General features: G+C 39.0%; 1 long non-coding RNA gene and 1 other non-coding gene across 2 annotated transcripts; both read left to right on the top strand.

Annotated features, from left to right (window-relative positions):
- Positions 1–28266: 28266 nt before the first annotated feature.
- LOC110874102 lies at positions 28267–28691 on the top strand. Its single transcript, XR_002555641.2, has 2 exons — positions 28267–28380; positions 28470–28691. It is a non-coding gene; the product is annotated as an uncharacterized LOC110874102 (long non-coding RNA).
- A 13271-nt stretch (positions 28692–41962) lies between these two features.
- Positions 41963–42069, top strand: LOC118482331. Its single transcript, XR_004868374.1, has one exon. It is a non-coding gene; the product is annotated as a small nucleolar RNA R71 (small nucleolar RNA).
- The last annotated feature ends 30020 nt before the right edge of the window (positions 42070–72089 follow it).

Here is a 72089-nt window from a genome sequence, read left to right as displayed (position 1 = left end):
GATGCAGCAGAAGCTGACGTTGCCTAGCACCTCCAGGTCAGCATGTATCTGGATGCAGCAGAGGAGGTACACGACTTTTTCAGATAAGATTTCAGAATCAGACCGAAATTGTGTGTATCGGGAAAAGCATACAAGCATTCAAATAGACATGAGCTAATTCCAAGTGATTTTCTTTTCTGAGGTCATGTACTGGTTTAGTTCTGAACAGAAACAGCTATTGTTTCCAATCTTAAGGATAGAGCCTACCAACACATCATACTAGAGTCAAACAATTTCGATACTGGTCTTACATGAGTCAGCCCTTGACCATAAAGTGAAAATTCATTTCATTTCCCAGTCCAGCCATACTTCCTTTTGAAACTCTTTTTGTATTTTTCGATTTTTTCAATGTTTTTGTATTTTTCGATTTTTCTCCCCCTAAATTTGTGCATAAATAAAAACTACCTAAGAATAGAAAACTTTATGAACAAATTTACCTACGAAAAACAAAACAAAACAAAATATGCTCAATCAGTGAAACGGATCATTTTTAGAAAATCCACAAGCACTCTGAATTTCGAGCTGCTGACAGGTTTAGTGAACAAATCGGCAGCATTTGCATCTGTGTCGATTTGTTCAAGCGTAATCAGACCTCTGTCAAAGCAGTCTCGAATGAAATGAACCTTAATATCAATGTGCTTGGTTTTGGAGTGAAAAACAGGATTTCTAACAATTTGTATTGCAGCATCATTATCGCAGTAAATAGTAGTGTTAAGATATGTCAAACCATAATCCTGCAATTGATGTTGCATCCACACCACTTGAGAGCAAGAAGCAGAAGCAGCAACATACTCAGCTTCAGCTGTGGATATCGCCACCGTTTGTTGTTTCTTGCACTGCCAAGAAATGAGCCGATCACCCAAAAATTGACATCCCGCAGAAGTGGATTTCCTGTCACTGTCAGTACCTCCAAAATTGCTGTCAGAGAAAGCAAACAAGTCAAAATTGGAATCTCTCGGATACCACAGACCAAACCGAGGTCGGCCTTTTAGATACCGAAAGATCCGTTTAACAGCAATAAGATGAGAAGTTTTAGGATTAGCCTGATAGCGTGCACAGTTGCAAACAGCGAACATGATGTCCGGACGGCTAGCTGTGAGATACATCAATGACCCAATCATTGACCTATATTGACGTTGATTTACAGACTCTCCTTCTTCATCTTCAGTCAACAATGGTCTCTCAGCCATAGGTGTCTCAGCAGGCTTTGCATCCGTGAACTTGAACTTTGCCAGCACATCATCCACATACTTCCCTTGATGAATCAGAATTCCTTGCGAACTCTGCTTGACTTGAAGGCCCAAAAACAGAGTCATCTCCCCCAGAGCACTCATTTCAAACTTTTTCTTCATAACTTTCTCGAATTCCTTGCATAGATCCTCGCTTGTTGATCCGAAAATAATATCATCAACGTAGATTTGAACCAAGATTTGATCACTGCCTACCCTCTTGATGAACAGAGTCTGGTCAATAGTGCCACGTGTATATCCATGAGCCAACAGATGTTCTGTTAGGGTGGCATACCAAGCTCGAGGAGCCTGGTGTAACCCATACAGTGCCTTGTCTAACTTGTAGGCATAATCAGGATGATCTGGATGCACGAATCCTGGCGGTTGCTCGACAAAAATTTCCTCCTTCACATCTCCATAGAGAAACGCGGTCTTGACATCCATCTGATAAACAGTGAATCCCATGTATGACGCGTACGCCAAAAAGATCCGGATGGCTTCAAGTCGTGCAACCGGAGCATATACTTCATCATAATCCAGTCCTTCGATTTGCCTAAATCCTTGAACCACCAGTCTTGCTTTGTTACGAACAATGACACCTGCAGAATCCTGCTTGTTTCGAAATACCCATCTAGTTCCAAGCTTACGCTTTCCTGCTGGCAACTTGACAAGCTTCCATACTCCAAGTTTTTCAAACTGGTTCAGCTCTTCGTGCATAGCATCTACCCAGCCAGGTTCCTGCAAAGCTATATCAATGGTTTTAGGTTCGATCTGAGAAAGATAACTAGAATATAAGCAAGTGTTAATGGTTCCTGATTGACTCCTGGTCAAAATTCCTGCATTTACAGGACCAATCACATTTTCGATTGGGTGATTGCGTTGAACGCTCGTCGGTATGGCCAAATCTGGTACCGTCTCCTCTTCAGTGGTGGTGTTGCTACACTCCCCCTCATCAGGTGCACTTGTAGTGTGAATTACAGGAGAAGTGACTGTACAATCCTCAGGGATTGGATCAGGAAACATTGCAGAGTCACTGGTTGATGCACCTTCAGGGGATTGATTGACCATCGGTGTCGGTGTAGGATGTTGCGTGAACACCATTCCCGGTGGATCAACAGTATGATGCTTCACAATTTCTTCCATCTGTACTTCGTCCTCTGTATCTTCAAACGACAATGGTTGTTTTGGAACTGATTCACCTGCAACTGAAACATCACTTGACAAAATGTTAAATGATTTAAACAGAGCAGAATAATCATATAACCAATCTGGACCAACTCTAGCGTCCGTAGCATTCTCTTCAAGCCATTTGATGTTGCACGACTCAACGACTTTCCTAGTTACTTTGTTGTATACCCTATAAGCAGAGCCTTTAGCATATCCAACAAAGTAACATTCATCACCTTTGACTTCAAACTTTCCATTTGAGTCCATTAGTAATAATACACATGGACAACCAAAAATACGAAAGTGTGAAACCGAAGGTTTATGTCCTTCCAGAATCTCATAAGGGGTTTTCATGTGACGTTTATTAACTAAAGCATGATTCTGGATATAACAAGCCGTGCTAACAGCTTCGGCCCAAAAGAAGCTAGGAAGCTTTGAATCAGCCAGCATGGTACGTGCTGCCTCAATTAGAGTACGATTCCTTCTTTCAGCCACTCCATTCTGTTGTGGAGTGCGAGGCGCACTGAACTGTCGATCAATTCCCTTTTCACTGCAGAACGTATCCAAAGTAACATTCTTGAATTCTGTCCCATTGTCTGATCGAATAACCTTCACCTTAGTACTCGCTTGATTTTCAGCCAATGTAATGAACTGTTTCACCAGTGCAGCCGTTTCGTTTTTGTGACTGAGAAAATACACCCAAGTGTAGCGAGAGTAATCATCGACGATTACTAGACAGTAGGCTTTCTTCCCGATACTCAGCACATTCACTGGACCAAAAAGATCCATGTGAAGTAGTTCGAGTACAGCTTTTGTCGAGGGTACTGGTTTAGACTTGTGAGGTTTTCGATGAGCCTTCCCTTTCGCACAAGCAACACACTTCTCCACCAACATGAAATCCTTGATCGGAAGATCTTGTACCAATTGACCTTTAGCTAGACGATTCAGATTTTTCATATTCACGTGTCCGAGTCGACGGTGCCACAATAAACCATCATGCTCTGAAATCTTCGAGAATAAGCAGGTGATCTCTTCACACGGCTTCTTGTTCATATCAATGACGTAAGCGTTTCCTTTTCTTTCAGCAGTCATCAAGAACCAGTCTTCTGGAATAACGATCCCAGACTTCAGAACATGACATCCCTTCTTCGTAAAATGAACTGAATTCCCTCTATCACAAATCTGCGAAATGCTTAACAGATTGTGTTTCAGTTCTGGAACATAATTGACATTTTCAAAGCTGAGAACACCGTTTTGAACAGTTCCTTTCAAAGTGATTCTGCCAGATTCTCCTCCCGCAAATGAGACATATCCACCATTAAATTCTTTGACATTCACAAGTTGGGATAAGTCTCCTGTCATGTGCCTGGAACAGCCACTATCCATGTACCAGAGGCGCACAGTAGTCCTCCACAGCTGTTCCTGCACGAGTAGCGGGATTAGTTAGATTTAGGAACCCAGCCCATAGTGGATCTGGGTTTCCCTTGAGCATCGAAATACGTTACTCTTTGCCACACTAAATTCTCTTTGTTTAGAAATTTTGAAACATTTCTGTGTGCGGCCTTTTGATGATATGACTTCATTGGATTGGATTGCATGCCATTGACCTTAGGTTTCCAAAACTGTCTTGACCAGTTAGAATTTAAACTTTCAAAAGCGTTACCAAAATAATTTCTCTGATTACGCTGAAAATTTGTTTGTCGGTTCTGATTATGGCGTTTGGCTGCATTCCAATCCTGATCAGAAGGTCTAGTCCTATGATGATCTTTGCTCTTCATCGTCTTAGTCCGAGCAGACTTCATAGACTCCGAACATTTAGATCGATTAGACGTAACTTTCTGATTTCGCCCTGATGATTTCTTGTCTGGTGTCCTTGGGAGTTTACCACAATTTCTGGCAATGTGGCCGGCAATGCCACAGTTAAAACAAGTTTGACGCTTCACATTTTGAACATTTTTGACATTAGGTCTCTGCTTGTTCGATTTCATGTGATTCAACGTTTTAGTTTTCTGACCATGTTTGATTTGTGGTTTTTCTTTAATCAACTTTTCTGCTGATGATTTCACCCTTTTACCAACCCCCTTTTCCTTTTCACTTACTCTTGATTCCGAATTTGAACATGTATGAGCTTCATCCAAATGTGTTTTATCAACACATTTATCATCTGAAACTGATTCAGGTTCACTTTCCGAACAAGAAGAAGTTTCAACAGTATGCTCTTCCTTAATGCATTTCTCGAGTGAAACTGATTCAGGTTCAAGTTCTGATCCTGAAGAAGTTTCATCAACATGCACTTCCTTAATGCATTTCTCGAGTGAAACTGATTCAGGTTCACTTTCTGATCCTGAAGAAGTTTCATCAACATGCATTTCCTCAGAGCATTTACTTTGTGACACAGGTTCTGATTCATTTGGTAATTCGGTTTCCAATGGGGTCCCATTAGATTCAACATTAGGGACACCCACTGAGACAGGTTCAGAAGAAGAATCAGGATACACTTGATTTTCTTGAGAAATAGTTTCAGTGGTTTCACTGAATGCATCCTTGGGGACCGCACCTGTAACATTATCACAAGCTGAAACATTTGATATGTTATCATCACAAACATTAGCTGAAAAACAATCATCACCATAAACATTGTTCAAATCATCCACACAAACATTATCAGTTTTGCCCAAAACAGCAGGCTCACAAGACGAAACAAACGCAGAAAACGACGCAAACAAAGAATTAGTAAAAGCAATGTCCGACTCAGTTGGTTCAGAATAATGTTCAAAATAAGGTTCATAAACGTTTGAAACAATAACTGGTTCACTCCCATGAACATCATCACATCTTACTTCTGAGCTATCATCTGCACATGACAACGAGATGTTAGGATCAATTGTGCCTTTAGGAATAAACTTTAAAGGCGAGGACTTTTGTGGCTCAACAGGTTTGTTGTGAACAGACGATTTGCTAGATGAGCCATAAGTCATTTTGCTTTCATTCAAGATCTCCTCCTCAGACATAGGCAAATAAGTGTAATTGTTATTGTATGGAGGAGGAGTCTGATTGTAACCCAAACCCGACCCTTTCTTTTTGGAGTAAGCCAATTGTTCATCACACAGATTTTTTACTAACTTACTGGAGGAATCAAATTTCTTGATGTTTAATTGATTGATTTGATATTTGTCTCTTACATTCTCCAGTTCCTTAGTTACTTCACATAATTTTTCTTTTACTATCATGAGTTGGGCTTTAGCTACACTGACATCGTCCTTTAGTTGAACGATGTCCTTACGCTGAGCTTCGACTTTCTCTTTGAAAAGTTTTTCATTTTTCGTTAAAGTGAAATTCTTTCTTTTAATTTCATTGTAATCTTCGATAAGCTCAGCGTTGTGTATTCTATAAGCCTCAACACGTTCCCTACATTCAGGAGTGCAGAAAACTGAAATTACCTCTTCTTTGGTGAGACCTTTGACAGGTGCTGACAGGATTTGAGTCATGAAAGCGAAATCGTCAGCAGCAGTCTCTTCCTGTGGCTCAGGGTCATGCTCGTTTGAGGTCATGAAAGCAATGTTAGAAGTTGCAGCTTGATTATCTGGAGCTGATATGTTCAGACGCTCAATCTCAGAAGACCAGTCAAAGTTGACATTTGGCTGCACCACCAGCGCTTGTGCTAATCCCTGCGGCTGTGGACTTCCAGAGGCAGCTGCATCTGCTATACTTGTAGTGGACACAAGAGCCCTTTCTCGATTAGGAGTAGCTGGTTGTGCAGGAGTTGTAGGATTCTGATCTCTGTTCATGGGTGGCTTCGGGCAGTTTCTAGCATAGTGTCCTTCCTCATGACAGTTGAAACAGCGAAGATTGAAGGGCACTTTAGAAGCTCCATTCCAAGCGTTACCCCACCTGTTTTTGCCCGTTCTCTTCACAAACTTTTGAGCTCTGAATGCCGCCATTGCCATTTGCCAGGTGATATCCATTTCTTCAACATCATCTGGATGAATCTGCGACAAATCATCTTGACTCCACTTTGGTGGATCAAGCTTCCCTGCAAGAAAAGCATTCAAACAGTTGATTACAGAGGCTGCTATGTCTAGCTTTTCCTTTGACTGACTTGCGAAGAATGCTATCATCTCATTGTTCGTAGAGTGAGCAGAAGCAGAGGCAGCAGCAGATGCCTTTCCAGCACTTTGAACTGAAGCTGGAGAAGCTGGAGAGACGATTTGATTTGAGGATCCAGATTGAGAGACAGAGGAATTATTGCGAAACATCTGAAATCCTCCTTGTGATAGAAGAGCTGTGTTGCTGTCGCTAGACGTGGTTGGAGCTATTGAGAAACCGGCAGCCAGCATGCTGTTCTTGTAGTTAGTCTCTCTCTGCTTGTCATCCAATTCACAAGCTTTGATATGCGAAATCATCTCGGACAGGGTGCATCTTGCAAGATCTTTGGTCTTCTTGATCATAGCAACATGATGATCCCAACTCTTGGGCAAAGCATTGAGAAGTTGTCTGTTGGTGGAGGCGTTTGTGGTATGAATTTCTTCCATCTGCATTTGAGTCACCAGCTTGACAAACCTTTGGATCTGATTATCTACTGTTTCACCATAAATATGGTTGAAATTGTTGAAATTTTGTTGCAGCAAGTTCCTTCGACTTTCTTTCATATCTTCGTTACCTTCATACACTTCTACCAGAGAGTCCCAAAGTTCCTTGGCAGATTTGCAGGTGCGAAAGCCCATGGCAATATTAGGACCCAAACCCATAGTCAAGTAAGAGAAAGCACGATCATCTTCTTCAACAATAAGCAAATCATCTTCAGTGTATTGTTCTCGAGGCTTCTTTACTTTAACATCAGGTTCTGTAGGACTTTCCATCATAATTTCCCTAGGTCCCCTCAAGATGCTGCGCCATAGCTTGTAATCTTTAACCTTAAGATGCTGTTCAAAGCGCCACTTCCACTCGGGAAAGTCGTTGGCATCAGTTAGCCTAGGAATGCGTGATGTGGTCCCAAGCTTTGAATCAAGTTCTTGTTGCTGAGTTAGGGTAGACAATTCACTGTTGGTGGTTGACATTGTTAATTAATCAGTTAATTAATTAATTAATTTTATTTAGTCCAAAGTCAACAGTCCAAATGTCCGTCACAATGTGTCGTTGCGAGTCGAAACGGGGTTGCGAGTCAAAAACTTCTGTTGATTGCGAGTCGTAATGACGATGGTTGCGAGTCAAGTCAAACTGTGGATGCGAGTCGTAACCGAAGTGGTTGCGAGTCGTAACAAAACAGGATGAGCCGAAACCACAGTTGCGAGTGAAGGTCAAACAGCTGGTTGCGAGTCGTAACTGGGCAGGATGAACCGAAACCAGCAACTGTTGCGAGTCGTAACTGAAACGTGATGAGCCGCAACTAAGAGATTGCGAGTCGTAACCTGCAAAACAAAAGTGATAAGAACTGTTTACTCGCAATCCCGACTTTTCAGCAAATTCCAAAATTCAAAGATATTGTAATCTTTGAATCTGTTGCACCGAAATCCCGAAAAATCAGCAAACACCAATGCTGAAATCAACAGAACCAAAATCAGTGATTTTTCAATGAATTTTTAAGAACAGTCGATGAACAGATCTGCAAACACACTTCAACAAAACGGATCAGTAATATATGAAACTTCTTGAATCCGATTGATATCAAAACCGAGCCCTTGAATGGCTTCAATGGCTCTGATACCAATTGTAAAACCCGTGAGGATCACAATGATATCAATCTAACCTTGTGAGAGTGCGGAAACCAATCACAAGGCGATTCAAGAAACAATATAAAGATCAAATAACAAATAATAAAGATGAATCAAACAAACCGAAACTTGCATTCAACTTAAACGATGACTGATACAAGATCGGATGGGACCCCGGTTGCGACTGCTTATGTTGCCTGCCTGCTACACGTGAACAACAACCCTTAATCAATAGATTAAGGGTGTTTAAATACTAAACATGCAAGCCGAAACCTAGGCCCATGTCACTATCATTCTAGCCCAACCCACAAGTGTTTAACCCAAAACATAAACAAACTAATTACAAAATCAACCCCTAAGCACTGTTAACCTACATGAATAAACCTTCAGGTTCCAACAGGTTTAAAGGTCAAATATGGAAATCTGACTTCAAAACTTTTTCTTACTGCTAAAGTATAGAAATTAACTTAAAACATCAGTAGGTATCAAGTCTTATATGTCTAATATGGTTTTAATACATACTATGCGTTTAAAACACTTAAAAACGCTTAAAATGGCGATTTTGAGCTATTTCCGGGTTCTTATAGGAAAGCTGATATTTTTACTATTCCAGGAGGCTTAAAATATTCTATTCATCATATTAGATCAGTAGAAAAAGGTTTGGTTCCAAAAGGTTTGGTAAAACTCATTTTATGGCTTAAAAGGGCAAAACCGACAACTACCGAATTAAGCTTAGAACTCTAGGTTACGATCAGCCTAAAAATAAATAAAATCTCCAAAAATCCCAAAATATTATTTTACATCTGTGGGTAAAAAGTTTGGTATCAAGAATTGGGTTTAGATAGGCTAGATGCTAATTACGCCATTTAATTACTAAAAAGCTTTCTAATTACGCTATTGAGCATAACTCTTAATCTAGACCTCAAACTGATGTCAAATTCTAGGTACAAGTTTATAAATCAGTACTTAAGGTTTCTACTCTTTCACATTTTCAAAATTCATGCTTTAAGGTCATAAGGGCATAATAGTCAACATTTAGGCGATTAACGGAAACATGCATATTGTCACACCCCCAAAATCCACCCGCGGAATACCACCGCTTGGGAGCGTGACTGACCAGGATCAAGCCATCAATCATATCAAACCATAGCAATTTATAATAGAAGTAGTTAATATATGTCACCATGACATGATTGATGTTTCAAAAACCAAACACTGTTTTAAGTAGCGGAAGCATAGTAATGTATCTCAAAATAATTATAAGTTCAGATAGCATTCATGATTCGTATCCCACAACGACCTGCTCCTCCCTGTGCAAGCTCCATAATGTACCTAGGGTCCTGCAAGGCATGCAGCAAATAATCAACAAACTAGTTGAGCGAGTTCACAGAAAGTAAGTTCATAACGTAATGCATAAATATAGCTAGTGGGGGCTTCCCATACTAGTGTGTACTAAAAGGTGGGGGCTTCCCATGTTTATCTTGGCTAATGAGGGCTTCTCATTAACGGTACTTACTAGACTAACTTCCGACCATGTGTTCTTCTTTACCGAGAACAGGGAAAACGTACAGGGTCGCGTAGGCTTTACGTGACGTGCCCTTCCCCGAGGACAGTGGTACGTGTGGGGGCTACGTAGGCTTTACGCAGCGTGGCCTTCCGACCTGGAAGCCAGTAGATGGTATTGGGTTACGTAGGCTTTACGTAACGTGTCCTTCCCGACCCGGGAGACAAATGGCAAATACTGGGTTACGTAGGCTTTACGTAACGTGTCCTGACTAACCTGAGGACGATGGTCTATAGTCTGGTGTATGCGTAAGCACGAGTAATCATTCCATATCCAACATATCCAACCCAATTCCCAACCCGGGAATCCCATGCCTTGGCTGTGTGAACTCACCTTGGTTTGCTCGGCAGATACACAGAAAGTACAAATAGCAAGTAAATGATCACTCACGTCCTATCATGGTTATTATACGAGTCAGGTTCGTATATAGCACGTATATAGTAATCACGTATAGTCATGGCAAACATGTACGCACGTAAACAGATAAGACATAGCATGTGAGGATCCAATTGTTCTAAGTCCATTCATACCCGGCCCAAAGACATAAGCAGCCCAATAACAAAACAGTCCAGATTCTCATTCGGCCCAAATAGCAAACACATACAAGTCCATTAATAAACAGTTCACAACTCAAATCGTTGGGCTCAATAGATTGGGCCCATGACAGTGAAGGCCCAACAGTGTGCGTGTAAAGGGTGGTCTCGAGTCGCAACGGAGATCTCGAGTCGCAACCGGAGATTACGAGTCGCAACAACTGGTTGCGAGTCGCAATGGAGATCTCGGTTCATCATGGTCTGGTTACGAGTCGCAACGGGACTCGCAACCGTGGTTTCGGCTGGTGCTGTTTGTGGTTTCGAGTCGAGACGGGGAGGTTTCGACTCGCAATCTGAGTCGCAACCGGCTGTGTAACTGGTTTCCATAATTCTAGTCAATTAAACTCCGTGATTTCAGCAAACACTTAGGCAGTTTCGGAAATCAGATCAAACAAGGATTATACAACATTCAATCATATTCATAATGTCTTCAAACCTTCATCATTTAGCAAATTCATAACCGTATCAAATCAATAATTGAATTATCAACCAACACTAAACCGAATCCTAATCATAACACCATCCTAGCATGCACCCTAATTCGCATATACAAACAGAACCATCTCAGCCGATTACAAACATCAATTCGGACCAATTAACAAATCACTCATGCAACCTATTTCGTATGAAAACATGATCATCATTCACAGAAACCGATTAACAAGAGCACAATCAAATAACTCATACCAACCGAATACTAAATCATACAATCCGATTTATCATGGCATCACCTAAGCATAAAACACATAATCATAGATAATATACTAACCGATTACAAGTAACGAGATGTGATCCGAACAAGAGGGTGGTCGGATGGCCTTGTGCCGTCGGTTCCTCAACAAGCCGAGAGAGAGAGAGAGCAAAGCTTCTAGGGTTTGTGTGTGTTTGTGATTTGCAAAAGTGGTGAAACAAGCCCCTTGTTCCGGTTTTGTGTTGCGAGTGGGGAGTGGGCCGAGCCCACTCGGTTGTCTAATGGACCCGAGAACAAGGAGTGGCCCAAAGGGCTTGTGCGAGTGGTGTTGTGCGGTTCAAGTTGTGTAGCCTTGTGCGGTTTGGCTCGTTTACATACATACACATATTATATGCACAACACACGTAATAACAAAATCACATAATTATTCAATAAACAACGTTCTCATAACCACGTATCGTTACACAAAGTGAGTCTAAAGTTCGAGTTGTCACATTATCCCCAACTAATTGGAAATTTCGTCCCGAAATTTTGGTATGCACTCACTGAGGAAGCTAGGTGAACTGTACCGTTCACTGATTTTCCTGGGGTGTCACATCCTCCCCCCGTTGATCTGGAATTTCGTCCCGAAATTCCGAAGTCGTAGCTTCAGCCTCAGTAGTGGTTGCCTGGTTCCCGAATAACTGGGGGTACTTTTCTGTCATCCTGTCTTCGCGTTCCCAGGTGTACTCTGGGCCACGTTTGGAGTTCCAACGAACTCGGACAAGAGGGATTCTCTTGTGTTTGAGGACCTTCACATCCCGGTCCGTGATTTCAACAGGTTCCTCGACGAACTGCAACCGCTCGTCGATAGTGAGTTCCTTAAAAGGAATGATGAGATTTTCATCTGATAGGCACTTCTTTAGGTTCGATACATGAAAGACATTGTGAACTGCCCCGAGTTCAGCTGGTAGGTTCAACTTGTAGGCTACCTTGCCAATCTTTTCTATGATTTCGAATGGTCCGACGTACCGCGGATTCAGTTTACCCCGTTTGCCAAAACGAACCACACCCTTCCAGGGTGAAACTTTCAATAAAACCCGGTCCCCGACCTCAAATTCCAATGGCTTTCTACGCTTGTCCGCGTAGGCTTTCTGACGGTCGCGTGCTGCCGCCATGCGTTGTCGTATCTGTGCAATCTTTTCTGTGGCGTCCACTACAATCTCTGGACCCGTGATCTGACTATCCCCCACCTCTGCCCAACAGAGAGGTGACCGGCATTTACGCCCGTACAATGCCTCGAATGGAGCGGCTTGGATGCTGGTGTGATAACTATTATTATACGAGAACTCCACCAAAGGAAGATGCTTTTCCCAGCCGTTGCCGAAATCGATGACACATGCCCGAAGCATGTCTTCAAGCGTTTGGATCGTACGCTCAGACTGCCCATCCGTCTGAGGGTGGTATGCTGTGCTCATGTCTAGTCGTGAGCCAAAAGACTTATGCATTGTTTGCCAAAGTTCTGACGTGAATCGTGCATCGCGATCCGAAATGATAGATGTGGGCACCCCGTGCCTCGAAACAACTTCCTTAAGATAGACGTCTGCGAGAGTGGAGAACTTATCCGTTTCCTTAATCGGCAGGAAGTGTGCAGACTTGGTGAGTCGATCAACTATGACCCATATTGTATCGTTCCCACGCTGGGATCTAGGTAGGCCTGTAACGAAATCCATGGAAATTTCTTCCCATTTCCATTGAGGTATCCTAGGCTGTTGAAGTAGGCCAGCTGGTTTCTGATATTCGACCTTGACTCTCGCACAGGTCAAGCATTTTCCAACGTACGTAGCAATGTGGGCCTTCATACTAGGCCACCAATAAGTAGTGCTGATATCGTGGTACATTTTATCCGACCCTGGATGTACCGAGTAGCGAGACTTGTGAGCTTCATCCATTACAAGTTCGCGTAAACCGCCATAAAGAGGGACCCAAATACGGCCCGTTACATAGTAGGCACCGTCTGCCTTCTGTTCCATTTGCTGTCGTGAGCCGCGTAAGGCTTCAGCCTTGACGTTTTCGGGCTTCAGTGCTTCTGTCTGAGCATTTCGTATCTGTGCAGGAAGGCTAGACTGGATCGTAAGCTGTAGCGCTCGCACGCGCCGTGGCAAAGTGTCCTTTCGACTAAGGGCATCAGCCACAACATTGGCTTTGCCTGGATGATACTTAATAGCACATTCGTAGTCGTTAAGTAACTCGACCCATCGTCGTTGACGCATATTCAAATCCTTCTGCTTAAGAATATGCTCGAGACTCCTGTGATCGGTGTAAATCGTGCACCTGGTACCGTACAGGTAGTGTCGCCATATCTTAAGCGCAAAAACAACAGCTCCCAGCTCTAAATCGTGCGTCGTGTAGTTGCGTTCATGAACCTTTAGCTGACGAGAGGCGTAAGCGATAACCTTGTCGCGCTGCATTAACACACATCCCAGTCCCCGAATGGATGCATCACAATAAACCACGAAGTCGTCTGTGCCCTCTGGCAAAGAGAGGATAGGTGCGCTGCAAAGTCTATCCTTTAGGTGCTGAAAAGCAGTCTCCTGGGGCTCTCCCCAGCGATAGGTAACACCCTTCTGTGTCAGTAGCGTAAGTGGTTGCGCGATCTTTGAAAAGTCTCTAATAAACCGTCTGTAGTAACCTGCCAGACCCAAGAATTGTCGTATTTCTGTCGGCGTACGCGGTGCAGGCCAGTTCCTGATCGAATCAACCTTGGATGGATCAACATGGATCCCATCCCTGTTAACCACATGGCCTAAGAAGTGGACTTCACGAAGCCAGAAGTCGCATTTAGAAAGTTTAGCGTACAGCTGTTCCTTTCGAAGGAGTTCCAATATCAGGCGAAGATGCTGCTCGTGTTCCTCCTGACTCTTGGAGTAAATCAGGATGTCGTCGATGAATACTATGACGAACTTGTCGAGATAGGGTTTGCACACCCTGTTCATAAGATCCATAAATACAGCAGGCGCGTTCGTTAACCCGAATGGCATGACAAGAAACTCGTAGTGACCGTAACGAGTTCTGAAAGCTGTCTTGGAGACGTCCTCATCCCGGACTCTCAGCTGATGGTACCCCGACCTCAAATCTATCTTTGAATAGTAACACGACCCTTGCAACTGGTCGAATAAGTCGTCTATGCGTGGAAGAGGATAACGGTTCTTCACCGTCACCTTGTTCAGTTCCCTGTAGTCTATGCACATCCTGAACGTACCGTCTTTCTTCTTCACGAAGAGTACTGGAGCTCCCCAAGGCGAAGAGCTTGGTCGAATGAAACCCTTTTCCAAGAGTTCCTGCAGTTGCTTTGACAGTTCCTCCAATTCTGATGGAGCTAGACGGTATGGTGCGCGAGCTATGGGTGCTGCTCCTGGAGCGAGCTCGATCTGAAATTCGACCTGACGATGAGGCGGTAAGCCAGGTAAGTCTTCAGGAAACACCTGAGGGTAATCACGTACAATTGGAATATCCTCCAATTTCTTTTCCTTTGCTGATGCGTCTGTAACGAGAGCCAAAATAGCTGTGTGACCTTTACGTAAGCACTTCTGAGCCTTCAAGAAAGAGATGATGCCAACCACAGCACCACTCTTGTCGCCTTGAACTTTTAGAGGTTCCTGACCCGAACGGGGAATGCGAATAACCTTTTCGCTGCATAAGATTTCTGCCTGGTGTTGGGATAACCAATCCATCCCAATCACGACGTCGAAGCTACCCAAAACTATGGGAATGAGATCGATAGAGAAAGCTTGGCCAGCTAAGATAAGATTACAACCCTGAACTACGTGCGTGGCTTCTAGACTTTTACCGTTAGCTAACTCGACTACATGTTTGGCGGGTAAAAGTGTTGGTGCACGTTTTAGCAGTTGACACATTTTCATAGACATATAGCTTGTATCCGCACCCGAATCAAATAAAACAGTAACGTAAATATTGTCAAGGAGAAACTTACCCATGACAACGTTGGGATCGTTCACTGCGTCGCCTCGACCTAGCACAAAAGCACGACCACGAGCTTCATTGCCGTTGTTGTTGTTTCCACCGTTGTTGTTCCCGTTGCCCTGGTTATTGTTGTTGTTGCGGTTCTGGTTCAATTGGGGACAATCGCGTTTGAAGTGGCCTTCAGCCCCACACTGGAAACACCCCCGGTTTCCACGCTGTGGCTGCTGCTGCTGCTGGTTCTGTGGAGCGGGTTGTTGCTGCTGCTGATTCTGATTCGCAGGACGAGGGCTCCTACAATCTTTGGCCTCGTGACCCATCTTGAGACACCTTTGACAACGACCCTTGTTACATGGGCCGTGGTGATGCCTGTTGCAGTTGTGGCACCTGGGTTGACTACCCTGATATCTCCTCTGTCTGTGACTACCAGAGGATTGCTGACTAGGACTCTGGTAGTGTTCGATCTTCTGCTGCTGAGCTTGTGGCTGAACAGATGCTGAACCTTTACTGGAATCCCCATCCCATTTCCTTTTACTGTCACCAGATGTAGCAGGAGTAACTGAGGTGGTGACGTTAGCAGTAGCACTAACACGCTTGGGCAGTCTATTCTGATCCACTGCCTGATCAGTGATGCGATGAGCAAGGCGCTGGATTTCCTGGATGTTTTCGAGGTTAGCCGACGTCACGTGGCTCTGAATTTCTGGCGCTAATCCTTTGAGATACAACTCAATGCGCTTGTAGGGAGGGTCCACCATAGTAGGACACAGAACGGCCAGCTCATTAGACCGTTTGGTATACGCCTCGATTTCCGATCCAACCATTTTCAAGTTATACAGCTCGTCTTCTAGCTTGTGAATATCCTCACGTGTGCAATACTCACGCTTGATGAGTTCCTTGAAATCGTTCCATGGGGTGGCGTTAGCAGCTGCCAACCCTAAGATTTGGACTTGGGCGTTCCACCAAGTCAATGCTATCCCTTCCAAAGTACCAGTAGCAAACTTGACCTTGCGAGCCTCAGGGCACTCGCACATTTCGAATACTGATTCTAGCTTCTCGAACCAGTGGAGGAGTCCCACAGCCCCCTCTGTGCCGCTGAAAGAGTTTGGACGACAGTCCATAAAGTTCTTGAAAGTGCAGACTGGCTGCTGCGCGTGTTGACCTATTGTGTACGAATAGGACGAAGTTAAATACGAGAGTTAATGTAGGATCTAAAGATCCTAGTGTGTGCCTATACTGCAGGATATACTACCTGCTTGAGCTGCTGCAACTGCCGCAACAACTTGAGCTTGAACGAGAGCCTCTAGCTGGGCTTGTGTCATGTTGATTCTTCCAGACATGATCTTCATAGTAATAAGTAGCATACGTAAGAATGGTTCGCGAGTAGGGCGATGACAGAAAAGCGTAGGCATATTGGTGTTCTCATGTTGTAATATCATGTGTATCTAAACGTAATGCGAGCAAAATTCTAAGCAGTTCTAGCAAACAGGCAATAAACATAAACCTTATTACCTAGGATGTCGAGTCTTGCACGTGGAGCGAAGCGTCGTTGTGGATCATTGAGAGCACTGTACTGGTTATAGTCCGGTTTTAATAAAACGTTTTCCCATATTAAAACCAAGTTCTCTATAACCAATGGCTCTGATACCAATCTGTCACACCCCCAAAATCCACCCGCGGAATACCACCGCTTGGGAGCGTGACTGACCAGGATCAAGCCATCAATCATATCAAACCATAGCAATTTATAATAGAAGTAGTTAATATATGTCACCATGACATGATTGATGTTTCAAAAACCAAACACTGTTTTAAGTAGCGGAAGCATAGTAATGTATCTCAAAATAATTATAAGTTCAGATAGCATTCATGATTCGTATCCCACAACGACCTGCTCCTCCCTGTGCAAGCTCCATAATGTACCTAGGGTCCTGCAAGGCATGCAGCAAATAATCAACAAACTAGTTGAGCGAGTTCACAGAAAGTAAGTTCATAACGTAATGCATAAATATAGCTAGTGGGGGCTTCCCATACTAGTGTGTACTAAAAGGTGGGGGCTTCCCATGTTTATCTTGGCTAATGAGGGCTTCTCATTAACGGTACTTACTAGACTAACTTCCGACCATGTGTTCTTCTTTACCGAGAACAGGGAAAACGTACAGGGTCGCGTAGGCTTTACGTGACGTGCCCTTCCCCGAGGACAGTGGTACGTGTGGGGGCTACGTAGGCTTTACGCAGCGTGGCCTTCCGACCTGGAAGCCAGTAGATGGTATTGGGTTACGTAGGCTTTACGTAACGTGTCCTTCCCGACCCGGGAGACAAATGGCAAATACTGGGTTACGTAGGCTTTACGTAACGTGTCCTGACTAACCTGAGGACGATGGTCTATAGTCTGGTGTATGCGTAAGTACGAGTAATCATTCCATATCCAACATATCCAACCCAATTCCCAACCCGGGAATCCCATGCCTTGGCTGTGTGAACTCACCTTGGTTTGCTCGGCAGATACACAGAAAGTACAAATAGCAAGTAAATGATCACTCACGTCCTATCATGGTTATTATACGAGTCAGGTTCGTATATAGCACGTATATAGTAATCACGTATAGTCATGGCAAACATGTACGCACGTAAACAGATAAGACATAGCATGTGAGGATCCAATTGTTCTAAGTCCATTCATACCCGGCCCAAAGACATAAGCAGCCCAATAACAAAACAGTCCAGATTCTCATTCGGCCCAAATAGCAAACACATACAAGTCCATTAATAAACAGTTCACAACTCAAATCGTTGGGCTCAATAGATTGGGCCCATGACAGTGAAGGCCCAACAGTGTGCGTGTAAAGGGTGGTCTCGAGTCGCAACGGAGATCTCGAGTCGCAACCGGAGATTACGAGTCGCAACAACTGGTTGCGAGTCGCAATGGAGATCTCGGTTCATCATGGTCTGGTTACGAGTCGCAACGGGACTCGCAACCGTGGTTTCGGCTGGTGCTGTTTGTGGTTTCGAGTCGAGACGGGGAGGTTTCGACTCGCAATCTGAGTCGCAACCGGCTGTGTAACTGGTTTCCATAATTCTAGTCAATTAAACTCCGTGATTTCAGCAAACACTTAGGCAGTTTCGGAAATCAGATCAAACAAGGATTATACAACATTCAATCATATTCATAATGTCTTCAAACCTTCATCATTTAGCAAATTCATAACCGTATCAAATCAATAATTGAATTATCAACCAACACTAAACCGAATCCTAATCATAACACCATCCTAGCATGCACCCTAATTCGCATATACAAACAGAACCATCTCAGCCGATTACAAACATCAATTCGGACCAATTAACAAATCACTCATGCAACCTATTTCGTATGAAAACATGATCATCATTCACAGAAACCGATTAACAAGAGCACAATCAAATAACTCATACCAACCGAATACTAAATCATACAATCCGATTTATCATGGCATCACCTAAGCATAAAACACATAATCATAGATAATATACTAACCGATTACAAGTAACGAGATGTGATCCGAACAAGAGGGTGGTCGGATGGCCTTGTGCCGTCGGTTCCTCAACAAGCCGAGAGAGAGAGAGAGCAAAGCTTCTAGGGTTTGTGTGTGTTTGTGATTTGCAAAAGTGGTGAAACAAGCCCCTTGTTCCGGTTTTGTGTTGCGAGTGGGGAGTGGGCCGAGCCCACTCGGTTGTCTAATGGACCCGAGAACAAGGAGTGGCCCAAAGGGCTTGTGCGAGTGGTGTTGTGCGGTTCAAGTTGTGTAGCCTTGTGCGGTTTGGCTCGTTTACATACATACACATATTATATGCACAACACACGTAATAACAAAATCACATAATTATTCAATAAACAACGTTCTCATAACCACGTATCGTTACACAAAGTGAGTCTAAAGTTCGAGTTGTCACACATATAAATTGGATAACTAATGAACCAAGTTGTATAATCACAGAGGGTTATACTTATAGGTAACTTGGTCCTAATAAGGCTCTAAGGCATTCCTAAATCATGCACAAACGGGTCAGAACTGAAAGTCAAAGCATAAGTCAAACTATGCGACTTTCGGTCCCGAACCGAGCCTACACTGAAAATTGTCGAGTTGAACATGTTTAGACATGTTCTTACATTAATTACCAAGTTATATTAATGTCAAAACAGGTTGCATAGCTTCTACGTTGCTAATTATGCATTTATTTGAAAATTAGCTTTCTGTTGACTTTTTATAATCAAGTTTGACTCGACAATTGACCTAATTAGAGTGGGAATCAGAGGGTGACCTTTTAAAGGTTTAATGCCCACATAATTACCAACTCATAGGTACTTTCAAATTGAATTTTAACTGGAGCAATTAAGATTAATGACGAAGTCAAATCTTAATTACGACGGTTTGACCAAACGCTAATAAACTAAGCAAAACTGGATTAAAGGAGGATAAGCATACTTACAATAGTCCTAAGCACGACTAATGAACACTAAGGATGAGCCTTGAGCTCCAGGAACCTCCAAGCAAAGAGTTGTGAAGTTCCAAATGAATGAGCAATCAAGAACCCAACATCATGGCCCTTATATAGGCTTCTTTGATCATCAAGATCATGCCAAACAAGGTCTATGGATGTTATGGGATCATTACAAGTGTCCCTAGGCCTTAATATACCAGCAACCAAGCCCATAGAATCAAAAACAACCATTTTAAGTCGGTTACAAAGCTTTAACAGCCAGTTGTCCTGATTTTCTGCATCTGGCATGCTGAGGCGGCCCGCTTCAGGATTCATAAGGATCTTACGCAGGCCGCGTGGCCCTTCTGATCCGGTTACAAAGTTTCAATAATTGCAATTTTGGTCCCTAGTCCTTCCAAACTTGATTTTAAGGTGGTTTCTTGCACTATAAACCCCCAAACTTGACTTTTAAGGACTCCAAGTCATAAACCAACTTTTTTTAGCCCCCGGTTATTCATACGTTCACCGAAAAGTCTTAAATTTCAATATTGACGCTTTTAATCCCTCACATACGAATATTGCCATAACTTTCTCATACTTTATCGAAACCTTGTGAAATTTTTATCACTCATTCTAGTGAGTATAATTTATCATTAAAAAGCTTCGGGTCTGCTAAAAGATCACTCAGAGGTATACTTTAAACATGTTGACACATTTAGCCCCTATAGTTTGTAATTCCTCACTTTCTTTCACAATTAGCTTCGTATGATCCATGATTTATTCGTTTAAGGTTATAAACATCATATAGGGTTATTGAAAGACATATTTATCCGTTGTTGACATTTTGAACCCTTATATTCACATACTTTCCTTGTTTGTCAACTTTAGTCCTTCATACGTAATCTTTCACACGTTCAAAGCTTATGACACGTGTCAATACCTTATTGGTCATGAATTTTCGAGGTGTTACAGAAACGCTAGTGACAAACACTAAAATGGTGATTGTGGATGGGTGTAGTCGCCTAGAACGATTGTTGGCAGACACGTTTATTTCTTTTACTGATGGGTTTATCATATACTAAAGTGTAGCTGGGTTGACATATATATAGTCGTATGCTGAAAGAATGCGGCCGTTTGAAATCTGAATTTGATTCACCCACTTTTTTCTTTTGTTGATCGACTTGGTATGCTGATATGCATTCTGAGATTGTGTACATCGTGTTATGTTTTCTACTTTTAATTTGTGTCTTATGTTTTTTTTGTTAAAGTGCGTGACATGTATTAGTTGTTTGGCATTTCAAAGAATTCGATTGATCTGCTTTAAAATTGAATTTAGTTGACCATTTTTAGGTTTTGCAGATCTGCTTGGTAAATTAAATGCAGTCTATTGTAGTCTAAATAGTTTTATGTTTAGTAATTTTTCCGTTGTGGTCATTAGGATAACATCTTAAATCGGTGATAATAAATGTTGAGTTATGCATCAAATTGTTAATATTGATATGTGTTTAGGAATGTAAGAAAATTTACCATTTACGAGCTCTAGAGGAACCTACATGTGATATTAAGTGTACATTAAATGTATGGAAACATTGAAACCTTTACATACTAACTCATGGGTTGTGAAGAAAAGTAATAAGCGAAATCAAGTGGGGTTGTTGGGTTTGCGGTTAAAGAAGACCAATATGCGTTAGTATATTTAACACTGAATTCACTCACGCAACGCGAACCGCGAATATGTGTTAGTATATTTATCACCGAATTCACTCGCGCAGTTGAATTAATTTCTCTTCATAAAAGTTTCTAGCTGTGAAATTTGTGGTTAAATAAATAATTTTACGTTATGTCACGAGATAAATTTGGATTCAACCTCTTGAAATGATAATTGCATTTAACCATAAAAATGTACAACTTGTTTAAAATAAAAGTTGCATTTAACTTTTAACAATGCAACCTTTCAAAATAAGTGGTGCATTTAAATTTTCACAATTCAATCTTTCTCACAAAAGTTTCAAATTTTAATATAATTGCAACCTTTTAAGGAAAAAACTTACAATTTTAGTAAAATTCGCAACCTTTAGATAAAAAGGTGGCAAATTCAATATAATTTTGCAACTTTTTTTGTTAAAAAGTTTGCATTAGATCCTCTAATGCAACCTTTATGTTCAACGAAGTTGCATTAAGCCTATTTTCTTCTAGCGGATTAGGTTTATCTATTTATTTTCAAATTCGTGTTGTCCATAAAGTAATACCTAACTAGTAGGGTGACTGTGCATTGTTGCGAGAACACAACATTTAGAAGATGTTTTCGTACCCGGAGGAGAGATCTAACCAGACGACTCAAAGGTTCACTTAAGTTGTAGCAGTGTCATTAGACTTACACACGTCAATTAAATAATAATTTGACATAAAAAGTGTATGAAAACCATTGTTGCATCTCAATAAAATTATACCCAAATATGAAAATAAAAGGAATAAAGCATATCAGTTTAAAATAAAAAACCAGTTGCATAGCGATGTTGTAATTTAGCCCTAAGCCTTAAACACTTCAATTGCCTCACACCACCATTCCTCATTATCGAGAGTGTTATAGAGACTATTACAGAAGGTTTCTTGTTCTTCTTTCACCCCAGCTCTACTGTGGAGGAGGAGTTTCTTGTATCTTATCCTCTTTGAGTGCTACATCTATTGGAGAATGTTTGGCCAATGATAAAAGAATAATACTATCTTAATTACATGTGTTTTATCATTTTTAATATTCAATATAGATACCTGACGCATATTTATTTTTCTCATTGTTTCATCCATATATAATAGTTTCCTAATTTCTGAATAAGAGAAATATGAAAAAGTGTGTAAAAGTGACCAAAGTGTGTGAACTAATAACATAAAATGTGTTGTAAATATATACATTTATAATGTATTTGCTTAAACCATAATGTTACTGCATATTCTGTGTGTCCGCCATTGTGCGAATAGACTAGATAGAGTGTGTGTTTAATATTGTATAGATTAGAGTTAGATTCGAACACATGAGATTTGGAGCTTGGGAGTGGTTCGTACGAAGGAGACTTGTCCGCACGGATAAAGCTCATCCGCACGGACAAGATTCATCCGCACAAATGAGTCATGCCTATAAATAGGTTCATGTGGTGGAATTTGTTAAGTTTTGGGAGTTTGGCTAGAGAGATGGATTGATGCTCTCTCCAGCCTGTCAACGATGTATGCTCTATTGGTATTAATGGAAGCTTTCTACTTTTGATTATTTTTACGAGATTTCTATCGAATTAGGTCTATCTTATCCAAACTTCCGTCTAAACCCACCGGATCTGAAATTTTCACACAAAATGCTTAAAAAATTAATATGCGTCAATTCCAAAGCATTTCATCCATCATATTAAACCTCCCAATAGACAACATTCCAGGTGTATACTTCGTCCCATCTCGTCTGAAATCTTTGGTAGGGTGTACTAACACTTTTTTTTATTTTTGAGTGATATTCCTCTGGATAACACCACATAAAATTTACCATGCGAAAATACATAATCCAAAAGATAAACACCAACATGGGGAATTGTTTGACCCTGAGATTTGTTTATTGTCATGGAAAAGCTAAGAGGAATTGGAAACTGTTTTCTTTTTAGTTTAGATGGGAACGTGTCATCTTCATAAAGATATAGAGGTATTTTTGGCAATAATACTATATTTAACTATCTCTCCATCAGTAACATTGCAACATTGCGCTGAAAGCCTCTACATATCAATCTTGTGATTACATAAATCATGTGATGGATCAATATTTCTTAACAATATCATAGGGCACCCGGTTTTTAAATGAAGTTAATGAGGCGACAAACCACAAACAATTAGTGAGTTTAAGAACTCGACTAGATAAAAGTTGTGGTTGGCTACAAATATAATAATAGGTTGATGAACATTTGTGTGCTTTCTTGTAGGGAAACCATAGAAACAATCTAATCATAATGGAATAAAAGGTTTTACATATCTGTCAAGAATCGAAGACACTCGTAGAGAATTTCTAAAGCCAGGTAATCAATACAAATGAATAAGAAGTAAGATAGATATAGATTGTAAAAGCCTACTACAAAACCTTAAAAGTAGGAGGTAGTTTTTATTGGCTAATTTAAATATTTGACTAATAAATAGGAAACTTGGAGGTAATGTAGGAAGTCTGAGTAGTTAGCTAACTAAACAACTTCTTAAACTTATTTTCTTTTCCTACTAATTGGTAATGTTACATATTTAAAGATATTTTTCGTTACAAATATTTGTTTAGTCTTTTGTTTAGATAACATATGATTGTTTAATGTATTATTATAAATATCTTCTGTAAATATAAACCACAAATCCTAATTGTATTTCATGAAAAACGAGTTTTTAAGAATCGCGTTTTGTGGCGGAACGGTAAAATCAAACAAAAGTGTGGAACCATTAAATCAAATAAACTATATAAATAAAAATATTGAACTATGCACTTGCAATATGGAGTGTTAAATCTAACAAATAACTTATTCGTAGTTACAATTATAAAAGAAATTAGCACTGAAAATAATGAGACAAATAAACTGGATCTTCAATAATTATTTTTTATGACTATACTATCTTATTCTTAGCTAATTAGTTGATAGCAATGTAATCATGTACCATTAAATGATATGGTGCGAAATAAAAAGAAAGATGCCAAGTTAATCTTTGAACAAAATTTCTTATCTTAAAAATGCTTTTATATCCAGAAACAACTTTTTTAAAAAACCAGCCCACTCTAAATGTAGGGTCAAAGAAAGAGTTGGCCACTATTCTCCAAATCAAAAAAAATATAAACCAAAAAACATCATCACCATCCCCCACCATGAGATCTCCTCAAACCATCAACGCTGGCAACTACCATGGCATCTCCACCACAACCGGAGTTTCGATTGGTCTTCCTCTTTCTTCACCATCTTAGGGTATGTTTGGTATGGAGCTTGTAGAAACTTTTAGGAGCTTCTAGCTTTAAGCTTTTAAGAAAAAGCTCATACTCAATAAAAAGCCTTGTTTGGTTAAAGGAGCTTGAAACTTTTAGGTTAGGAGCTTGAAACTTTGGTTGAACCATCCTACTAGTAGCGTTTAGAAGGAGCTACAAGCTTTTAGGGAAAAAATGACTATTTTAACCTCTAAAGATAATGAACTTGTTAATGCACAAACTTTTTAAATTTTAGTTATATCCATTTTGGTCATTTTATACATTTTATTAAAAGCTCCACCTACTCTGCCAAATACCAAATATATCTAAATAGCTACCGCTTCCAGCCACCAGCAACCAACTTCTAGCCAACAGCCACCAGCTACTTTTGCCAAACATACCCTTAATCTGCATTTTCTTGTTTTTTCTTGATATTCATGATTTTATCTCAACTTCATCCAATTTCTACAACCACCTCCTTCGATCCTACACATACATAACCGGATCCATGTTCTCACCCAAAATCTTCATCTTCATATCATAATAGCCACACACCTGATCCGACATCCAATCCGACCTCTTGGGTTTCTGATGTCATTAACAAACCCCCATGTTCAAGCATCCAGGACGACGGTAAAAATTTCGGGTTGGACCAAACACACTCATTCTCTCATCTGACCCTCTTACTACCAGTCTGCGACCATCTTCTGAAAACCCCAGAACCATCACCGCCTTAATAGATTTGCAAAGAGAAAGAGGAAGAGGACGATGATACGAACCAAGTCATAATCTCAAATGATTCAAAGAAAGGCACATATAAGAACAGAGTATGGTAACCAAGAAAAATCAAAGAGGTTCTGCCCATGGTGATGGGAGGAGATAATGTAACACCCAAAAAATGCGTAATTTAATTATTTTACCTAAATGTTCTAAGTATTTAATGTCATAACCTTAGTTGTGTGTTCTGGAGTTCGACCAGAAGAAAGGAAGCTTGAAGGGCTAAAGTTGCATATTTGAATGATAAGTTTATTTATAACAAATAAAATATAAAAACACACAATGTGTGTGTTCTAGAGTTGACCAGAAGAAAGGAAGAATATTTCCAAAAACTTCATGTTTATGTTTTATCATACACACCCAAACAACCCTTGAGTAATCATCAACTATCAAGATTAGAAGGGGAATCAAAGCCAAAACATATGCATGAACCCCAATCTATAACCATCTAAGCTTGTTCTTCAAAGTGGTAAGTCAAATTTCATAAATGAATGAATTGTATGTTGGATATATGTATGTCCGACCTTAATTAAAGTCAACGTAACTAACTCGATATGATCTGAAGAGTTACACGTTGGTACACGAATCGTATAAGTTCACGAGTAGGTAGATTATTATTTATGAAATAATAATAGTTTAAACCTGAGGGACTTAATATTAATTAGATTATTATTAAGAGGATTATAATTGTATAATCTTAAAGGGACTTAATGTAAGATTGGGTTTTATAAAAGGATGTTTAAAGTGGAAACCCTAGATACACTTTTATAAAACACAAAACCCTAGCCACCCTCCTAAGCTTGGCCGCCACTCTTTTGCCGTCGACCAAGCATCGTCGCCGCCTCCTTCTTTGGCCGGTTCTACTCTCAGGTATCTTGTGCTCGGTTGTGAACTTCCTACTAGCGAGGATTCGTTGTAACCCGCGTGTTACAATTCCGTTGTAGTCGTCAAAGGTTGATTACTAAAACCCTATATGGTTGTTTATTCCGTTTATTTGTTTATACGCGTAGAACCTTGATCCTGATTGGGAATATTTATTAATCGGATTAATAAATCAAATTTATATAATCGGCTTTTGGTAAATTATATAAACCGCTTCCGCTAATATTTTGATACCATGATTCCCAACAGTGGTATCAGAGCCACGGTTACACGCGTATAGATGGTAAAGTTACAATTTTGATCTATGTTTTATTTGTCAAAAATTATTTGTTTTGACAAAAGATCAAAAGCTTTTGGTTGTCTATGGATTGTGATGTGAATCGAGCCCTAGGTTATGACCTTTGTCATGGTTGTGTTGGTTATGGTTTTGTTTTGTATTTTTTTTCGGATATTGGATCCGATGTAATAGTATTTTTGATTTGTGTTATGTTGCAGATATTGGATCCGATGTAATAGATAGGATTAGAATAGATTTGGTTTTATTGTATTTTCAAATTTATTATTGTAATCCTTCGAGTACAAGATCAAGATCAAGATAAATGGCGAACAGGTACCATGAAGATAGAGATCGCGGGTCAATTGGGAGCTTTCAAAAATTAGCTTTTGAAACCCTTTTTGACTAGTTCGTTTCGTTTCTGGCTAAAACGAAACGGCCAACCTATTAGGGGCTCGATTCGTTTTTTATTGTGTTTTGTGGTTGTGTTTTATTTATTGTAAATAATCTAGATAACCCAAAATAAATAAAATTTTCACAATCAAGCAACGGTTTTATTAAAACAAATTTTATAAAACTGAAAAGTATAATTCATAAAAGGTTTTTATTAATATTTAAAACAAGATCATTCGCGATAAAACGACCGACATTGTTTAATAGGGTATTTAAAACTATATCGTGCGAGCGTGGAAAGGAGTTTCTATTACCACGGATTATATAAAATCGGATTTTATAAATAATTGTGTAACTCGTCTCATGCTACTAGTTATTCAAAACATTTTTGTAAATATTAAAATAAATACCAAATTTTAAATTGATGTTTTATGCCACCCTTAACGAGTTAACACTTCATTCTAAATCAAACCCAAATGTTAGTGCTATACCCCGCATCTGGGCGTCCATCATGAAAGAAGGTAATCATCGCGTTTCCTGTGTAACGTAGGCCGGTGTTACAGTTAACAGTAAAGGACAAAACATCACTTGTTCATCAAGTGGGCATAGTTGGGGTTAAAAATACATCGTTTTATGCGATAACCCCAAATGGAGAGTTGTGTAGTGGACACAATTAACAATCGTTGTTTACCTACTTAATCATACCAGTGGATAGTGCTTAAGCCAATTCACTGTCATATGAAGAATCGGGATCTCATCTTAATTAAAATTTTGTTTTTGGGTCATAAAATTAAATTAAGATATTAAAGCATAAAATACTAATTAATTAATTTTGAATTTTGTAGTAGTCAACTGAAAACAATTCCTCCCAATTCTCTCTCAAGTCCATCTTAGAGAAGGACAAACTGAACCACTCCAACTTCATGGACTGGCATCGCAACTTGAAAATTGTTCTCAAGGCGGAGAACAAACTGTATGTTCTTGAAACACCAGTCCCTGATGAACCCATCAATCAGCAAACTGTTGCATATAGAAACTATGCAAAGCACTTTGATGACTCTATGAAAGTCTCATGTTTAATGTTAGCATCCATGATTCCTGAACTTCAAAGGACCATGGATCACATGATGGCATATGAGATGAATGAGCACCTGGTTGAAATGTTCCAACAGAAGGCTTGTCATGTGAGGTTTGATGTGATGAGATCACTCATAACCACTCGTATGCAAGAGGGTACATCAGTTAGCGCTCATGTGCTAAAAATGAAGGCATATGTTGAACACTTGGCTCGTCTGGAATCCCCCTTGAGTGATGAATTAGCTGGGATATCATTCTCAACTCATTACCTAAGTCATATGATCAGTTCACTATGAACTACAATATGAATTGGATGGAGAAGACACTTGCAGAACTGCATCACATGCTCAAAACTGCTGAGGTGAATATACCCAGCAAGACTGCACCAGTGTTAATGATCAAGGAGGGTCATGTTAAGAAACCTAACACCAAGAAAAAGGGCAAGCAGGGCAAAGGGAAGGGCAAAGGCAAATTAGTTGCAAGCAAGAAGCCTCAGAAGGATGCCAAGTGTTTTCATTGTAATGAAATTGGGCACTGGAAGAGGAACTGTGCTAAGTATTTAGCTGAACTGAAGCAAGCCAAGGCTTCAGGAGGAGAGTCCTCAGGTATATATGTTATTGAAATCTTTTCTTTTTCTGGCAAAACATGGGTGTTTGACACAGGATGTGGTTTTCACATTTGTAATGCTTTGCAGGGACTACGAAAGATTAAGAAGCTGAAACAAGGCGACTTGGAGGTCCATGTTGGCAATGGACAAAGAGTTGCTGTGAAGGTGATTGGAGAATATGTTCTTTTACTTCCTTCTGGTTTAGAACTTGTTTTGAACAATGTTTATTTTATTCCTAGTGTTACTAGAAATATTGTTTCGGTTTCTGCTTTGCATGGACAAGGTTTCAATTATCATTTTAATGGTGAATTTATTTCTACTTATTTTATGATGTATTTTACTTTGATGCAAAACCAAACAATGGAATCTATGAGATAGAAATCCAAAACAATAACATATTATACAACATCTCCCATAAACATCTCCCATAAACGTAATAAGTTATAGACTTGGTCACATAAGCGAGAACCGTGTTAAACAACTTAAAACCGCAGGAATCTTAGATTCTAAGGGTTCAGAAACGTTTGGTAAATGCGATCATACTTAAGTGGAAAGTTAACAAAAGCACCTTTTTCAAATGTTGGAGAAAGAGCTAATGATCTGTTGGGACTTGTACATACAGATGTATGTGGTCCATTCAAAACTAAGTCAAGACATGGAGAAAGATACTTTGTTACATTCACTGATGATTTCAGTAGATATGGTTATGTTTATCTTATGAACTATAAACATGAGACATTTGAAAAGTTCAAGGAGTACCAAAACGAAGTAGAGAATCAGCTAAATAGAACTATTAAGATGCTTCGATCAGGTCGAGGCGGTGAATATCTTAGTCAGGAGTTCATCGACCATCTAAAGGATTGTGGAATAGTTTCACAGCTCACTCCACCTGGAACGTCACAACATAATTGTGTGTCTGAACGGAGAAATCGAACTCTATTAGATATGGTTCGATCAATGATGTGTCGAGCAACCCTCCCACGCTCCTTTTGGAGTTCTGCTCTGGAAACTGCCGCAAAACTTGTGAATATAGCTCCAACGAAGAAGGTTGACAAAACGCCTTATGAGATATGGCATGGAAATAAACCAAAAGTATCTTATCTCAAGGTCTGGGGATGTAACGCTTATGTCACTCTAGAATCTTCGGATAAACTAGATCCTAGAGGCGAAAAAGTGGTTTTCGTCGGATACGCTAAAAGGATCGGTTACCTTTTCTACCACCCCATTGAAAATAAGATTTTCACAAAACGCAGAGGCACTTTCTTGGAGGAAGAGCTTCTGGCAAGAGGGGTTGGAGAAAACCATGTGGATCTTGAAGAAATTCGAGAATCACAAGTGACTGAACCAGTTGTTCAGACAGAACCAGAAGTAACTGATCCAGTTGTTGAAGTTGAGCCTCAGAGGACTCAAGAAACAACAGAAACACCAAGTGTTCGAAAAAGTATTAGGGATCGTCGTGCCCCTGAAAGGTATGACGATATCTTCATGATTGATGAAGCTGAACCTGCTACTTATAAAGATGCAATGTTGGATTCAGAATCCAAGAAATGGCAAGAAGCCATGAATGCAGAGATGCAATCCATGTATGATAACCAAGTCTGGGATTTGGTTGATCTTCCTACCGAAGGTCAGACTGTAGGAAACAAATGGATCTTCAAGAAGAAGACCGACATGGATGGAAATGTGCAAACTTACAAAGCAAGGCTTGTAGCAAAAGGGTTCACTCAGACTCAAGGAATTGATTATGAGGAAACTTTCTCGCCAGTAGCCATGCTTAAGTCTATTAGAATTCTACTTGCCATTGCTGCATATTATGACTATGAGATATGGCAAATGGATGTCAAGACTGCGTTCCTTAATGGACACTTACTTGAAGATGTCTATATGGTTCAACCTGAAGGTTTTGTCGATCCAAATAATCCTTATAAGGTGTGCAAGCTAAATAAATCCATCTATGGATGAAGCAAGCATCTCGCAGCTGGAATCTTCGTTTTGATCAGAAAATTAAAGAGTTTGGCTTCATTAAAAACGAAGATGAACCGTGTGTTTACAAGAAATCTAGTGGGAGCTATATCACTTTTCTAATTTTGTATGTAGATGGCATATTAATCATTGGAAACAATATCCCTGTGCTAAAAGAAGTTAAGGCTTGGTTAGGAAAATGTTTCGCAATGAAAGATCTTGGTGAAGCCGCTTATATTCTAGGAATAAAGATTTATAGAGATAGGTCAAAGCGGTTATTAGGTTTAAGTCAAAGTACATATATTGATAAGGTCATACGACGCTTCTCAATGCAGACTCAAAAAGGGGGCTCTTACCCATGGCACATGGAACCATTCTTAATGGTGAGCAGTGTGCTAAGGCCGACGAGGAAAAGAAGAAAATGGAAAGAGTTCCATATGCTTCTATTATCGGTTCCATCATGTACGCCATGTTATGTACTAGACCTGATGTCTCGTATGCTCTTAGCATGACGAGTAGATATCAACAGAATCCAGGAAAGAGTCACTGGGGCGCAGTGAAGAACATTCTGAAGTACTTAAGAAGGACTAAGGACATGTTCTTAATATATGGAGGACTAGATGAGGAGCTATTAGTTAAGTGTTATACTGATGCAAGTTTCAAGACTGATCATGACGATTCAAGATCACAGACGGGATATGTTTTCATTCTGAATGGTGGGGTTGTTACTTGGAAGAGCTCGAAGCAAAGTGTGGTTGCTCAATCCACCTGTGAATAAGAATACAATGCTGCATCGGATGCTGCTCAGGAGGCTGCCTGGATGAAGAAGTTCATTACTGATCTCGACGTTGTGCCTAGCATAAAGAAACCAATCGAGATGTTGTGTGACAATACTGGTGCCATTGCTCTTGCAAAGGAACCAAGGTCACATCAAACCACAAGGCATATACTAAGAAAATTCCACTATATTAGAGAGATAATAGAGCGTGGAGACATCGTAATAAGCAAAGTTCATACGGATCTAAATATGGCTGACCCCATTACTAAGCCTCTACCTCAAGCTAAACATGAGGAGCATGCTGAAAAAATAGGGGTTAGATTTGCTAGACAGTGGGCATGATCTGTAGTTAGTATTGGTGTTTTAATTTTGAACTACAACAGTTACATTAAAATAGTTATTTGATTTATTGGTTAAATGCAAGTTTAATTATTTTGTAACTGTGTTCGTTATTTGTATGTTTATATCCTTGAATAAGCGTATTCTCAAATATCCGTAGTCGATCAAATTACATGGGAATGAATTTGAATGTAAGACTATTGTGAATTGAGATGGTTGTATTCATGAGATGAATAACTCAAGAGTTTGAGAATCAAAATTCACAGATATCACTAGGGAATGATATTGGATGTGACTCGCTTCAAAACGATCTCCATGGATCTAAGTCATGAGATTTTTTTATATTGATATGTTCAATTTGTCCTTTTTCCTTAGGCACATATTAAACTACATCGATCAAGGACAATCTTTGATGTTATCTAACACTATCCTGAAACATGGGTAGTAATCCGGGTAGCGTTGGGAGGAATCCAAGGTTAAGTGGGAGTTGTATGATGCTGATAGAATTTTGTACTTATATGGAATTAGAAGTTTAGACATTCTGGCGCCCTCGTTAACTCAAAGTGGAATAAACGCATGGCCACGCTCGGACTAAAAGTAGTTTGTTAGACCACTTTGAATTAAAGACGAGAATAGAGAATGGTTGATCACTATATAAGAATGAATGATCCATGCCTTATGATCAAGGAATGTTCTATACAGAAGGGACTTATTGATAGAATTATCAGGGCTATAGTATTTGGTTAAGTAAAGTGTTACTTGAACGCAAAATAACTAGTTGACGACTGTAAAGTGTCATGCCGTGTTAAGAGCAGTGCGATGCAACTAGGCGTCCAACTCTGCACACGTTGACTCATTTAATTAAAATCGTCCAAGTGGGAGATTGTTGGATATATGTATGTCCGACCTTAATTAAAGTCAACGTAACTAACTCGGTACGATCCGAAGAGTTACACGTTGGTACACGAATCGTATATGTTCACTAGTAGGTAGATTATTATTTATGAAATAATAATAGTTTAAACCTGAGGGACTTAATATTAATTAGATTATTATTAAGAGGATTATAATTGTATAATCTTAAAGGGCCTTAATGTAAGATTGGGTTTTATAAAAGGATGTTTAAGGTGGAAACCCTAGATACACTTTTATAAAACACAAAACCCTAGCCACCCTCCTAAGCTTGGCCGCCACTCTTTTGCCGTCGACCAAGCATCGCTGCCGCCTCCTTCTTTGGCCGGTTCTACTCTTGGGTATCTTGTGCTCGGTTATGAACTTCCTACTAGCGAGGATTCGTTGTAACCCGCGTGTTACAATTCCAGTGTAGTCGTCAAAGGTTGATTACTAAAACCCTCTATGGTTGTTTATTCCGTTTAATTGTTTATACGCGTATAACCTTGATTCTGATTGGGAATATTTATTAATCGGATTAATAAATCAAATTTATATAATCGGCTTTTGGTAAATTATATAAACCGCTTCCGCTAATATTTTGATACCATGATTCCCAACATTGTAGAAAGTGGGTTTCGACCCAATCATGAATCCAAGTAGAAATTAGTGTAATTGTGAGTTAGGATTACACAATAGAATAAGAATTTTGTTTGAATTTGGTTATTTGAATGATTTGAAGCATATACCCCTTTGATGTAAAAAGTATGATGAACATGATGATCAAGTAATTGCAAATAGGTGTAATTTTGATGTATGATCTTGTATGTAATAGATAGATTTAGATAAGTTGAGGTAGGATGAAAGAAATGTATGAACATGATTGAATTTGATAACCTATGATGTCATAAGTAGAACTATGCTTTGATCACCTGTACCTTATGCTTTGTTGTTGTTATGCACACCAAGTGTTTAATGAAAGGCTTTAATTAAGAATTTAGCAATATTGGTCGTAAACCTTATGTAATGATCATGATTTAAATGTGCTTATCAAGTAGGCGTTAATTTATATGATGTCTTATCAAAGGATGTATGTAAATGAGCACAAGAAATAAATTCTAAGTACAAATGGTTATGTACAGGTGTAAAGGAAGAAAGTTCAAGTCGCGCGGAGCAACAAGGGAATCAAGAACGAGGTACGCTACTTGTACGATTATGGGTTTTATAATAGCCTCGTTTATCATTATCTATTGTGACAATTGTAATCGATAAAAGAAGGATCATGTATAAGACTCATTATGAATGGGTCGAATAAATTACAATGATATGCAAGAGAATGAATATGTATTAGACCCTCATGAACGGGTCGAACAAACTAGAATGAAAGTGTAAAGAATGATTGTATGGTGATTATACCATGAACGGATTCAAGTAAAACAATGTTGGTACTGGTTAACCAACGAACATGTAAGGTTACGCTAATGGCATATTTGTCATATTATCGTGATTTAAAATCTTATGTTATTAGGAAAGGATTAAGTTTAAATGTTATTAACTCTTGATGTTGTGATGTAGGTAAAACTCAAGTTTAGATGGTCATGCTTCGCTCGGATTGAACACACTTCAAATACCCTCCATGCGCTTCCCCAATTTTTGTAAAGATGTTAACGGGTCAAAATACTTTTGTTACAAATAGCTTATGTTTAGTTGTTAAACTATAACCCTTAAATATGCTATGTCTTTTGTAAATCCTAGTTGGTTGTAAATGTTTAGAACGGAATGGTTTTTGTATGGACAATTAAGTTTGTTCTAATGGTATGTAAAAAGTTTAAATTGGGTCGTGATTTTGTCGTTAAAGTATTGATTTTTGACCATATTTGAAATCGGGCGTTACAAGATGGTATCAGAGCCTAGGTTTGAGAGATTTATGTACCAAGTGCTTGAACTCAAACTGAAAGCTCGTATGTAGTGTGTGTTCGTTTCGAGGTGCGAAGCAAGTAAGTGCATTTAAAGTTTTAGAATTTTTTCATAACAAATGATTATGTTACGGGATAGTTATGAAATGTTACGAGATGTTACGGGATGGTTACGGGATGTTACGGGATGTTATGGGATGGTTACGGGATGTTACGGAAGGTTATGGGTGGATACAGGTCATTTCGGAATGTTTTGGGTCAGTTTGGGTTGGAACGGGGCTTGCAAACGGGTCAAACAAGCGAAAACAAGGCCAAACAGCGTCAGCAACACAGGGGAGGCGTCGCCGACGCCCCTAGGTGCGTAGCCGACGCCCTTGTTACCTCTGACGTGTAAAATGATTGTCTACGCGAAATTTACCCGATGCGCATATGTAGGAGGCATAGCCGACGCCCCCATGTGTGTTGCCGACGCCCAGAACTGTCCAAAATGTTGTTTAAGTTATTTATCCCACGATAAGTTCCGTACCTTCCGAAACTCGTCCCGTAACCCTTAAAGAGGCCCCAAAAGGTGAAAATAACCAATAGAGAGTATGTAAGTTAGTTAAACTATGAAAAAGTATGTTGGGAACATGCTGATTCTAAAAGAATGACAAGAAAGTACAAAATAATAAGTCCTTCAACTTATTGATGACACGGAATATATGTGACCGATTCGAATGAACTATAGAATGAATGTATAAGTATGAATTATGATGGCAATGGTTAAAAATAACCATGATAAAGTTAACAAATGAAATTGCTAATAAAAGAAAGGTATGACTGTGTAGATGGCGGATAATAGAGACATGAATGATGACGAAGTGACACGTCAAGAACTAGTGAAAACCATGATTTCGGAAGAAGTTGGGAAGGCAATTGAGGCAAATATCCCTCGGCTAGCCCAAGAAGTAGAGAGTCATGTGCTGGAAATGGTGGAAACGATGATGGCAAGCAAGATGGCTGAGCTAAAAGGAATGATTGGCGAGATACAAGAAAAGAAAGGAACTCGTAGATGCACGTACAAGTAATTCATGGCTTGTAATCCTTTACCCTACACGGGGGAGATTGATCCTATAGCATGTCAAAGGTGGATCGCAACTACGGAGGCGGTGTTTGTAAGAAGTCATTGTGAGAAGGAAGATCAAGTAATGTTTGCGACGGGATTATTCCAAATTCAAGCTAAAGATTGGTGGGATGTATATTGTAAAGAGATGGGGGAAGATAAAATTCAAGCCTTGACGTCGCAAGAGTTCAAGGAACCTTTCTTAAAATATCACTATCCGTAATCCACCATTGACAGAATCCAAGAAGATTTTCTACATCTTCGCCAAAAAGATGAATCAATTGATGAAATCACCAATACTTTTCTCGACAAGCTGAAATTTTGTCGAGAAATAGTGGGAACAGAAAGAATGAAGATAATTCATTATCATGACATGTTGAAGGCCGAGTATCGAGAGTTCATAACTCCCTCTAAATGTGAAACCTTGAAGGAGCTCATCAGTTGGGCCCGGGATAGGGAAATCGAACTGAAACAACAACTTGAAAGGGGTGAGAAGAGAACATCTAAGAATTTCCCCAACTCAAGCCCGTCAAAGAAGCAGAAATTTCAAGATCACGACAAGAAAGATAAAACGAAGGGTAGCATTCCCAAATGCAAGACTTGTGGGAAGTTACAGATGGGGGAGTGCCTAAAGTTAAGAAATGATGTTATAATTGTGGTCAAGAAGGACAGCACACTGTAAGTGTCCTAATCCCACTAGAACATGTTATAACTACTTTCAATCGGGTCTTGTTAAGGCCGAATGCTACAAGCTTCAACAGAAGACCGACAAGGAAGGAATAAAGGAGGAAGCCCCAAAGGCTAAGGGAAGGGTGTTTCAGATTTCAACTGAAGAAGCGAAGGACCACCCGAATGTTGTATCAGGTATATTCTTATTGAACTCGATACCTGCGTATGTATTATTTGATACATGGGCTAGTAGATCGTTTGTATCAAGTGAATTAGCATCTCACCCCTCTTTTAAAATCGAAAGGATGCTTGTACCCTTAGAAGTAGAGATAGCGGATAGTAAGAGTTATTTGTTGCATGAAGTATGTAGAAATTGCAAAATCATCATAGAAGAGGAGAGGTTTACCATTGATCTTATTCCTATGGTATTGGGAGAATTCAAGGTTGTGATTGGCATGGATTGGCTAGCCAAACATCATGCCGAAATTTGATGCGAGAGAAAGGTTATTCATGTATTAGCACCCGAGGGGAAACAAGTATGTATATAAGGTGAAAGAAATGTTGATTCGAAGCTTTGATCTATAATTCAAGCATTCAAGTATGGACAAAATAGAAGAAAGGCATTCCTATCTTACATGATAGATACCAACCAAGGCACTCCAAGGTTAGAAGATGTCGAAGTTGTGAACGATTTTCTTGATGTATTTCCGAAAGATTTACCGGGACCTCCACCGGAGCGCGAGGTAGACTTCAAGATTGAATTATACCCCGATGCCAAACTCGTAGCCAAAGCTCCTTATAGGTTAGACCCGACCGAAATGCGAGAGTTAATGGTTCAAATACAAGAATTACTCGATAAGGGTTTTATACGCCCGAGCGTATCTGATGTGCGTTAGGTGTATTATGTTTTAGGTATATATTTTAAGCCCTTTTTACACGATATTCACTAACACTAAACACACATATGGGCAAGTACACCCATCGTGGACTTAGTATAGTGTTGGTAAGATACCGAGGTCGTCCAAGGACACAAGAGCTTTTAGTACCGATTTATCCTCAACGTCTAATCAAATCAAAATGTTAGAAAAAGATTTTTAAACTAGAAAAACGAAACTAACTAAAATGTTGAAAAAGAAAATAAAAGTAAAAACAGATAGACAAGATGAATCACTTGGATCCGACTCGTGTGTAGTGTAACCTTTGATTATTTTCGCACTTTTGCACTTGTTTAAGAGATTATCTTAGTTATTGTAGTAGGCCCCTCTTTTGAAGGTGACGTTACCCTCAACCCAGTAGTTTGAGTCAGCAAGGATACAATCCTAAAGGGTCAGATTATTGAAAGATAATTAATTAAGTTATTAATGCATAATGTGGTAGGCCCCTCTTTTGAAGGCGACATTACCCTCGGCTAAGTAGTCTGAGTCAGCAGGGATACAGTCCTAAGTAGCCGGGTTAAAGTTTTAATAGTATTTTAACTTTTAAGGGGATCAAAGAGTTTGGACCCCCGCCATCCAATACCGTTGGGTATTGAAGGAGGTCCTACTAAATTTTACCCAGGTCCTTTGCAGGATCTATACACTGAACAATGGCAAGACTCTTACCAAACCGTTCCGTTAACCCCCAACCAGGTAGCCAACATAACTCCATACAGACCGTGGAGATATGAATGGTGAAAACCTTTTATTTTATATAGACAGTAAAATAATGCTAAGACACCACGGACAAACGATAAGGAAGAACCACATTCAACATAAGAAACTAGTAATTAAAGTCATTAATACAAAACCAATTAAAAAGTGCAAAAGATTAAAAATAAAAAGTATTACACTAAACACTTATCTTCACCAAGTGATGTAAGAGACTTAGGCAAACATGGCCTTTGATTGTCAAGAACTCTTACGATCAATCTTGGATCCCGAGATGACTCACACACTCTATGATGGACAATGGATGATGGTGGTGGATGATGGTGTTGTGATGGTGGTGGGTGGTGGGTGAAGTGTGAGAGAGGTGGTGTGCCAAGGGATCAGTTGCAATAGCTCCAAGCACTCCTATTTATAGGCTGAGTAGAAGCCTGGGCATGGCCCCGTGTCCATCCGAGTCTCTCTCTTCATTAATTGCAATTCGCAATTTCATTAAATGTGTCTGCAACAGTTGACCACGCCCCCGTGTCCGCTGAGCACGGCCCCGTGGTGGGCAGTAGAAGCTTCTATCACTTTGTCTTTTCTGCTGACACTTGGGCACGCCCCCGTGCTCACTGAGCACGGGGCGTGTTCAATCTTCTGTCTTCTTGTTTTGCTTTGGGAAGATGCTGTCGGAGGTCGGGCATGCCACGTTTGTTCCTTTTCTTGTATTTATGTTACATTTAGCTGTATTTTTGCTTCTTTTGTTAATTTGAGCTCGTTTAATCCTGAAAATACAAAAGGAATACAAAAGCACACTTTTTCCAACATTAGTACTAAAAAAGGGTTAGTTTTATGCCACAATTGATGTAATTTATATGTTGCATTTTGTGCACATCAAATACCCCCACACTTGAATCTTTGCTTGCCCTCAAGTAAAACTCTTTATAATGTGGCTTTTTCACTCCCAAATGGAATGGGTAGAAGAGAAGGTTTTTTGGACTTGTCATAGAGTGTCGGGATTTCCAAGATTCTTTATTTAAGTTTTATTTTTATTTATTTACAATCCTATTCGTCATGATTTATTAAAAACGTTTCATAAGATAAATTACTTATTAGGGCATAACATGCCTTTTTAAAATTCCATTTATATACAAGTTCACATAGCTCACGGAGGATCACTTAACACTCGGCCGAAGGTGTATTTTTAGTGAATCACTCAAGAGCGGCATGGAACTTACTCCTACCATAGGCTTGCCAAGCAATCAATCCTCCTCCTTTTTAACTATGTACCTTTGTAAATATCAAGAGGACCTTTTGGGTGAAGGGTTAGGCTTGGGCTAAAGGTGGGTGGTTGGGTTAGTAAAAGGGCGAAAAGCGTAAAAAGCATCGGTTTTTTTTTTCAAAACTTTTTATTTTTCAATATTTTAATAATTTTTTTTATTTAATTTTTTTTAAAAGTCATAAGAAAAACCGAGCTTTGTTACTAAAAGAAAAGGGTTAAAATAAAAAGGGTTTAGGTGGGTAAAAAGGGTGATTGTTTTGGGTTAAGAAATGAAAAGGTTTAGGCTCAAAGGGGTTAACTAGGGGGATTTTGGGTAGGTAGTAAAAAATGGTGTAGAAAGAAAAAGCTTAGTCCTAATGCCTCCATCATTTACTTACTCGGGTTTAAGTTAGTAAGGACCGGGAATGCATTGTCGTGGAAAGTTCTAGAGTCGTACGAACCAAGCGGCTATTCACACAAGAAACGAAAAATGAGCATTTAGTGTAAAGATATGTATTTGTATGCTCGATAAAGGCTCAAAACTCACTTTTGTGGGAATGAGTTTTTATGTGATCAAGTATAAATAATCAAATTTTAACTAAGCTTGTCATACCGTTTCATAATTTTCTTATGTTGGTTCTTTTTATCACGACGTTATCGGTTGTAAAGTTTTTAAAATATAACCTTGTTAGAACTTGAAATTCCCAACTTAAACTTAGACATGTAAAAAAAATGAAATTTTTTTGAAAAAATGAAAACTTTTTGAAAAAATAAAAATTTTTTGAAAAAATTTGGAGTGATTAGCGGTTCCAATAGAGTTTTGTGTAAGGCTTGTTAATTAGGACTTGCAAGATTCAAAGTTTTAGCATCCCCCCCCCCCACACTTAAATTACACATTGTCCTCAATGTGTCCCAAAAATAAGTTTTAGGTTGATTGAATGTGTAAAAGGGTGTTAAAAGCAAAATTTTATGTTACTGGCACTCTGGACACGGCCCCGTGGTGACCGGTCACTTCCCCGTGTTCAGGCGCCAGTGACAAAATTTAGTAAAGAGAAATAGAAGCCTGGACACGAGGGCGTGTTCAGTGAACACGGCCCGTGTCCAGTTACCTGAAGTGGGCGATTTTTGCAGATTGTGCAGCACGGGGCCGTGTTGGGCGGACACGACCCGTGCTGAACATGTTGTAATGAAGAAATTTTTGTCGGATGGCCCTGTTTTCGGGCATGGGGTGATGTTTCTCGTTTCCCTTGTTATTCTAGACCATCCCGAGTGTGTTTTATTCCTGCAAATTAAAACTAAACTAAAAATTAATCTAAGTTAAACTAAGGATAGTTCCGCGGAATGCCTCCGTGGTGCGCCACGTTTATAAGGGTCCTTGCTAGACCCAAGGTGAGGTCATATATTTTCTGAGCGGGATGTTTTGCATCCGATGCTGCACCGTCGGAGAGCATCATCCAAACTCGAATCAATGACCTTCTTGTAATTGACCGGATCATCGTCCTCTACTCTCTTCCCACCTCCAAACTTCACTTCCTTATCCCCAAACTTCAAAGTAAGTGTTCCGTCATTCATGTCTACCATTGCTTATGCGGTGGCTAGAAATGGCCTCCCTAGTATGCGGGGAACTTTGGTGTCCTCTTCCATATCTAGTATGACAAAGTCGGCCGGGTAGACAAAATTGTCGACTTTAACCAATAGATTTTCAGTGACACCTTGTGGGTATTTGACGGATCTGTCAGCAAGTTGTATACTCATCTTCGTAGGGCTTGTTTTTCCTAGGCCGAGTCGTTTGAACATTGATGCAGGCATGAGGTTAATGCTAGCCCCAAGGTCGGCTAGTGCATTACGAACGGGGGATTCCTCGATCGAGCCAGGAATTGTGAAGCTCCCAGGATCAATCTTTTTTTGTGGGAGTTTATTGAGTACAAGGGCGGAGCATTCTTCGCCTAAGTAAACTAATTGCAATGATTCAATTTTCCTTTTATGAGTGAGGAAATCCCTCATGAATTTTGAGTATTTAGGCATTTGAGTTAGGACTTCGATAAAAGGAATATTAACATGCAATTGTTTTAGTAGATTTTCGAATTTTGCGAATTGCACCTTGGTCTTTTGACGAATTAACCTACCGGGGTATGGAACCGGAGGAGCCTTGGTAGGCTCTTGAATTAGAGGAGAAGTCTTCTCTTGTTGGTGCGGTGTTGTGCTTCCCTCAGTTGGCAGCGGTGGAGCTTCTTCGGAACCCACGATACGGTTTCTTAACATTATGAGATGGACTTGTGCTTTTGGGTTTGTTTCGGTATTACTTGGTAATGCGTCTTGTGGTCTCTCGGAGAAATTTTGAGCTAATTGATTTATTTGTTTTTCAATGTTTTGTATATTAGCTTGTTGATTTCTAAAATTCGATTCCAATTGTTGAAATCGATCCGAGTTTTTCTTTTCAGTGTCGGAGATGAGGCGAGATACAGTATCTTCAAGCCTTTCTCGTCCACCTTGTTGTTGAGGGAAATTTTGTGACTCATTTCTTGGTTGTTGAAAGTTTGTTCGTTGGTTTAGGCTTTGTTGGTTACTACTATTGTCGGGTTCTCTCCAACCAAGGTTAGGGTGGTTACGCCGTCCTTAGTTGTAGGTACCCGTTGGAGGACCTGACGGCCTAGGTCTATTATCAACGTAGTTTACCGACTCTGGTTGATCATATGTTTCTTTCATACAACTCCAATTTTCATGTGGCCTACCACACCCTTCACAAGCCATAACCGAGACCGTTTTTGTCATTTCTAACTTTTTGATTTTTGAAGAAAGGGCCTCGATTTAGGCTTGTAAAGAAGTGCTTTCATCAACCTTATGGGCGCCCAGGGCAATAAATTCATTGCCCCGGGAAGTGGGCCACTGAAAATTGGTTTGAACAATTTCCTCAATTTGATTGTATATATCATGTGGGCAGCGATTACCTAAAAGTCCCCCGGAGCTAGAGTCAAGTGTTTGTCTTGTGTGTGGCAACAACCCATTGTAGAAAGTGGATACTTGTTGCCATACCGCAAGACCGTGATGAGGACACTTTCGCAATAGCTCCTTGAACCTTTCCCAAGTTTCATATAAGGATTCCCCATCCTCTTGTGAATATGTATTAATTTCAGTCATTAATTTAGCCATTTTAGCAGGAGGGAAATACTTATATAGAAATTTTTGGGCTAGTTCATCCCAGGTGTTTACCGAACCAACTGGGAGGGCGTTGAGCCAAGCTTTTTCTCGGTCTTTTAGCGAAAATGGAAACATTCGAAGGCGAATGGCTTCATTTGATGCTCCATTGATCCGAAAGTTATCACATATTTCTAAGAATTAGTAATATGTAGATGGGGATCCTCGTCCGCAAGCCCATGGAAGGTTGCGGAGTTTTGAAACATTTGTATCAAATGTGGCCGAAGTTCGAATTTGTTAGCTTCAACATTCGATGCATTGATAGCGGCGCCGAGATTACCCATGGTGGGTCGTAGGTAATCCATGAGGGTACGTTGGTCCGCATTTGGAAGTGGGTCCCCCGAAACCTTCTCTTGGTTTTTAGCTTTAAGTTTTTTTCTGAGAAAGCGTTCGGGTTCCAAGTGGAGCTCATACACTACGTAGAAGGTTCAGATGTGGTGTCTGGTTCCAAGTCCTGCAATAAAAACAGAAAAGAATGTTTGTCAGGAAGTTCACCACGGCCCCGTGCTCAGTGAACACGGCCCGTGGTCGGAGATACAGCGATTGTTTTCCGGATCCCTGTTATTGGAAAGTTTGACACGACCCCGTGTTGCACCGACACGGCCCCGTGCTCAGCTCTCTGTAACTTGGAAAATAAAAACTGCCAGTCAACTTTGGACCCTTTTTGGTGACATTCCAGGTCTTGGTTTAACATGGAAAACCAATGGAAACATAGCTAAGGTCAATCCAAAGAAGTAGGGAAAAGAATCGAGTGAATCGGATAAGAAATGAGTGAGTTATGCTCACTATTGTAAGAAGGTATGAATCTGCTCGAATCTTCAAATTAGCAGCCAATTATAGGGATGTTGAGAGTGTTTTGAGTGATTAGCAAAGTGTCAAATTTTTGGAGAATGATGGGTTTTTATAGGGAATGATTAGGTTAGGTTGTGCTTGAGTATTTAATGTTAAAAAAAAAAGATTTAAAACTCAAAAAAACCTAAAATTCGCGCTAAAACGCGTGCTGAAAAGGGGTCTGGTCACTGATCAGGCCATTTAACGAGTGCATCAAGCTTTTAAGTGCTGGGTTCATTTCGATGTGAAGGCATAGCTCAGTTGTTCAGCGCGTGTTTGGGGGAAGCTTTTGACCCGGGTTCGATCCCCATTGTCAGCAGTTTTTTTATTATTATCTTCTTTTCTTGTTTTTACAATTTTAAACTTTTAACAATGTTCATAATAGCCCCTTGACTTTAATTTAGTAACTTAGTTATGTTATATTAAGAGGAAACCAACTTCATAACTCAAACTAACTAGGTTAGTTTGCTAGCTTTAAAATCTAATGAGAGTAACTAGATTATTAATAAAAATAAACTTTTTAAATAGCAAAATTAATTAATTAAATTAATTAAATAAAATAGGAAAGATAAATAACCATATTTATGAACGAATTTAAATTAGAATAAAAATCTTTAAACGATTATTCATTTCACGAAGCTTCTGAATCTCATTATTTTAAGAGTTTTAATTAGCTTATGAGTATCAAGTGTCGTGTCGATAAATAAAGAATCAAGACTCCTTGAATAATATTTCGTTCAAACGAGAATTTGATTAACAGTTGCATGTAAGAGTAATATGAATACACAGAATAGCTTCGTTTTCAATATGATCAATAGTCTCGAATTACCATTGAAACGAAAGTGGATTACGAAGGGAGTACATGTGTCTAAATATGGAAAGTACATCATGACTTGCTAAATATAAGAGAGTGCGAAAATGCGGAGCGTTACACTAAGGTAACTCACCTTCGTAACTAGGCTATAAAGCAAGTCTTAGTGCAATGGCAACATCGAAAGGGATCGGATCTTATATGGGAACTAGAAGATGAAATGCGGGAGCACTACTCGGCATTATTTGGTACGTATCTAGGTTTCAAGGACGAAACCTCTTTTAAGGGGGTAGACTTGTAACACCCAAAAAATGCGTAATTTAATTAAAAAAATTACCTAAATGTTCTAAGTATGTAATGCCATGACCTTAGTTGACTAACTAAGTTAAAGAAATGTAATGCTAATATAGAAAGAATGAAAGATTTTGTGCATTAATAAATAACAACTAGAACTTAAAGGGCTAAAGTTGTATATTTGAATGTTAAGTTTATTTTATAACAAATAAAACATAAAAACACACAATGTGTGTGTTCTGGAGTTCGACCAGAAGAAAGGAAGAACAAGGAAAACCCTTGTTTTCATAAATCATCTAGATTAGAAGGAGAATCAAAGTCAAATTTCATAAAATCATGAATCCAAGTGGAAATTAGTGTAATTGTGAGATAGGATTACACAATAGAATAAGAATTTTGTTTGAATTTCGTTATTTGAATGATTTGAAGCATATACCCATTTGATGTAAAAAGTATGATGAACATGATGATCAAGTAGTTTCAACAAGTAACAATAACAAACAGCTAACAGTTTGCACATGCGCAACTGTTTTACATCAAATACATAATAAACATCGTACCGGGTAAAGATAGGAGGATATCTTGACCTCGGTCTTCACTTTGTAACGTAGTCGAACTGAAACGACTCGCGTCCACATAATATACATCAACAAACTCCCCCTTGGATGCTGCTTGTGATGGTTCGTTTTCACATTGTCGGATCTTCAGATGTTTTCACTTGTCACTGTTAGGAGGTGTATGAGCAACCTCCCCCTTGAATGTTGCTCGTGAGACGTTGATCTTCAAATCTTTAGATCCTTGTGGTGTTGATGAGTGGTCAGCTGCAACTCGATCATCTTGATGCTCTGACTGCATCCATGTCGTGTCTTCTTTTCGAAGCTTGTCATCTAACACATCTGCATACGCGACAAAGCTAAACGTGTAGTAAGAAAAACTGCTTAGAATATAGTCAATATAAACAAACGACACACATGTGACCAACTATCAATCAACTACCATCCGACAACAGTTTGAAAGTTTAAAAATTTGATCAATTTTAGATTTTAACTTTCAAAACTTGTTAACTTTGACCATTTATGAAGATGCAATTGTTTTAGGATTCGATCAGGTTTTAGGTGGAAAAGACTTGAGATCCAACATCGGGCAATCAAAATTAAATAGAAATAAAATCTTTTTGGTTTGTATAAAGTTTATATTAAAACACACCTACAATCTTTTTGGTATTTTGAATATTTCAAATGTAAAGACGGAAGGCAGTAAATAAATATTTACAGAGATTCTTTTTGTGAGTTTCGACAGTAAGAGAATCATATCAGTGTACGGTTATGCCAAAATGCTCTTGTTGTTCAATTAGTTAACATTTAGATAAGCATCCTATAACGATTATCGATATTGTTGTCCACATAAGCTCAACTTATCAGATGTACTCGCGGTTAGGGGATACGATTAAGGTATGATTTATACTTACTGACCGGTGTTCATCCACACACGAAACATTCCCGTATCAAGGTATGCACGAGAGTTCATCTTACTAGTGAGTGTACCATTTATCATCTGTTTTCAATGTATATGATGTGAGATACTCACTTATTCGAGGATGAATACAAGCCCTATGTGAGAAGATCACTTATTAATGAGGAACTCGATATTTGATGCATGCAGGGCACGAGAGAAAGTCCATGAACAGGTTAGTACCATCGTACCGACAAAAAGACGAACTTGACTCTAATGATAGATGTGATTTAGAACACTTATTCGAGGGTGAATGTGATATTTTTATCACTTATTGATGGTCGTATGCTTCATGTATTATATACATGTATGAATGATATGTACACGTATGTTTGGTATCATAGAAGTTCTAGACTTGCGTCCCTATTGTTTTCGATAAAAGAAACAACCATGATACTCAGATGATAAACAGCATAAAGACCACGCATCCCAGTACCTCGGCAAATCTATCAAACGAAATTTCGGTACCAAGACCATATGCCAATGAGCGGTTCCCACATGGTCTTCAGTTGATTAAGTTTATATCACCCTGCATACTTTAAAATGATTGTGTGCCTACCGATACATCTTATATAGAGCTACTTATCGTTTTTCATTTTTAGTTCAAAGAGGTTTCGACAGACCACTAATTTACTATCATTTTCTCTTTTTCTTGCCAGGAAACTCATTTTTGTTTTTCTACTGTTTTTGTACTTTTCTTATTTGGATTTACTCACCCTAAAATTCAAAAAGTAAATTTAAACTTTTAAAAACAACTTTTTGGATTTTCTCAAGAAAATATTCACAAAAACGATTTCCTGATGTGGATTAACTCATGTTTTACCTCAATGTCGTTCACCAAAATTAATTTTAATCAGAAATGATTTATCGAATTTTGGAAAAATGAGTTGGCATGTTGGTAATCGGTGTGGACAAAAACAACATTGACGATTTGATATTGAAACAATCACGTGTCAGGTGGTATTCGAGATCAACGTGTCTGGCCAAAGAGTTATGTATGAGATGTTAGTAATTCATAAAGCAGCTTAAATATCAACAAGAATAGGAGAGATTAGAAATTCAAAACCGTAATCCTGCAACTACTTCGTGCATTGGCAGGAATCTGAGTTCTCTCCCAAACTGGATATCCACGTGGCATGGACTTCAAAGCCGATTTTGCAGCTACTTTAATTAATCGAGAAATCTCTTTACAGCAACAAGATCAGAAACCTCCGGGTCCGGCTGGTAAAAAGCAAGTGAGCATATGGGAAAGCTTGTACACATCATCTTTGGACAATCCATACATGATGTCTTCCACATGTTCTTGCACCAGCAAAGGTCTTTATCTTTCTCCTTGAGAAGTAGTGTGCGGTTATTCAATTCATGCCAAGGTATCCGCATACCCGGTTGGTTTGTACAACAAACACATTTTCTTCAATCACACCGTGAAGAAATGCACACTACACGTTCATCTAGTAAGTCTGAAACTTCTTGTGTAAGATATAAGACATGAATCTTCGAAAAGCTTCAGACGTGCTGCAGGCGCGCACATTTCATTTGAATCTATCCTGTGGACCCGATCAAAGCCTTAAACAAACAAATTGGTATGTTTTTCATTTTGTCGAAGCTTTTCAAATTCTTTCATCATCATCCTTTCATCGGACATTTTTGTCTTCTTTTCTTCTTCTCTCTCTCCATCTAAGGCAACAATATTCTCCTAGATGTAACAATGTTTCGGAGCCTTATGTTGCCGATCTTGTGCATGGACGCTCCACTATCAACAATCTTAAGACTATCAATAGTTCCTCCTGGAACATCCTGCACACTCATTCAGAGATTAGTTGGCGAGAGGGACCCAAGCCTTCATATACTTGGGTAGTCCGTCATCATAGAGGATTGTGACTTCCATTTCCCGATGATTCGGAATTGATGTAGCTTCACCTGAAACAATTACCAGTTTTGGTTTCTAAATATGTTTCTGTTTTTCATTTTTAACATTTGATTTAACAAACTGTGTTTGGATAACCTCTGGTTTTAAAGCCTTTTCAACTTCTTTTCTTTGTTTCTTTTTCTGTTTCATTTCTCGTTGTTTAACAAGACGAGGGTCCTGTTTTGGTGAAATAGATCTTTTATGGTAATTGTTACCACGAGAGGCATCAACTTTTGCCTTTCCCTTGGTGAGATATGGACAGTTCTTGACAATGTTTCCATACACACCGTATTCAAAACATGATCTCCGCTCAACAAACCTCGGAGTATCATAATTGTAAGAGCTTGATGATGAATTTCGTGATCGTGAGGTACTTGGTCCTACATCACAACAGTTTGTGTGCTGTGTGTAGTTGTTTTGACTGTTTCTTTTCAAAAATTTCTTTTGTATAACACAATCTGTGTTGGATTTGTTTTCAAAAGATTCAATTTTATCAGTTCCTCGGGATTTCACGAAGTTCACCTTCTGAACCTTCTTGTTTTGGCTTTGTTTGCCTTTTCCCTTTCCTTGGGTAGCGTGATTTTGCTTTCGTTGATTGCTTTGTGGTTGCAATTTTTGATTCCCGTATTTCTTTTTAACTTCGGATTTTGGGATAGGAGCACACTGAGTTACTACAACACTTGGGCTCGACTTTCCCAAAATCTTACTAGTAGAATCCTCGAAAACTTTATCAATCAAGGATTGATTGACATTTTTTATTGGGAAATCTTTATCTGAATATATTTTATCAGAACCAATCAACGTGTAAAGCAGGTTCACGCTTTCACAAGTTTCAACATGAGCTTCAGCAATCTCGATAGGAGCAGTCACACACGGTTTTGTTGGAGGATCACAGAGAATGTGATTTTGGAGAGGTATGTTTGCTTCTTCTGTCACCGTGTTTGACTGCCTAGCTTCGTCCTCATTTGACTCATCATCCGAACTATCACAATCCTCAACAATGACTGGAGGATCCTGATTATGTACGGTTCTGGAGTCTTTGACATTGGCAGGTTGAATTTGATTGGAGGGTATATCTTTTTTATATCCAAGCCCAACTGCAAATTCCTCAATGTCTAATGAAACTGACGGCTCAAAGTGATGCTTATCTTCCTCATCAGGCATTGCGGTATAATTGTGTCTAATAGGTGGGGGACACTTATTATATCCAATGCACGTGAAATCTTCTTTCTTTTTATGTATGTCAATGATGTGATCCAGCACATACCTCGAGTTTGAATAACTATTTAACTTAAGCTGGATCGCCTCATTTTCACACTTAACACAGGCGAATTCTTTTTGTGTTTGTTCGAGCCTATTGATGTAATTGTTTATTGCAGTTTGTTTTCTTGAAACTGTTTTCTTTAGCTCAAAAAGATCTTCTTTCAATGTGTTAAATAATTTCTTAAAATCCTTTTCATGATTTTTATGAAACATATTGGCCTTTGTGCAATTTTGAAAGATCCACGATCAAATATTGATTGCGGAGAAAAGTCACGTCATATTTGCTCTGCAAAACGTCATATTTGCTTTCCAAATCGGACAATTTAGCACAAAATTTAAGACAACTATCACACCTATCAGCTTTTGGTTCATCGACACATACCTGACTGGATTTACCCTCAGATATTGACCCATCTGCCTTAGAATCAATGACCTCCCTTAACAGACATTTAGATTCATCCTCGCTTGAACTCACAAAATCTTCATCTGAACTACTGCCATGTCCAGAACCGTTATCATTTCTCGAGGACTCACCATCGCTGACATTCTTGACAATTTTAGCATAAAACGTCGTTCTTGTGTTGACCATTGTTCTCACACTGTACTGTCGGACCACCATCGACAGTAGATTTAGCCCAAAGCTTGATTTTTGATGGTGGGAGGGTCATTTGACGGTATAGGAGGTTGAAACCAAGATGGTACTGAACCCTTTTCCTTATAAGAATTGTCCGCATTTGAGTCTAGAATCCAACCATAAAGATTTGTTTCCATTTTCGGTTTACTTTGTGGAGGGCTCGCGTTCTTTGACCAATCCCACAAGTGTGTACTCATGGAGAACTGAAAACAAGCTGCTCAACAACTTATTGTAAACCTACTATGAACAACTGTGAAACACCAATGTCCACGAAAAATGCCTTACTGTGAAAAGATTAAGTTCACGAAATACCAACTTCCGCGAAAAATGATTTCCACTATCACACCCCGATTTCCGGTGGGCCCGGATGGGTACATACGTGACGGCTGGATAACAATTATCACAGTATAATAACATGCAGCGGAAGTATTGGTTTGAAATTATTAAAATAAAGCTTGAATGTATATAAAAGTATTACACGCGTTCGATACAAGCCCACAGGCAAAATCCAAATAAACAGAGTTTTAGACATCCATAGACCTTAAGCATAATGTAGGTCCCCTTGATGTTATGGATCGTCACAGAATTGTCTATCTAACCTAGAGTGCGGAATCCTCTAGATCAGAATTAGCAGAAAACTTGTAGGACACAGAATTCACTTTCAACCGGGTTTCTATTGATTATCAAACTTGCGTATTACAATCAACCAAACCCTAATTCGTCTAAGACTATGTCTCTCACGAAATTGCTCTCTCACAAACTCTGTTTTGGCTGATTAACCTAAACCCTAATGTCTAACCTTGTTTATATACCACAAGGTTTACAACTGGGCTAGGTCAAACACTCTTGGGCTGCGAATTGGACAGGCCCAATTCGCCCCCATCACCCAATCCTTTGGGTTTAGTTAGCCCAAACATTACAACTAACTATTACAAAGCTAAACCCGCTAACTGTTTATCGTTTAACTAATTACAAGATATCCAAAGACCAAATCTAAGCTGTTGTCACAAACATGCACCAACAAACTCCCCCTTGACAATAGCTTCATAAAAACTTTGTCTTGAGTCAAAACTTTGTCTTCGGTCTTCTTGCAATCTTCATGTAATCTTGCACAATCTTTGGTCTTTGGATAGCTTCAGCTTCAATAGCTTCTGTCAGCAACAGACTCCCCCTAAGCTGATGCATCCAATCACCAAATCTTCAACACGTTAGCGTTTGAGTAAACTCCAGTTCAGCATTTGCACAGCAATCTTCAAACTCTTCAATCTTGTCTGCAATTTAGAAAGGAGGTTCTACCATGCAGCCAATCAAACTCTCACGTCACAGCAACTTCTCAGTAACAAACTGCTTCAATCTGTATACTATAAAACAGACATCTCGAGAAACCATAAGAATTTTTCAACAAAGTTAAATAAATTATTATTTTTCAAGAGATTAGTTAAACTGTATAACAGATTAAGCTTTTTCAACTTATCACCAACACGCAAAACATTTTGTCCAACACATAAGAACAACCTGTCTGATGTAAAATTTTGAACCCACTTACTAACACCGTCTCCCCCTATCAGTAACAATTCCTCCAAGAATAACAGTTTTCCGTACGTTATGAATTTTAAACAGAAAATGACACTATTTTTGGATTTTTATATTTTTCTGAAAGCAAGTAAATACAAAAGCAATAAACACTCTATTTTTGTGAGAATCACTGGTAAGAAGATCATATCAACACAATCAAACTGTTTCACACAATTAGATAATTCTTTAGTTAATGTTCAGTGAAAAGCAGTTCAAGACGATTACCAGTATGTTTGTCCACTTAAACAAAATGCATGAACATTTCAAGTACCATTACCATATGATACGTTAAGGTAATTTTAATTACTGATATACTAGTGTGTCCCACTTCAGGATATACCCCTACGATCAAGGTATGCACAAAGATTCATCGTAGTAGGTGAGTATACTGAAGTCATACTATAAGATATTCTTACCGTGTTTGCATATAATATGTTTTATCATGTTTTGATTGCTTAACAATGAACACCCAAATAAAGAATAATCAATTCCTGGAAATATAAACAGCACACTCTATCATGCAAGTATCTTCCCTACCACATATTTCACAAGTCCAATCCTGAGTTCTGAATCTTAACTGGGAATAGGTTGAGAAGAGAAAAGAATAGATCTTTAGCAGAGATGATATAATATACAAATCAAATGAGATTTTCTCAGTTTGATATAGGTTTCTTGGGTTTCTTTTGGGCACTAGAGGGCCTCTTTCGGGTGTATTAGATCTATAGCGCGACAACGAACAGCTAGGTCAGCATGTATCTGGATGCAGCAGAAGCTGTCGTTGCCTAGCACCTCCAGGTCAGCATATATCTGGATGCAGCAGAGGAGGTACACGACTTTTTTCAGAGAAGATTTCAGAATCAGATCAAAATTGTGTGTATCGGGAAATATACAGACATTCAAATAGAAATGAGCTAATTCCAAGTGACTTTCTTTCCTGAGGTCATGTACAATTTTAATTCTAACAGACAGACAGCCAAGATATTCCTAGATGAAATAGCAGTATAAAGACCCAAAACTTCAGATTTTGGCAATCTATCAATGCAAGAATTAAGGTAATTAAACCATACACCACTGATGTGTTCCCCACTCATATTCAGTTCATTTATGTTTATATCACATTGGTAAGTTGATTATTTCATGCTTTTTGCCTACCGGTACATCATATGATGAAGCTGCTATCACACTTAAGCAATTTTGGTTCAACTTCAGTGTGACAGTCTAACTTGCTGATGTACTATCGTTTCTTCTTTTCACACAGTGATAACTCATTTTTGATTTTTCTATTTTTTTTATGTTTTTGATTTTTCAATTTTTTTTTTTTATGTTTTTGATTTTTATGAAAAGCAGTAAACTATTTACAAAAATTCTTATGAAAAACCAGTTATTCAGGATTCCTCATCCCGTTGAGTTCGACTAAATGTTCAAAGCGAGCCCTGTCAAATGCTTTAGTATAAAGATCTGCCAGGTTATCCTCTGTGTCGACTCGATGAAGTTCAATCAGTCGCTTTTCAGCACAATCCCGTATAAAATGATGACGTATGTCAATATGTTTTGTGCGACTATGGTTTACGGGATTATTAGTTATTGAAATAGTGGCATTATTGTCTATCATAATAGGAGTACGAGTGAAATCCAAACCGTAATCGCGCATCTGCTGTTGAATCCAGAGAACCTGAGAGCAGCAGCCTCCAGCAGCAATATATTCAGCTTCACACGTAGAGGTAGACACACAGGATTGCTTCTTGCATTGCCAAGACACGATCCTGCCTCCTAAGAACTGACAACCACCTGTTGTAGACTTTCTGTTCGACTTGCATCCTCCAAAGTCTGAGTCAGTGTAAGCAACAAACGTCAAATCACTATCAGTTGGATACCATAACCCAAGTTTAGGTTTCCCCTTCAAGTAACGAATAATGCGCTTCACTGCTTTCATGTGTGACTCTTTAGGATTCGCCTGATATTTGGCACACAAGCATACGGCAAACATGATGTCGGGTCTTGAAGCAGTCAGGTACATTAGAGAACCAATCATTGCCCTGTATTGAGTAGGATCAACGTCTTCAGTGCTTTCATGATCTGGGCCAAGATTGTGATTTTCGCATATGGGTGTGTTGGCAGTAGTGCATTCATTCATTTTGAACCGACTCAAAATGTCATACACATACTTTGTTTGATGAATAAACATCCCATCCGCCTTCTGTTCAACTTGTAATCCCAGAAAGTAAGACAGCTCACCCATAGCACTCATTTCGAACTTGCTCTTCATCACCCGCTCGAACTCTTTACACATGCTTTCATCTGATGACCCAAAGATGATGTCATCCACGTACACCTGTACCAGCAGAAAATCTTCCTTCTTCCTCTTGATGAACAGTGTACTGTCAATCTGACCTCTTTCAAAACCATTCTTGATCAGATGTGTAGACAGTGTCTCGTACCACGCCCTGGGAGCTTGATGTAACCCATATAAAGCCTTATCAAGTTTGTACACTCGATCTGGATAATCTGGATCAACGAACCCATCTGGTTGGGAGACATACACCACTTCTTGGACTTTCCCGTAAAGAAACGCACTCTTCACGTCTAGTTGGTAAACTTTGAAGCCCTTGAAAGAAGCAAAAGCTAGAAACAGACGAATTGCCTCCAACCTCGCCACTGGTGCAAACACCTCATTGTAATCTATTCCTTCTTGCTGATTGAACCCTTTGACCACTAATCGAGCCTTGTTTCGCGTGACTATACCTCTTTCATCCTTCTTGCACCTAAATACCCATTTGGTGCCAATCTCTCTTTCACCTTTAGGAAGATCAACCAACTCCCAAACTTTCAACTTTGCAAACTGGGCCAATTCCTCTTGCATAGCTTCAACCCATGAGAGCAGCAAGCTGAGCTTCCAATTGTTTATACTTAGCATCCTTTTCCTCAGCTTCTCTTTCATATTCAGACTTTTGTTTTGCATCTTCAGCACCTGTTGTCTGGTCAACCTTCTTTTCTTCAGCTCTATTCTCTACCTTCACCTCAGCATCCACCTTCACATCAGCATCATCTACTTTAGCTTCACCATCAACGACTGGAGTAATCTCTGCCATGAATGCTTGAGTGGCATTCCCATCACTTTCTAAGTGAATGCTCCAATCATATGAACCCTCTCTTGCAGTGGAGATCAACGCCTTTGAGCTGGAGTTGTTTGATGCATTCCTGTTGTTTGAACTCTGGCTCGAATTATCTTGCTTTTGTTTCTGACATTCCCTAGCAAAGTGCCCATAACTTTGACAATTAAAGCACCTCACTTTGGTCTTATCGAAACCAACACTCCTTCCTACAAACTTTCTTCCTGTTCTGTTCATGCATCTCTTCACTCGCCTAGAAATCATGGCCATTTGCCATTGCAAATCCATCTCTTCAAGATCATCAGGGTCAATCTGATCATAGTCTTCATCTAAAGTAGCAGGATCAGAAATCTTTCCCTGAATATAGTTTTCATAGGAAGCAACAAACGAAGCAAGTAGAGCCAGATGCTCTTCAGCAGACTTCACACTCATTGGCATTGACTTAGCAGTAGTACTCTACTTAGAGGTTGATGTATTCTTTACTCCTGATGATCCTCCTGAAGCAGCAACGAAACATACATCACCATCCTGATTCACCATGACCTGCTCATTCTCACATGATAAAAACGCAGTAGCAGAGTCGCTAGAAGCATTGTGAGATGAAGAAGATGTAAGCCCATTGTAAACAGCCGGATCTTGAACCTGATCATATCCAGTATCTTTCTTCTTCATGCTGAGCTCATAAGCTCTCAACTTTCCTACTACCTCTTCAAGATCTTTTGTTTCATAATCTGCTTCACCCTTTATCATTAAAGTGTAGATATCCCACTTAGTAGGCAAAGCATTGAGCAGCTTGTCATTCTTCTCTACGTCAGAGTAGCAATCGATCTCATAATTGTCCATTTCTGACATCAGATGGTAGTAACGAGTGATGACGTCTTCAAGTGACTCGTGCTTCATGTACTTGAAAACAGCAAACTGCTTCTTCAGTAGATCAATCTTGTTCTTCTTGACATCAGCATTTCCAGCATATCTTTTCTCCAAAGCATCCCACATATCCTTTGAGTTAGTGTACTTCTTGAAGGTATGTTTGATGCTATCAGGCAACGACATTTTGATTGCAGCCAAGGCTCTCTTTTCAGCCTCATACATCTTTTTATCATTTTCTTGCATGTTCACATATTCTGTTCGACGTGGTCTGCCCTCAAAGTCGTGTGAAGGGTTTATGTACCCATCTTCGATGCATATCCACATGCGCGTATCTTGATATTCAATGAAGGACTGAAAACGATCCTTCCATGTCAAATAGTTCTCCACCTTCATCATCTTAGGTGGTTTGTTGGTAGTACCAACCTCATGCTCCATCTTCAACAACTCGTTCAAAGTAGACATGTTCGACATTTTAACGTAACAGACTGAGAAAACCGTACGAAAGTTTCCGAAAACAGTGGTTACTAAGTTACACCGTTAGAATCGTCTCGAAAAGACGAATCCAATGATATATAATGTCAAATACCGAATTCGGGATTTAAGTTAATTTCGCTAGGTGATATATAATGTCAAATACCGAATCCAATGATATATAATCGTTTCCGAAAAATTTCCGACGCTTGCCAACTGAAATTCCACCACTTAAATTCTCTCTTAATTTCGCTGGTTTTAAGTTAATTTCGCTAGGTGATCAGTTAAATTCGCCGGTCTAATGTATGCTTAATTTCGCTGATGCAGTTCAACAGACAATTTCGCTAATAAGGTTCGCTGGTTATTTTCGCTGCTCTATTTCGCGAATACGACGAACAGTAAATTCGCCGAGAATCGTAATAACTTCGCTGTGGAAAGTTATACGATCACCAAAGTCGCCTTTGGATTTAAGTTCGCCGGTAAGTTTGCTGGGTTAAGTTCGCAGATCAGTCAAAATCGCCAGAAACAGCTAAATTCGCCCAGCAGCTATGGAAACTCAATCTGTTCGAATTTTTGATGATTTTCTGATTCTCCTAACAACTTTCTGCAAAATCAAAACAAGCAAATCAGCAAAAATTTCGAAAATTTTTTAAGAACAGATTGAATAAAACTCAAGAACACGAAGAACAGTCTTCGAATCTTCAAGTCTATCAGCCAAAAACTTCTCCAGAATCAGCCAAATCTTTCCAGAAAACCTGCAAATCAGCAAACAAACAAACCAGAATATCAAAACAGCCAACAAAATTCGAAAATCAAAATCAAACACACCAAAATTTTCGAAAATTTTAAAAACCCTAATTATCAGGTTTCAAAAATTTCAAAAATTTTACTCCCTGTTTCTGCAGCAAACAATTCTGAACCGAGCAATCAAGAGCCTAATGCTCTGATACCAATTGTAGGTCCCCTTGATGTTATGGATCGTCACAGAATTGTCTATCTAACCTAGAGTGCGGAATCCTCTAGATCAGAATTAACAGAAAACTTGTAGGACACAGAATTCACTTTCAACCGGGTTTTTATTGATTATCAAACTTGCGTATTACAATCAACCAAACCCTAATTCGTCTAAGACTATGTCTCTCACGAAATTGCTCTCTCACAAACTCTGTTTTGGCTGATTAACCTAAACCCTAATGTCTAACCTTGTTTATATACCACAAGGTTTACAACTGGGCTAGGTCAAACACTCTTGGGCTGCGAATTGGACAGGCCCAATTCGCCCCCATCACCCAATCCTTTGGGTTTAGTTAGCCCAAACATTACAACTAACTATTACAAAGCTAAACCCGCTAACTGTTTATCGTTTAACTAATTACAAGATATCCAAAGACCAAATCTAAGCTGTTGTCACAAACATGCACCAACACATAAGGAGTGCAAATTCCTTAGCCTTCATTCTAGCCAACCCGTATTCCCAGCCTATAATAAGGTTCGGTACCTGCTATTCAATCTTTTGAAAATACGTCAGCCAAAGCTGGTAAATACAATTAACTGATTCTTTGGAAAATAGGTTTTCAAAAAGAGTTTTATATATATAGATAACCCGTAGGTGATCATTTAAATATATCTTGGGATTATTCTTGTTATGAGATAATATACTTGATTAACCCATTGGGTTGTCCGGACATGGTATCAATAACCCCCAATAACAATAATTATCAAGCAACGGAATAAAACTGTATTCATACACTTTTGCGCAATCATAGGCGACTTACTTGTGTAATAACCGTCCCAAGAGGCATATTTACCATCCCAAGTTTACACTAAAATAAGTTAAGAGTATTTACCTTTTTACTAGCTTCCAATCAACAAGACTATATTTGGCAGAAGCCGCAAGTCTAAGTATTATTGACCCAAGTCCGATTATCTGGGGGGTACTATAGTCTCGAATGAACAGGTTTATTATCTGTCAGAATGTATACGGGCCAAAGGTAGTTCCTTCAGATATGACCTGATACTTAAGAATAGGTTCGCTAGATTATGCGTATACCGAATAGAATGTGGTTTTAACCCAACAAGTACTAGGACTTATGTAATATGGGTAAACATAATACATTCTAGATTTTGAGATCAAAATGATAAGGTTAAACCCCTTTTCGGTAAACATAGGTAAACTAGTTACGTAAGTCTAACCGTACGCGTATAAGCGATATTGGGTAACCGGATGAGCCATGAACAAGTTCCATACGCCAATATACTTTAAAAAAGTCATAATATCAGTTTATGACCAGTTTATAAGTACCAAAATATTCTAAACATGTTTACTTATCAGTAAATAACTCATTGCATGCTCATTTATGTCTTAAACCTTATTTTTAATCAAAAGGGCATTTTAGTCAAAGTATGGCATAATAACGGAACATGCGCATAAACTCAGATTCCTAGTCCAATCGTGTAATATAACCTTATGGGATTATAATACATTATATTACAATCATAATGGAACCTAAAATCAGTAGCATAGTAGTCTAATTCGGTTTATAACCAAAAGTCAATGTAGAAGTCAAACTACGCGACTTTCGGTTGCGAACCGACCCTAAAACGGGAATTGACGAGCCGAACATATTTACAAATGTTCTAATAATTATTACCAAGTTGTTTAAGTGATAATATCGCAATTATTTTAAAATCTGACCCGTTGACTTTCTAAATTAATATTACTTTGACTCGTCAATCGACCTAGCAAACGTGATTCATAGGAGGTGCCCTTTTGAGGGATTAACACCTACGTAATTAAGATCACGTAGCCATGTTCGTTGCGAACAATGGCTTGACCATTTAGGGTCTAGCTAAAAGTCTAAGGTGCTGTTTGTTTTTCCTGCGGGAAAAGGTCTGCAATCTACGGACCATATCTGCAGGAGAAGAGGTGGACCAAATGTCTACAGTCTACAAGAAGAAGAGGGTTTGTTTTTTTTTTTACATAAAAACCTCTTCACACCACCACAACCACAGACCTTCTCCTCTCTCTTCTCTCTCTCTCTCTCTGCCATCTACCACCACCACCACAACCATACGCCACGACCACGTCGGCCACCACCACCGCCATTACAACCCACCACCACCGCCGATCTCTCTCTCTTCTTTCCCTCTCTCCTGCCATCAAAACCCACCACCGCCATCAAAACCCACCACCACCGCCGCCCCCTCTCTCTACGATCTCTCTCTCTCTTCGTTCCACCACCGCCATCAAAACCCACCACCACCGCCGCCGCCCCCTCTCTCTCTACGATCTCTCTCTCTCTCTTTTCGTTCCACCACCGCCATCAAAACCCAGCACCACTGCCGATTTAGGGTTTCGATGTTTGCGATCGATGTTGATGATGATGAGGGTTTTCGATTTGGGGGTTTTGTTTGCGATGTTGATGATGATGAGGGTTTTGGCAGGAGCGGCGGAACAGGGCTGTTTGCGATGTTGTTTTCGATTTGGAGGTGGTGGCGGAGCAAGGGCTGGAGCGGCAGAGCAGGGCTGGAGCGGCGGAGGTGGTGGCGGAGTGGAGGTGGAGCAGATGGTGTCGGAGGTGGAGGTGGTGGCGGAGAAGGGGTGGGCGGCGGATGAATGCAGGTCTGTTTTGGCAGAGAGAAGAAGTTGGAAGAGGTTGGAAGAGGTTGGGACATGTCTGCTTGGGGAAGAGGTGGGGAAGACCTTTTTGGTGAGAAGTGCTTCTGGAAAACAAACAAGCTGCAGAAATCAAACGTCTGCGCGCGTCTGCGCGACGCAGACATAAGTGGCCAGAAGCACTTCTGGCCAAAAAAACAAACACCACCTAAGCGTTATTATGATAACGCTTGACTTTTGGCTTAAAAGCCTATAAAACATAAACTAGTGGCTAGGAACACTTACAAAGGGTCCTAGCAATCTTTAGAATAGGCTTCCTTATGATTAGGAGTCCCCATAAGAGAAGGATAGAAAGAAATGGTGCAAGTGAAAATGAAAAACTCATGGCCTATTTATACTAATTTGAGAAGAACAAGATCTTGATAAGTGTAATGTGTGTTCTCCAAGTAATTATAGCATCACAACATGTGTAAAACCATGTTTTAAAACAATTAACACCCATAGAATTGATCTTATGTGAGTATGGGTGGTATGTGTGGAGAACAAGCATAGGAAAAAAAATAAAAATACTTATACCGCAGATCAAGGCCTCGCGGCCCACGTAGAAATTTAGGATGGGAGGTCGCGGCCCGCGACACTCACCCAGATCAGCAAAACAATTTTAAATGTTGACACATTTAGCCCCTTAACCTTTTAACTTGATAGAACTTTCATATTTAGCACTTTTGGTCCTTCAAGTTAGGTTGTAGGTATTCTTGGAAGTATAACCGAACATCGTTACGCTCCGGGTTCTTCAAAAGGTCGCTCAGCGGTATAATTTAAACATGTTGACACTTTAAACCCTTTTAATGCACAAACTTGTGCGTATTACCATTTAATGGTATAAAAGCTCTAGACGGCCAATATAAGTATTCCCAAGAGTGTGATCAAACATCATAATGTTCCAGATTCGTAAAAAGGTCACTCAGAGGTAAGAATTAACATATTGACGCGTTTAACTCTTCAATGCACAAACTTTTGAATTATATGGCAAACGGTTTCGTTTATCCAACAAGTGGCTTATTAAAAGAATACGAATACCGTATAAGGTCACTCAGAGGCTTAGTTTATGCATGTTGACACCTTTAGTCCTTGCATATTCAAAGTTTTCATTGTTTGGCAATAATAGTCCCTCCTAGTCAACGTTTGACTTAATTAGGATTAGGGACACGTGTCAACATATAATTGGACATGGTTTTACGAGGTGTTACATCCTCACCCCCTTAAAAGAAATCTCGACCTTGAGATTTGCTCAGAATAATACGGTCAATTCCGTATCATGGTAGGTTTCAGCCTTTCAAGAGTATCCTGGGCCAAAATGGGTATCCCATTCGCGTTTACAAGGTAGACTTGGAACTTTCAAATTCCATGGTCCATAATGGACAAGGTTTTCCAATAAACCTTAACCTTACGTTTAAATATCATGGCAACACATGACAAGAATGTACACAGTATCTTAATTTGATACTATAGACAACGATGCTCTATAAGAATGTACACAGTATCTTAATTTGATACTATAGACAACGATGCTCTACAAGGAGACTCGATGTTGTCTTTAAACAACTTAACTTGTCGGAATTTTAAATTTTCCTTTATTGACAAGAAGCGTCAACTTAGTAAGTTCGTTGAACGTAATTTCACATCACGTCATAGCCGCGATTTATTTTAGGTAACTGGGAGATTAGATCCGTTGTTACCAATTCCCAATTCTATGTGGGATTTTCCAGTTTAGTATGCAGACTACAATGGTATACGATGTTCGACTCACTTGCGAACATTCTAAGCATTATGCTTCCTGGGTGGCTACGGACTTTTTATGTCCATCCACACAAAGATCTTCAGCTTTTGACTTCAATTCGTCAGGATTTACTTGTGTTATGTAGATAACACATCCTTCTTTCGATTCACTTGGATGCCTCAAGCATAAAAGCTTCCTCGGGCAATCAATAGTATTGATCTTCCACGGATGGTGAATATATCACCAGATGGGGATTCAATTTCGATAAGTTTTTTATTGCAGACAATGTGGATTTGGTTTTAACTAACTAATCCATGTCTAGAACCATATCGAATCCCGCAAGATTTATAGATAAAGATTATCAAGGACAAACTGATTCGAATAGGATATATTATATGTGAAACCATCTAGATTGGCCACTTCATTTTTATAATTAATATTCAAACTTTGAAAGGGCAGAATTAAAATTTTATTAAATTTACAATCGATGAAGCTTTAACTTGCTCCATAGTTTAAAACAAGTTTCTAATAATAAAACATTTACGAGAAACAGATATGTAAAGATATGTCTTGAACTGCTTCTACTGCAGCAGATTGGAAGGCTCAAGCATTGCCTTTCTCGCCATCAATGCCTTGTTCTTCCCGTCAGTCGCCCTCTTTGGGCAACGGGTCTTTATATGCTCTTTCTCGCCACATCCATAACACGTGGTGTCTTTTAAGTCTTTGCATTCATGGGAATTGTGGTCCATCTTCTTAGAGATGCCACAACCCTTGGTCTGCTCATGGAAACATTTTCCGAAGTGTTACTTCCTGCAGGTTTTACATTTGGGTTTTGCCTCATTCGGCTTGGACTGGTTATAACCTAAACTAGTCTTACCCTTTTTGTAATCCTTACTTGGGGTATCATCATGCTTTCGCTTGTGATCCCCCTCGGGTTTAATCACCCTTGCTCTTATTTCATCTTCAGTGAGAGATAGAGCCAGATCCATAGCGGATCTAAAAGTTGCAGGTTTGGAGGATTTAACCATCCCCTTAATTTCTGGAGCAAGCCCTCCAAGAAACCGCCGCAATGCGTTTAGACTCGGGGGTAATTAAATATGGCACGAATCTTGATAAGGAGTTGTATTCAGATAAATAGGCCCGACACTCGAGGCCTTTCATGGTCAGCTTTACAAAGTCAATTTCAACTTTCTCCGCCTCGTGAGGTGGGCAGTAAGTTTCGCGGATCAATTCCACGAACTTTGACCAACTCAGGCTGTACATTTCAACCTTGCCAGTGGATTGGATCAGTGCCTTCCACCAAGTCAGAGCATCCTCCTTGAAGGATTGGGACACGTATTTAACAATGTCCTTGGTGGCACAACCGCTTATATCAACAATGATTTCCATTTCATCCAGCCACTTTAGAGCATCAATAGCTCCAATCTCACCCGTAAAGTCACGGGGTTTACAAGAAACAAAGTATTTATATGTACACCCCTTCTTAGAGTCGTGAGACTCAGCTTTCTTGATACTCTGCTCACTTTTAGTTGAGGAGAAATGAGACCTTTCAATCTTATGAGTATTAGAATAGGGTTTAGTAACGGAGTCCTCTCTCTGTACTGATGGCTCTGGCCCTTTAAATGTGCCCATAAATCCAGCCAGGGCTTTGCCGACTTCATCGGCAACTATTGATCGAAGACGATTCTCTTCGTCATTCCGATCTTGGTGCTCTAAATCGCCACCACCGTTTTTCTTATCTGCTTTGCCAATATTCAGGCTCGCCATAAGTTTATCTGGAAGATAATAAAGCCATCAATAATTCTTCGAGAACTAAATAGCAAATTAATTTATTTGCATTAGATCTTACAGATCTATATATTTATATATCAACTTCACTAGTCCTGCTTACCACAATTGGTAATGGACTTAGCCATATAACTTATCGGCTTGTCACAAGGGATATTTAAATATAGCTCATTAGCTTGTCACGAAGGACATTTAAATATAGCACATTGGCTTGTCATGAAGGACATTTAAATATAGCACATAGGCTTGTCATGAAGGACATGAAAGACACGGCATAAAGGCATGTCACAGGATTGTGAAGGATATGGCACAAGGCCTCATCATGAAGGACATTTAGAAGATATGGCACAAGGGCCTGGCACAAAGATTGTGAAAGATATGGCACAAGGCCTCGTCACGGAGGACATTTAGAAGATATGGCACTACGCCTTGCCACGAAGGACAATTAAGGTATATGTAAGCCATGATCTCATCTGATCGAAGGGCTTTAAGGTTTGAACATAATTCATTACCTTCGAATAAGGGTCTAGACCAAAACTAACGTCTCAATTAATGATACAATATGGCCTGTAGGCAATTCGAATGACATCACAAAGGATGTTAAATTAATGGTCATCGCACTGATGATATCAGTCATGATTGCATTGATCATAAGACTGCGAAACTTAGGCATAGCTTTCCAATTTGGACAGGGAACCATAATGGTCACAACTGTCATTGTCTCAAATGGACGATATAATGTAGCTCGTAGACGAGACATCACTAGGAATTTTTTAGTATGATTATGATGTTTATGAGGTTAGTCACGATCGTATTGATCATATAGACTATTAGGTTTGGGTATAACCCACCACTTTGAACAGGGGACCATAAAGATCACCGCTATCATTGTCTTATCGACAATAGAGTAAAGTATAGCCCGTAGGCACTTCATCACTAAGGATGTTGAATAATATGATCATCGTATTAGATGATATTAGTCATGATCGCACTGATCATATAGACTAAGAGAATTGAGCATGGCTCACCCCCTTTGGCAAGAAATCGTAAAAGATTACAATTTATCTTGTCACAATTGGACAACATAATATAGCCCGAAGGCGAAACATCATTAAGGATGTTAAACATAATCATCATATTGATGATTTTAGTCATGATCACTTTGATCATATACACTATTAGGCTGGAGCATAGCTCACTACTTTGGACAGGGGATCAAAAAGATCACAATGTCAATGTCTCAAATGGACAATGTTATTGCCCGTAGGTAAAACATCACTAAGGATGTTAAATAATATGATCATCATATTAGATGATTTTAGTCATGATCGCATTGATCATATAGACTATTAGGCTTGAGCATAGCTCATTACCTTAGACAGGGGATCATAAAGATCACAATGTCAATGTTAATGTCTTTGTTTTAACTGACAGTGCAGTATTATGATTCCTCACCTTCCACATAGTTGGGAATTTTTGGAGATTTGGTACAAGTATCATCATAAGGTTGACTAAGATTTTCTCCTTTCCACATAGTGGGGAATTAGTCGAAATTGTGGAATAAGTTTACATCTCAAGGTTGATGAAGATTTTCTTCTTTCCACACAATTGAGAATTTATTGAAGATTTAGTGATACGTTTCAACTAATGTATTGAATATGAATCCTTCTCCTCAATTGGAGATGCATCTCAAATGACGTTTTAAAATATAAATCCCTTTCCGTATTGGGAAATTTGGGAATACGTCGTAGTTGACGTTTTAAGTATAAGTCCCTCTTCACATTGGTAGATTTGGGGATACGCCTCAATACAGTCAGTGTATATGATACGGCTCGATACAGTCACCGTTTTAAGTATATGCCTTTCTCCTTATTGAGAGATTGGAATACGCCTCAATATAGTACAATGTATATGGTACAGCTCAATAAAGTACACTGTACATGATACGGTTCAATAAAGTAGATCGTTTATAAACATACCCTTTCTCCATATGGGGAGATTCGGGAATGATTATCATTATAGATGGATGAACTTTCTTTCTCCTTTCCACACATTCGGGAATTAATTGGAGATCTTAGATAAGTTCCTATAGTTGGACGAGAATTACTTAGAGATTTTTAAGATTATGGGGGTATGAGGGAATCAGTTTTCCACTTCTATCACCTTTTCAACCACTACCGTTGGTGGGAAAATTTAAGACACAGTCTTTTATTAAGGTCTTATTTACTAGTCTGAATCACATAAGAACTAGTAGACCGAGTAAATTCAAACGAGATTTATTTGCTTGATTGCTAGCGGTTCTTCGACTAATTCGTCTTCACTCGATATAATTGGCACTTTTAGTCCTTCTCCTCAGTTGGAGTTTCTAGGACACGTCTCATTAGACGTTTTGATTATATGCATTTCTCCTTAGTTGGAGATTTGGTATACGCCTCAATATAGTACAGTGTATACGATACGGCTCAATAAAGTACACCGTTTATAAACATACCCTTTTTCCTTATGAGGAGATTCAGGGACACGCCTCAATATAGTACAGCGTATATGATACAGCTCAATAATGTACACTGTATATATGGTACGACTCAATAAAGTACGCCGTTTATAAATATACCCTTTCTCCACATGGGATATTCGGGAATACGCCTCAATAAAGTACAGCGTATATAATACAGCTCAATAAAGTACATTGTATATGATACGGCTCAATAAAGTACACCATTTATAATATACCCCTCTCCTTACCGGAGAATTGGGGATACGCCTCAATAAAGTTCAACGTATTTGATACAGCTCAATAAAGTACACTGTATATGGTACGGCTCAATAAAGTACACCGTTTATAAATATACCCTTTCTCCACATGGGATATTCGGGAATACACCTCAATAAAGTACAGCGTATATAATACAGCTCAATAAAGTACACTGTATATGATACGACTCAATAAAGTACACCGTTTATAATATACCCCTCTCCTTATCGGGAGAATTGGGGATACGCCTCAATAAAGTACAGCATATATGATACAGCTCAATAAAGTACATTGTATATGGTATGGCTCAGTAAAGTATACCGTTTAAATATATACCCCTCTCCCTATCGGGAGAATTGGGGATACGCCTCAATAAAGTACAGCGTATATGATACAGCTCAATAAAGTACACTGCATATGGTACGGCTTGATAAAGTATACCGTTTAAATATATACCCCTCTCTTTATCGAGAGAATTGGGGATACGCCTCAATAAAGTACAGCGTAGATGATACAGCTCAATATAGTACACTGTATATGGTACGGCTCGATAAAGTACACCTTTTAAATATATACCCCTCTTCTTATCGGGATAATTTGTAACAACTGTCACTAAAACCCATAATTAGGATGATAATTAGTCAACAAGAAAACTCTAATTGAGACACCCAATTAATTCTGCACTAGCCCTAAAATTTTCAGGACAATCGGAATCAGGATCAGGACCCCTAAACCTCAAGGGGGGTAAACCCTAGTTGGACGTTTATCCAAATTAAACGTTGTGTAGATCTGATTGGTCAATTTCATTGACTCGACTAGGCTAGTCCCACGCGTGGCAACCTATAGTCGGTTTATATCCTTTACGGACCATAAAGGGTTAGGCTTACGGTACGTAAGCGATTCCAAATTCATGTATAAATAGCTGACATTGGCACTTGATTTCTGTGCTTGAAACGACGGAAATTCCCTGAACGTACGTCGAGTTATACACAAATCAGTTCACAACACACACACGATCACAAGGTGCTGCCGCAATCAGGGTAATAACTCCATCGCTATTACGATTCAACGTCCGATAGATTATAACTATCCAACGATTGTCTGAGTGCTGCTCAAATTGAGCTTCTACTTTGATTATTCATCGTGATTTCGACTTGAATATCTGAGTGTTGTTCGAATTCGAACTATGCTCTGTTATTCGTTGTGACTCTGATTGAATTATTAAGTATTGCACTTATTAATCATTGTGAGGGTTTGATCTCGTGAATTGACGTAACTGCTGAATTAGTTACTAACCTATTGTGTGTGCATTATTATCAAATTAGGTTTAATCAAGGCTAATCAGTAGGCTTATACCTTGCCCGTTAAATCTGCAATGTGAGTCATTCTCTTTTTATCAACTGTTTTACAATACTCCAAATTATTTTCAAAATGTTATAATTACAGGGATTAAGTCGTGGTTATCTTGACCGCTGGTTAGTGGGGTATTGTGCACATTACTAATTTCTCACAGTTAGGCAATAAGCCCTAACATGGGTTAGGCTAATAAGACCTAACAGTGACAAAACGTCACTAATTGGGTGACTGGACCCAATAGTGGTATGACCATCGTCACACGGGTGGCAAGCCCAGATATAAAATAAGATACTGCCATAGTAATCGCTCCTATGCTGTAATTTATAACTATGTGTCATTTTATCAAAATGAATGATTCACTCAGTATTCCTCGCTGACAAAACCTTTTTACAACATGTTTCAGGTGACATACTATGATTTCAGTACACGTGCTACGGAGCACCATCAAGCTTGAAATAGTGGCTCTATTAAATAAACATGTTTGTAAAATAATGAAATTATGAGATTTACGGGATTTATCCTGAAATGTAAATAAATAATATTCGGGTATTTTTTTTCAAGTTTAAAACGATCCTGTTAAGACTTCCGCTGTAAAAATAAATACCACGAGATTTTCTGTCCCGCGGCTCCTGAAACGGGTCAAACCGGGTCAGGGGCCGTGACATAATTGGGGATACGTCGTCTCATATTTGGACAACATTTTGCACTTCTTCAACCACTCATTGGTGGGAACATGTGATTTTGGCCTTCGTCTATCGCGCAATCAAGAGATTTGTTTGATAAGGTATGAGCAATAACTGTGACCTTCATATCATTAGAAGGAAAAATCGTAAAATGGGCTCCATAAAATCAATGATTCTTATTATGGCAGTAATATCACCAAATTATATTAGATGCTTACTATTAGCCGATATCAGTATAATATGACCGTTAGGAGATCTTAGTGGTTCCATGCATTAAACCGTCATACTGGCCAGGCATGAAAGTAATCTACGGGACACACTAAGATACTTCCAATTATCATATGGTACTTCCATCAAACTAAGTTTGGCATTCGTAGTTGCTAAAAATCAATGAAATAAAAATCATTGTCATACTCTTGTTGAAGAGATTTGGTGGCAAAATTTGCCGATATTATATATATAATATATACCCAAATGGGTTTGGATTAATTGAGCTCGAAGACTCGAAATTTTATATTTTAAGCATGAATCAGAAAAAGTGATTTCTTTTTCTGCTTATTCTCTAGAATGAGAGAATGTTTGAATCAAAGAATACAATTTGGTGCAATGTGCACATATTTCTTTGCCATAATACGGCTTTCCATAATTGTTGTTGTTTCAATCAGCTGGTGAGATATCACCGGAATGCCTATCAAATATGATAGACTTCAGATACATGATATTAGGATATCACAAGAATATCAAAAGATACATCATCAGGTGACGAGGTTTATCATCCTCGTATCGGAGTCATCGTCTCCACAACATACGTAGTCCACCATATGGAACTTCAAGCTACTCAATGGTAGAGATCCTTGGGTCCGCGACCCATTATAGATTCTTCATCTTATCCGCGACATCTTGGTGATATAAAATCAACAACTACTATATGTAGATTAAGAGTAGTCTTATATTCAGGTCTAGACTCGGAGTTTTTAAAGGAATCTGCATTTGTGATATTTGAGATTAGACACTAAGGGCTAGTGTCTAATTCACTCAAACTGTAGCTCTGATACCAACCTGTCACATCCCGATTTCCGGTGGGCCTGGATGGGTACACACGTGACGGCTGGATAACAGTTATCACAATATAATAATATACAGCGGAAGTATTGGTTTGAAATTATTAAAATAAAGCTTGAATGTATATAAAAGTATTACAAGTGTTCGATACAAGCCCATAGGCAGGATCCAAATGAACAGAGCTTTAGACATCATAGGCCTTAAGCATCAGGAGTGCAAATTCCTTAGCCTTCATTCTAGCCGACCCGTAATCCCAGCCTATAATAAGGTTCGGTACCTGTTGTTCAATCTTTTGAAATTATGTCAGCCAAAGCTGGTAAATACAATTAATTGACACTTTGGGAAATAGTTTTTCAAAAAGAATTTTATATATATATAGATAACCCGTAGGTGATCTTTTAAATATATCTTGGGATTATTCTTGTTATGAGATTATATACTTGATTAACCCATTGGGTTGTCCGGACATGGTATCAATGACCCCCAATAACAGTAATTATCAAGCTAACAGAATAAAACTGTATTCATACACTTTTGCGCAATCATAGGTGACTTACTTGTGTAATAACCGTCCCAAGAGGCATATTTGCCATCCCAAGTTTACATTAAAATAAGTTAAGAGTATTTACCTTTTTGCTAGCTTCCAATCAACAAGACTATATTTGGCATAAGCCGCAAGTCTAAGTATTATTGACCCAAGTCCGATTATCTGGGGGGGGGGTACTATAGTCTGGAATGAACAGATTTATTATCTGTCAGAATGTATACGGGCCAAAGGTAGTTTCTTCAAATATGACCCGATACTTAAGAATAGCTTCGCTAGATTATGCGTGTACCGAATAGAATGTGGTTAAACCCAACAAGTAGTAGGACTTGTATAATATGGGTAAACATAATACATTCTGGATTTTGAGATCAAAATGATAAGGTTAAACCCCTTTTCAGTAAACTTAGGTAAACTAGTTACGTAAGTCTAACCGTACGCGTATAAGCGATATTGGGTAACCGGATGAGCCATGAACAAGTTCCATATGCCAATATACATTAAACAACTTATAATATCAGTAGGATATCAACTTGTATGCCCGTTAAGGTTTTAAAATCAAACTATGCCTCATAAGGGCATTTTGGTAATTTTAAAATTTATAAAAGGAGCTTGGGAGTAAACTGATGTCATGGTCATAAACATACTATAAAAATGGTTAAACTATGATATCATATCAGTAGGACATCAAATATATATGTGGTTTATGTTCTAAGACCAAGTTATGCGCCGTAGGGGTATTTTGGTCATTTCACACATAGTTTGAGAATTTATTTAGGATTCTGAGTTCATGAATTATACCTACTTTAAAAATAATTAAAAGGGTTTATAAAATCAGTAGGTAACAAGTCTTGGTTCGTAAATATGGTTTAAAACCATACTACGCGCCTAAACGGCGTTAAAGTCGTTAAATGACGATTTATGCGAAGATTTATGAAATCTGATGTTACGAACAGATAATTAAAATATTTGATTTGTCATAACAAATCAGTAAGTAAAAGGTTTGGTTTGAATATTATGCTTAAAACACATTTTAAGTACCATAAGGGCATTATCGTCATTTATCGGCATTGTATACGAAACTGAAGTTAAACTCAATTTACAATCTGACTTAGCATCCCAAATAATCCTAATTATAATATCATATCAATAGGTAATGAGTTTTATACTAAAATTATGTTTAAAACTCATTTTATACTTAATAGGGTATTTTAGTCCTTTTAAAAGCATAGTTTACGACCATATGCGTAAAATCAGTTTATGACCAGTTTATAAGCACAAAAATATTCTAAACATGTTTACTTATAAGTACATAACTTACTTGCATGCTCATTTATGTCTTAAACCTTATTTTTAATCAAAAGGGCATTTTAGTCAAAGTGTGGCATAATAACGGAACATGCGCATAAACTCAAATTCCTAGTCCGATCATGTAATATAACCTTATGGAATTATAATACATTATATTACGATCATAACGGAACCTAAAATTAGTAGCATACTAGTCTAATTTGGTTTATAACCAAAAGTCAACGTAGAAGTCAAACTACGCGACTTTCGGTTGCGAACCAACCCTAAAACGGGAATTGACGAGCCGAACATGTTTACACATGTTCTAATAATTATTACCAAGTTTTTTAAGTGATAAAACATATTTTAGAACACTCTTAAACTCAGATCGCAAATATTTTAAAGTCTGGCCCGTTGACTTTTTAAATTAATATTACTTTGACTCGTCAATCGACCTAGCAAACGTGATTCTTAGGAGGTGCCCTTTTGAGGGATTAACACCTACCTTATTACGATCACGTAGCCATGTTCGTTGCGAACAATGGCTTGACCGTTTAAGGTCTAGCTAAAAGTCTAAGCGTTATTATGATAACACTTGACTTTTGGCTTAAAAGCATATAAAACATAAACTAGTGGCTAGGAACACTTACAAACCTAGCAATCTTTTCAACTAGAATAGGCTTCCTTATGATCAGGAGTCCCCATAAGAGAAGGATAGAAAGAAATGGTGCAAGTGAAAATGAAAGACTCATGGCCTATTTATACTAATTTGAGAAGAACAAGATCTTGACAAGTGTAATGTGTGTTCTCCAAGTAATTATAGGATCACAACATGTGTAAAACCATGTTTTAAAACAATTAATACCTATAGAATTGATATTATGTGAGTATGGGTGGTATGTGTGGGGAACAAGCATAGGAAAAAAAATAAAAATAATTCTGCCGCAGATCAAGGCCTCGTGGCCCGCGTAGAAATTCAGGAGGGGAGGTCGCGGCCCGCGACACTTACCCAGATCAGCAAAACAATTTTAAATGTTGACACAATTAGCCCCTTAACCTTTTAACTTGATATAACTTTCATATTTATAACTTTTGGCCCTTAAAGTTAGGTTGTAGGTATTCTTGGAAGTATAACCGAACATCCTTACGCTCCGGGATCGTCAAAAGGTCGCTCAGAGGTATAATTTAAACATGTTGACACTTTAAACCCTTTTAACGCTCAAACTTGTGCGTATTACCGTTTAATGGTATAAAAGCTGTAGACGGCCAATATAAGCATTCCCAAGAGTGTGATCAAACATCATAACGTTCTGGATTCGTAAAAAGGTCACTCAGAGGTGAGAATTAACATATTGACGCGTTTAACTCTTTGATGCACAAACTTTTGAATTATATTGCAAACGGTTTCGTTTAACCAACAAGTGTCTTTTTAAAAGAATAATACCGTATAAGGTCACTCAGAGGCTTAGTTTAAGCATGTTGACACCTTTAGTCCTTGCATATTCAAAGTTTTCACTGGTTGGCAATAATAGTCCCTCTTAGTCAATGCTTGACTTAATTAGGATTAGGGACACGTGTCAACATATAATTGGACACGGTTTTACGAGGTGTTACATCCACGAATAATAATGGTTGTTCGTGAAGTGTGTGATGTTAAAAGCAAACCGACGAAGAATTGCTGAATAGCTGGCCCACGAAGAACAATAACTGTTTCGTGAAGCCCAAGCCCAATTCCAAGTCCATGAAAGATTAAGAAATTTCGTGAAAAACAGGCCCACAAAGAATAGTTGAATAACATGCCCAATCCACGAAAAA

This window comes from Helianthus annuus, chromosome 9 (assembly GCF_002127325.2).
Source record: "Helianthus annuus cultivar XRQ/B chromosome 9, HanXRQr2.0-SUNRISE, whole genome shotgun sequence".
NCBI lineage: Eukaryota > Viridiplantae > Streptophyta > Magnoliopsida > Asterales > Asteraceae > Helianthus > Helianthus annuus.
Note: the sequence above shows the minus strand (reverse complement) of the source record. Positions and strands in the feature narration are given on the sequence as shown.